General features: G+C 53.0%; 1 protein-coding gene across 1 annotated transcript; it reads right to left on the bottom strand.

Annotated features, from left to right (window-relative positions):
* Positions 1-19,117: 19,117 nt before the first annotated feature.
* On the bottom strand, positions 19,118-57,111 carry AJAP1 (adherens junctions associated protein 1). Its single transcript, XM_066203089.1, has 6 exons — positions 56,796-57,111; positions 39,948-40,618; positions 32,683-32,770; positions 29,711-29,953; positions 28,421-28,551; positions 19,118-23,786 (listed from the first exon to the last, which is right to left on the bottom strand). The coding sequence occupies exons 1-5, from the start codon at positions 56,822-56,824 to the stop codon at positions 28,479-28,481; spliced, it is 1,104 nt and encodes a 367-aa protein (XP_066059186.1). The 5' UTR covers positions 56,825-57,111; the 3' UTR covers positions 19,118-23,786; positions 28,421-28,478.
* Between the last annotated feature and the right edge of the window lie 13,563 nt (positions 57,112-70,674).

Here is a 70,674-nt window from a genome sequence, read left to right as displayed (position 1 = left end):
TTCATTTCACACGTCATTTTTTCTATCTAAGTATAGGTTTACACGAGAGGTAATTACCATCCTTTCACAGCTCTTAGTGCAGAGCAAAATGAGACGGAGTATTACATTCGTAATCTAATCGTAAATAAAAAGGGCCGTAATAACCCCCAATTAGCACATTAAAGTGTGTCGAGGACTTGTTTTACCACTCCGGTGTAAACAAGACCCCTGGGAACACCTCACATTGCTGAGGCAGAACTGGTGGGTCCCTCTTCTCCCTCACCGAGCCAAGTTATGCAACACCCTGAACGCCAGCTCTTAGTTGGAGTCAGACATGGATTTTTCATGAGGATAAATTAATTATGGGCAATTCTGTTCCCTCTGCTGGCACATCTGGTGCCAGGCAGGGAGGAGAGGTCTCGTCTTCCAAGCTGTTGGGACAGCATTGCTGGTTCCTGTTGGAAGGTTGTGGGGAAGCAAATAGAGGTGAAGCAAAAGGGTGGTGTGAAGATGAAGGTAAAAAATGACCAGGAGCCCCTTGCAGCTCTCAGAGTTAGGCACTGAACACAGCATTGGATGAAAAACATCTTCTCCCAACACTGCAGGGTGGGCAAGAACTGAGGTGGGGGCTGATGGGGTCAGCCCCACGCCTGGATCAAACCTGATGGAAGTGCATCAGACATCCAGAAGGAAATAGTATTTTTTTGTCACCTTCTGTAAATACAGGGAAGGCAAACGGGCTCAGGCCTTTCCCAAAGCCGTGATTGCAATCCCCCAGGGAGACTCATTTTCAAATGATCTTGTTAGACATTGTTAGGAATTGATACATTTGCATAGCATGAATGTTAAAACTCAGAAAGAACTCAAATGCCAATTAGAACCAAGGCGCTTTTTTTTCTCCCTCTCATTAATCAGTCATAAAAGAGCAGCTCCAGGTGTTTTTCCCCGACTAAACGCCGGCAGAACTCTACTGTTATTAATCTTGGTGACCCAAGTGCTATCACCATACACAGATTCCAGCAAAGTGATGGAAGGCTGGGAAGGAAGCAGGACACAAGGTGTAAGCGCAGCCATGGAGCACTCCCAGGGCCCTGGGACCACCACTGGGATAACAGTGCTGGGATAACCCCCTGGGATCACACAGGCTTGGAGCGCAGCTGTCAGGGAAGCTGCTGGGATAGCAGCGCTGGGATAACCGTGCGCTCTGCATAAAAATCAGCAACAAACCCTGGAATCTCCTTTCAGAAAACAGTGAGGAAGTGATGAGTCAGGCAAGACCGGGCTGAGAAAAGTGCCACTGTTCCAAGGCAAGGAATACTGCACTCAGGTGAGGGAAATGCCATCGGGAAAGTAAAAGGCATCACAGATCAAACACGCAGATGGGTTGTGTTATGGCATCTGGCACAGCGGGAGGATATCGGTGGTGAGTCACCCACTTGGCATCTGGGCATCCAGCATTTGCTTGCTGGAGCCGAGTTCCCTCTTTTGTCATCACTTGTTTTCCTTGCTGGGCCTCGAATGGCACAGCCCAGCACGGAGTTGCTGGGGTTCCACGGCAGCTCAGCCTTGGTGGGCAGTGGTTGTGGAAAGAAGGACCTTGGAAGTGAGTGGGGCATGAGGGCAGCCCCCGAGCCAGCAGGAACCGAGGCACATCCCAGCCTTGTGGCCATCCCAGCCTAAGGCAGTCAGAAGGACTGTTCTGAACCCTCCCAGGAGGAATTAAGTCAGCTTCGGGGTGATTAATTACCCAGCCAAAGCCTCAGGTGCGGCGTTCCCCTGGGACAGGATGGGACAGAGGCGCAGCCTTTGCCTGGACTCCCACCTGGGAATAAAACCTGCATGGGATCAGCTGTAATTAGCAGCACCCAATTATATATCCCACTGCAAATGATGATGAAAAAGCAAAAAGCCCAAACTAAAAATATCTCCCCTGGGAGAAGTGTGGCCAGTGTTTAAGCTGATAAGACAGAGAGCAAGGAAGAAGATGAAGCAGCAAACTGTCCTTCCACTTAAAAGGTAGGGCTTCAGATATGCAGATTTTCAATAAGCTTTTGAAATTCTCTAATAAAAATACTGTTAAATATTAATTATATTGCTATTTATAAATCTATACATAATTAATAGGAAAAATTAATGGAGCAAGGATTGGTTAAGAACTGTCTTCTAAATATTTGAATAGTGAAACATAATTACGTTTTGATGTGAAAATGCCAGGAATACACTGAAGTGTTTTTCTGTTATTGAAACGAGTGAAACTTGCGGGGAACTGCAGCCCTGGGAAGGGGCTGTTTCACCTTGTTCCATTTCACCCGTAGAGCTTTTGTACACTTTGCAGCCTTGGGATGGTGAAAACAGCTGAGATTGAGAATTGTTAACACAACAAATTGTGGTTCATCCCTATTTCAGGCTACAAACACCATCACGACCCAGCTGGAGACCCCCTGGGCGCTGGTGGGGAGCATCACCCTCCCGACAGAGTGGGGACAAAAGCACAGCAGTGGCCAAGGACAGACCACACACACTGTGGGAACCTTGCAGAGATATCCATAATAGTTGGCTGCTCTGCCTGCTTTTGGAGAGATTTCGTGGGAAAGAGATGCCAGGCTGTTTCCTCTGGAATTTATGACCTCTGCTGCATTTCAAGTGAAATTGGGGTGGAACAACCAAGGAGGGGCAGGAGAGACGGAGGGAAGTGCTCAATGTGATCCTGATCTTGGGCAGCTGTTGAGACCTGGAGCAGAGTTTCCTGGGCTCGCCTGGAGCAATTTTGGGACATTTTGGGCAGATGCTGCACTCACCACCCTGTGCCACATCCGTGCAGCCTCCCTCCACCCTGGCATCTCCAGAGTCCACCCACAGTCCTGCTCTGTAGGTTTGGGAATGTTCTGCACTAAAAGCAACGCAAATCACACGTTTTTCTTTACAGAAGAACACAGGACAAGCTTTTGCACTTAGTCAAAAGGCTTTTTTACCTTAAAAGTGTTATTTGCTGCAAGGGAACAATGAATTCCAAATAAGTTTTGTTTCCAAATAGTCTTATATGCCAGCTTGCTTTGTCCTGAAAAACTCCTGCTTGGTTCTGTTCTCTGTTTTTGTGTTTGCTGATGAATAGGGTCATTGAGAGATGGCTGTGATGGAGGGCAAGCCTTTAGCCAGGCTCTCTGGCCTGGCCCTGGCTTTGCAGCAGGGGAACTCTGGCCAAAGGAGATGGATGCTTGGGACTTCCTGCTAGGGAAATGGCATCTGTGAAAATCAGATCCAGCTGAGGTCTGAGCATTCAGAACAAGTAACGCTGCCTCCATCACAGCATTGGATCTGTCGTGGTGCTGGAGTCTTCATCCTGTGTCTGCTCCCAGCCCCTGCCCCTCTGGCAAAGGTGATTTGGCTCCTTGGGGACTCCTACACCAGCCCAGCAGTGAGAGCCTCCCTTGTCATGGCATGAGGGCAGAGCCACAGGGGTCATGCATCACCCCTGTGGCACCAGGAGCTCAGCTATAAATGTTCCAGAGGTGTTACACAAGCCCACGAACCCAGCACTGTGAAGAATGTGGCACAAAACACAAGGAATTTAGTAGAGCATGTGAAAGATGTTACAAACCCATAAATTTTCCCCTAATGCAATCCTCATGCAGATCTGGGCACAGGGCTGGGCCCTCTCTGCTATCACTCAGCCTGACAAATGAAACTTTCCCAAACTTTTGCACAGGAAGGAAAGGTTTGCAGTTTGGTTTCCCGGTTTGCTTGTTTTTAAATGCATAGCATGAGCGATTATGTCTCAAACCAAATGCTTCAAAGGCCTTCTAACTTTCTGGAAGATTCATGGCACGGCTTCCCCATGTTTTTTGAAGAGGAAAGTACATTTATTTATTGCACTTTAAGGGAGAGATGGTATCTCTCAGCCAATTCCCTAAAACAGCTCTGCTGTCCTAAGGCACTTACCGAGTATTGCTCTGCTCAGCTAATATATTACTATATAAAAAGGGAACAAATGACCTTAAAATTCGGACATCTGTCTCTGATGGGTTTCTCTGTGGTTCTCAGAAAGAAGTAACAGAGACAGACCTCCCTCAGGCCTGTGCAGAAAGCAGGAGCTATTCTGGCTGTCCTGCGACTCCTGCCAAGAATCTTTGGCTGGAGCAATGCCTGAGCATCTCTGTGTCAGCACAGGGAGAGGTGCCCTCTGCGAGGACCTGACCCAAAGGCATGTTTTCCTTCATGACTTTGTGGACTCAGGACTTGCCCCATCTCTGGGCTCTGCCCCACATGAGGCTCTGGGACTCGGTCACAGCATCTCGTGGGAGGCCAGCGATGACTCTGTGCTCACACCCTGTTCACCTGGGTTTGAGCATGGTGAACATCCCCAGGTCCCTGCAGGCACTTCCCTTTTGGTGGGGGATGCTGAGGGTCCTGAGCCTGAGCAATGCACCAAGTTCCTGGTGCTTGGAGGTAGAGATCAATCCTGAGGCAGCACACTGGCTGTGTGTAGCTGTGCCTGGCCACCACGCTGTGTCACAGCTGGCCCCTCCAGTTGCAGGCTAAGCATCTGCCCAGTGTCGTCCCTGTGCAGGGCCCCGAGGCCAGTGGGCACATGCTGAGCCACAGCCTGTGGCCCGAGCTGCTGGAGGCAGCAGTAACCCCTCTGTCCTTCTGATCTCCCCCCACTCTTCCTCCCAGTGTTGCAGGTGATCAAAAACAGGCAACAAACGAGCAGTCAGCATTTGTGCTTGAGATGTATTTAAAAAGGTTAAAGCAAAACAGATCAAAACGTCCTTTATTCTACAGCCTTTTCCCCAAAGTAACACATTAGCCCTAAGGTAAAAATCAATGTTCAAAGCCTGTACCAATTTTCAGAGAGATAAATGCTGTGTTTAACAGTTTGCGTCCTCAGCGTGCGTGAGGTGCTGCCAGTGGTTCCCAGTTAATGTCTTTGTACTGGTGAGGTGGTTCTGCAGATTGAGGAGAGAAAGAGCTAAACCAGGCACTTGTGAGAACTCCTTTCACAGCATTTCACACTGAATGACTTTAGAGGATGCCGACACTCTGAGTTTGCCAGCCACATCTCCCTGGGACAAATGCAGGAATTGGGCTTCCATGCCAAATCAAGACAGCACGTCCCCGAGGATGTGCCAAGCATGCACTGCCCAGCCCCCACATCCCACTGGAAGAGCCTCACTGGGACCAGCATGGTGCTGGGGCATCACTGAAACACAGCACGTACCAGTTTTGATGACCTTCCCAAGTCTTTAAACTCAGCAAAACAGGCAGCACCTCGCTCAGGCTTGTAAGGAAAAGATTGGGCTTGTCCACAGGAGCCTTTCAATGCTTGTGAAAGGTCAGTGGGGGATGTGAAACTTGCATTGGAACCACAGAGGTTTGTTCAATTTACAAGCACCATTCGTTTCGGTGCAACCAGAAAGTTATTCAGGTCCCTGCCTGCAGCCCTGCCCGCTCTCACCAGAGGCTGGGGCTGGATCAGAGCATCAATGTCAGCCCCGAGCCAGTGGGTTGTGATGCCCCAGCAGAAGATGAGAGATGCCAACTAGGCTTCTCATTAGCTCACAGCAGTTTAATTACTCATCGCATGGATGTCTCCTCAGAGAGAGGACAAGGGGCATGGATTCTCGCTGCTTCTTTGTAAGCAAATGCCAGGGGTCTAATTCCTACATTTTCAGACGTTTTTCTGATTAGAGGCTGCCTCAAGTGCCAGGGAAAAGCCAGGAGCAGAGCAGAGGTTCAGGTGCCTTGCTGACCCTTGCTCTCCACAGTAATCCCTGCTTCCCATCCCTGCAGAGCTGCTGCTGCTCCTGCAGGCACCGGCTCCTTCCACACAGAAACAAGTGACTGATCAAACATGAAGCAATAAAAATTTCCCTCAAACACCTTCCCCAGTCAGCTGGTCATTTTCTGAGCTAAAAGGGCTTTTTTCTTCCTTGATGGATCCCTAGAACGATAATTGAACGATTTGCTGTAATAAAAAGTTAAATTGCATAAAATTAATATTGATCCAAATTAAACCATTTGTCTCCCTTCCCTTTTCAGCTCCACAAACACGATTATTGCCTTGGCTGTTACAAACCAAATACAATCACAAGTTGCAATCACAGCTTGTTTTCTGGCCTTTGCTCCCCCTCCCCAGCTCCCTCTCTTGCAGGGGAGGAGGCAGCACCTGGGCTAGCATCTTTTGGATCTTCCTGAGCACCAGGATGCCTCTCTGGCCCTGACCAGGCTGTGGCACATGCTCCAGCCTTGAATGTTTGCAGGAGGGACCATTGTGGACAAGGAAGGAGGAAATATCCCACTGGCAGGCTTCAGAGCCAGTTCCCTCCTGCTTTCTCTTCCCCTCCACCATTTTCTCATGGCGATAATTGGAAAGGAAGGAAGGAGCTATAAATACCTCTGGAAATTAAAAGGAGCATGTATAGTCTTGGCAGAGAGGGAGAATGTCTGGAGGGTCTCAGCTCCTCTCCCCGTCACCTACTGGCAAGTGTTTACTTTGAAATTTTTCATTTGTCTCCTCTGGGATTACAGGCAAAACAATATTTGACAGTCCAGGAAAACTGTGGTTTCTATGGAGCCAGGGATGAAAATCTGGCTTGGAGTAAAGCAGGCGCAGGAAAGCAGGGTCTTAAAAATGAGTGAGCCTCTGCAGTGGGATGTGGGAAAAGATGCCCCCACTGCCTGCAGCAAACCTCAGAGCAGGGATATGACAACTGAACCATTCCTGGAGATGGTGAATGGAGCTAGATTCCCAATGTCCACCTGCAGGTGGACGCAGCACTGGAATTCCCAGTATCCGCAGCACCACAGGGAGTCCCCATAGCACTGCCCAGACAAACCCTGGGTTTCCTGGAAAACCTCCTGGCTGCCACCCCCATGAACAGCTCGAGGCAGCAGCCTCCCCATCAAAACCTTCTCTCCACAGGCCAGGGAGCTGCTGCTCAGTGGCTCTGGGACACCACTGCTGGAAGCAGAATTTGCTGGGGCAGAGTGAAGCAGAAGGAAATCCAGGCTTGCCTGAGCAGGAAACATATTTTTGCTGCATCTGGGTTTGTTCCAGAGCAAGTCCCTGAGTGCAGGGCTGCTTGCCAGGTCCAGACCCCAGCCTGGGAGGCAGAGAAAGTTCATGGGACTAAAGAGGTTTCAAACCAAACATTCCTGGCTCAGGGAAGCAGGGCTGTTCCTGCAGAGCGATTCCACACCAGCTCTGGTGCCAAACAGGTTTATTCTATAAACTTTGCAGATGCAGAGGCAGGGCAGAGTTACTGAAATAACTCTCAATGGGCAGGTTTGGGGCTAAGCTGCCATGTAAAACTCCAAGGAAATATTCGAGGTGAGCAGCTGGGACTAAACTCTGCCGGAAACAGCCCTGAGTATTGCATGGGACCAGGGACAGCTCCCGACTGCAGTTCCTGGTGTGCTGGATTTACCAGGACCAGGGAGGAAGGAAAAGAAAGGGAAAGGCAACTGTACATTCAGCTGAACCCCGATTGTGCTTTCACCACGTTCAGCTGAGCTTTATAGTGCTTAATTTAAAGTGCTGTTCCATGTGGGAAACTCGTAAAATAACACGATCCATATTTATTATCTCTTGACGATTCCAACCGAAATCTTCCCATTTTGTGAGATTAAGGGGAGGGAGAAAAGGCTCATGCTGCTGTGCCAGCTCTGCCAGAAGGCTGCACATGGGTCTGCAGACTGACCGTGCTTGCTGCTCTGCTTGGCCATCTGCACAAGGAAGAGTCTGCAGAAGACACTGCCCTTGACAACATCAGCCTCCTGCCCCTTATCTCCCACTCCTTCCCCTCCAGGAAAACATGAACCAGCCCCTCACAAAGCCTTGAAATAGGCTTTTGAGCTGCTAGGTAGAGCCCAGCAGCTTAATCTGTCCCTTTCCCTGGGAATCCACTGTGAGCAGCTGCCCGAGTCCTCCCTGTGCCTTGCAGCCTCTCTCCAGCCAAGCTCTGCTCCTGCCTATTCTCCGATGCCTTGTTGTCCTCCAAAGTGAACATGAATTGCTGCCAGCTCAAATTAGCGTCTTCCCACACTTGGCCAACTGAGCTGCTGAAGGAGGAGAAGGAGTCGGGATCTTCCAGCCTTTAGAGTTTGTTCATCTCCTGTTACACACTGACTGCTGGATGGTTGAGAGAGCCTTTGGAAATTGGGTCTTTTCCGTCTCCTCTCAGATGGGAACACAGCTCTTCCCAGAGAAGGCATGGAGCAAACCTCTTGCTCAGGGATCTCAGATAAGGCTCTGAGGAGATTAAACTTTGTACACAGGACAGAGAAGCAGCAGCAGCTGAGCCAAAGGTACCAAGGGCAGGGTTTCAGCAGGAGATGACAAGGATTGTTATAAAACAGCAAACCAACCAACCATCCAACCAACCAACCAAACCAATCTACAACACCAAAGTGGCCCCAGAAGCAGCTCAGTGATCAGTAACTGGCCACAGCAGTAGAACATCCTAGAAATGTCCTGTGCAGGGGCTGGGGAAGAGGAGAATCCCTGATGCATTTCTTCAGAAACATTAATAACTCCAAGGACTGAGCTGGATGAAGAAAACCCTTCACCAGGGCCATTGGTTATTTGATTGTGTGTGGTTGATTGCACAGCTTTGGTGTCTAACTGCCACACATGACATCCCTCTGGAATGGCATTTGGCTGCCAAAAAAATGAACAGAAGGTAGAAAAATCCCCAGCTCAAGCCAGATACTTTTGCCTGGGTATTTTTGATTGTCCTCCCAGCCTGGTTGCAGACCCTGTGGAGGAGGATAGGCTTTTTATTGACCAGATAGCTGTGGCTGTAATCTCTCTGAAAATGCACATTAAAGGGATTTTAAAATCAAGATTATCTCCGTGAGTAGTCCTTAATGACTCCTTCGCAGCTGTTACAATGCTTATGTAAATATTGCCAGTGAATATTTAAGGCTCTATTAGAGAGAAATTTACTGTGCTGTCCATAATTGAATCTCTACATAAATCCCACTGCATCGGTCGGCTCTCTGGAACACAACCACTGCCTCCCTGTTCAGCTCAGTGTCAGGATCCTCCCCTCCACAATCCTTATGTGATTGTGGATATGATGCCTACCGCATCCTCAGAGAGACACAGGCCCCTGGAAGGGACCTGCACCCCAACTCCAGCAGCTTTAAAATCAAAATGTGGGAATAATGTTCAAGTAGGGGAAAAAAAGTTAAATTAGGAAGATGTAACAAAATGTGACTGAATTCAGTACAAATTAATGTTCCAGGTGGGAAAAATACACATGTGTGTATGCACAACTGCCATCAGCTCTTTTGTTCTGAAGCTGGAGAAGCATGAAAACAGAAACTCGTCTCCTATCTGAGCTCAAACCTGCCAGAAGTAGCTGAGACAGGAGAAGAGGCTTTGGCATTTCTCTGGGCTCACAAAGAGAAAGCCAAATGAATTCAGATTGACCTACACTTGAAAAGCCACTTTTCTGCAGGACTGGAGCAGCAGATGGATGGAGAAGAGGAGCACCACGATCTTCCAGAGCATCTCCCACCACCCAGCATTGCAGTGCCCGGGACAGAACCTCAACCAAAAGCTGAGCCACAGAAATCCCAGCTTTCTCTGAAAGATCATTACAATAAACTGAACAAGATGATGAAGTTCTCTGAACCAGATGGGCCTTTTCTTCTCCTTTCCCATTACCAGGTCTCAGTCTGCCCACACACACCTGCCCCTGTGGCAGTGGCATCCCCCAGTCTCAACCCACAGCCACACACCCCCAGGAGCTTAAAGGGAAGAGGAAACCAAAGATTGCAACTAGCTGAACCTTATTTTTCTTAATAATTATTATTATTGAACACTTACAAGCAAATATAGCATCAGGATCTTAGGAAGATTTAATGGAAAAAAATTAATTTTCCTAAACTAATGAAGTACTTGAGCTCCAGGGCAACAACTGCTAATGGTGCTTCTATCTCAGCTGAAGAGGCAAAAAAATTGTGTTTAATAGTAATTTTAAATATAGACTTGAGGTTCTCTCCCATAAATCATGAAGTCAGATAAGGACTGTGCATAATAACTTGTCAGATTACATAAACAAAACTGATTTCAAATACTTTAAAAAACACTTTTATTCCATTTGCAAGGCTGCACGCTCGCGAGGAGGCTTCAGATCTGCATGAACCACCCTGCACTTAACCCTTCACTCGTGGTAACTCTTCCTATTTAACAGCACCAAACGTAGTCATCACACATCCTTTAAAAAAAGAATTTAAATTTTATGGACATTAATTTGTTAATGGAGGGATCCTGGAGGAAAGCTGCTTCCCATGCAGGGGTGTTGGGCACCTGCAAGGAGCTGGAGGGGACCTGGTGTGACAACAGCCCAGCCAGGCACCAGCAGATATCCCAGGAGATCCTGGGGTCTAAAGCAGGCAAAACCTCTGCTGGTGGCTCAGGGCTGCTTCCCCCCCAGGTTTCCAGCCCCAGCAGCCTCCCAAAGCCTGCTCACAGGAGCACTGTCCCTCCACCACGGGCCCTACATGTCAGGGAAATGCAGCATCCATCAGTTTTATTCCCCATGTGCCACTCTGAGATACCTCTCAGCTGCTGCTGTGCTGAGCTATTACTCTGTACGTAGATAACGGCCCACGCTGTTCCACTCCTTTAGAACAGGAACTTTTTTAATACTTGCCTCCTTGAATCCCTCTTCCCCTGAGGACCCCAGCACTGCAGGCTGCCACGTTCCTGCAGTGGAACCCTGTCAGCAGAGCAGCACCAGCCGGCTCAGCATCTCCAGGGCTTTCACTGAGGGAGCAAACACTCCTCTCTGATACACTGAAAACGTCAAGATGATCATGAGCATCCTCCCTGAACTTCTGCTCCTTTCAGTAAAGGGATGTTGGGGGAAAAAACCTCATTGACAGAACTTGAATTAGCACTTGAGGGTCTGTAGACAAATACTGCTTGGTTTGTACCATGAGCCTTCCAAATTCACCATCTTCTGGTCTTGAACCATCCCTAAATCCCCACCTTCAGGACAACCATCCATCCCCATCTTGAGGGCCTGTTGAATTACCTCCAGTTTGTGTTGAACTGAACATTCCTATGAGGGAATGCCTGGGTGGAACCAGTGGCTCTCACTGAACCCCCTGTCCCTGGCTGAAGAGCCGGTGCATGGATGGACTGGGGCCATAGCTGCCAGCAGAACCACCTTCAGGGGCCAGTGGGAACTGGGACTCCTTGGAAAGCCCAAAAACACTTCCCCTCCTCCAGAAAAAGCAGAGGGACCAAATATCTCCATCCCAAATGCCCTACCCTTTTCAGTGCTTTATAAACTTTTTATCCAGCTGTAAAATTTCTAATTATCTGAGGTAACTAACCAACGTTGCATGAACTCAAACCGAGACTATTCCAGTCAAATACATAATTAAAAATTTCTGCTGTGCTGGTTCCTTCCCCCAGTTACATAAATTACTGTGCAGGGTGCAGCACCACAGCTGGGACCCCAGCTTGGTGATCCTAATTGTGGTAAATGCCAGGACCAGGAGGGATGAGCTGCACCCTGCCCTTGCCCCCACTGCAGGGGCACCAGCTCTCCTGGCCAGCATTCTCAACTCTCCCAGCCGTCATTCCCTGCTCTCTCCTGTGAGAGATTCCCACATTCTCACATTCCCTGTGGCTTCGGAGAGCCACAAGCGCTGGGAGCCCCAGGCTCCAGCCCAGGAGGAGGCTCAGCTGGCAGAGAGGGTGCCAGAATTAGAGCAAAGCACATCCTCAGCTCTCCCCTCCTCAGAATCCACTCTGGGAAACATTGTTCTCCAAGGAGCCAGCAGCAGCTGGAGACTGACAGTTTGGAAAGTCACAAAGAGGAGAGACTGTGGCTGGGAGATGCTGATGCTCCCAGCTTCTCCAGGCATGTCCCAGCTGCTGGGACCTCAGTGTTTGCATCTTACCGAGCATTGGGAAACTTCTGCGTCTCCTCAAGCTGTGCCAGAAAACCTGACATTCCTCCTAATGATTCACCTGCCTCCACACTGCATCAAAGACATCAAATGGGTCTCATAGCAACTGCCAGATTAGCACTTCTCCCTAAGCCAGGCTTATCACCATGAGCGGGAGGGCTGGATGGGAATGTGTGTGATGCCAGCTGGGAAACAGGAGCAATTCCCCCTGATTGCCACATACCTGCTAGGGATGAGCTGCCACTGGGCCCCTAGAAAGGACCAGCAGGGAGTAAGCCCCAGGCAGCACTGGCTCCTTGCCTGGCTCTTAAATAACCTCTCCCCTGGCCTAATCAAGCCTGGGAGTCTCCTGCCCCACAGGCAGTTTCCTTCCTACACTCCAGCCTGTGAGAGGAGCTGACTTTCAGAGCTCTGCCTTGGCTCAGCTGTCTCCAGCTGTAGTCTCTGGCACATCCACGTGTGCCATGTTCAGGATTCCCTCGGCTTCCCACAGTCCATGTGAACAGGGAAAGGGTCTGCAGCAGTTTCCTGTGCTTGTGTCCATGCTCCATGTGGACTTGTGTTTGATAGGGGAATGTTGACAGTGGACATCAGCCCAGTTCAGCTGCAGCAAGGATTTAGAATCACAGAATTACAGAATTACGGACTGGTTTGGGTTGGGAGGGACCTTGAAGTTTATCTCGTTCCAACTCCTTGCCATGGGCAGGGACACCTTCCACTAAACTATGTTGTTCCATGGCTCCTTTTACTCCAAGGGTCCTACTAGAACAGCCCCAGCCCAGGCTGGCTGGCTGGAAGTGCTGGTGGGAGAGGGAGGCCAGCCATGCTAAGCGCTCCTGGCAGTGAACACGGGGGTGGACAAGCGCATCCAACTCCACTCCAAATCCATTTTAGATCAAAGGCATTTGACTCTGCCTAATTCCAAAGAGCCATCCCGCCTCCGCAGTCCAGCTGCAGGACTTCCCAGGCACAGCCCTAATCCTGCTGCTGCCCCAGCAATGAGTGTGGGGCCTGCCTGGGGCTGCCACGGGTCCCATCTCTTTGGCAGTACCGTGGCAAGAGGGGACAAGTCGAGAGCAGTCCAGACAGTTTCTGTGGCTTTTTCAGAAAGAGATGTGGAAATCCTGTCCTTTGGGTCTCACTGCTGCTGCTTTGCCTGAGCATTTTCAGCCTCTCCTTCATCTCTGGGATTTACCCTGCTATCTATAGCACTGATCAGGGAGCGTGGCAGGACCTTGCGACCCCAAGCCCATCGTGCCACAGCTCTGTGGATTTTGCTTGTCAGGGCAGCTGGATACAGAGACATCTCCAATGGGAGTGTTTAACAGCTTCTCACTACAGATTACTGGAGGGTGCTTTAAACCCCAGGGCCATTATCTGAGTCTAATTTTTCGTTCCAGCCCCTAACATTTCAATTTCCCCCTTCACTGATCTCTGGCTTTAATGGCTCTCCCAAACTTTCCTCAAGTTGAGAAGTGCCCATTTGGTACCTCTCCTGATGCATCTTACCAAAGCCTCATCTTCTTTCTTTCTTTCTTTCTTTCTCCTACCCCTTTCCCTTGTCTCAACCTTTTCACCTTGAAAATACAGCCTCAATGTCCTCACTTCCCCGGGAATTGCAGCCCTGCCCCTCTGGGGGATGCTGCATTCCCCCTCTTGGCTTCCTCAAACGGGGCTGCAGCTGGACCCTGGGAAGGAATTTCAGGGAGCTTGGGAACCTTCACTTCCCCTTTTCTTTTGTCTCTTTGCAAGCCAGACTGGAGCTGACACTCCATGTCTCTCCGGCGGGACTGAGGGCGGTGCTTGGCCACCAAACCACTCCAAATCCATTCAGTGGGGCCCAGCAACCCTCGGTGGTCTCCCGTGGCTCAAGGAGCTCTCATCCCCCTGCTTTGTCTGCCCTGTCCATGTGCCCAGGGCTTTTGGCTGGCTGCCACCAGTGAGGCTGCACTGTCCGGTCTCTTCCCAGCCCCCTGGGGATAGGATGCTACCGGGCTTTGGCAGCTGCTGCTCGGCGACTCTCAGCTGTCACTGCCTTTGTCCCTGCCAGCAGGCTGTCTCCTGGGAGAGGGGCTTGCTCACCCACTCCCAGTCTCCTCTGCACTAAGCAGATCTGTGGGCACTTGAGAGAGTTTTCTTGGGCTCTTGGCTGCTTCTTTTCCCATCCTGCAGAGTTGTTCCTCAGGCAGAGCCAGCTCTGGGATGTGTGCACAGCCCAGCACTGCTCTGCCCTCCCCTCTCTCAAGGAGAGGTGACCTCAGTGCCTTTGGGAGTCAATTATTCAAAGCCAGACAATTCTAAAACCTGCCAGCACTCAGGGGAAAGGGCTTTATTGGCATTTAAACTATTAGTCCTGGCACCTGGTTTTCAGCCACGCTCTCTGTGGGACTTGGAAAAATGCTGGTGGGACAAGGGACACTGAGCCAGCTTCTGCCCAGGAGATGTGGGACAGCAAAGCTCCAGCAAGTCAGAGTCTGCCCAGGAGGGACAGGTTTTGAGGGTTCCTGTCTCCTTAACCCCTGGAAGAATGCCAGGGCAAACATATCAGCCCAAACATTAACAGCATCCGTGGATTCAGAATGGTTTTGGCCAAGAGGCCCTTGGGGCTGATTGAAAGCAAATCGGTGAATGTGGGGCACTTTCTCTCCCAGGGGCAGAGCACGCCTAACTGCTCCGATGGACAGCTTTATGGACTGTTACATGGATATGGCTCTTCCCATGGCTTCACAGACCCATTTCACAAATGGTGCTGGCTGCAATCCACTGCTCTGTGCCGAGCTGCTGGTTGGGACATCGTCGCGGAGGCTGAAGCGATGAGAAGGAAAACACGGATGAGAAATAGATAGGGAAAAACAAATGTCAAGCTGTGCTTTTTATAGTGCGAGGGCAGAGTACTGGCTGGGCTTTTAAGAAGAGAAGGATGTGCTGGTAATTGGAAAGGCGCTGGGGGGAGGGTGGCAGCCTGGCTCCTGTACCTGCAAGCACTCAGGGCCCCTGGCCAGCCAGCCCTGGGCTGGGATGCTGCACTCTGACTGCCCACATTGAGCCTGCCTGAGACCAAAGGCACTGTGTCCCTCACAGTGCACCCCAGGCATGGGCCAGTCCTCATCACCACAGTCATGGAGCCTGCAAGGTTAGAGACAGGAGACCCAGAGAAAAGGACCGAACTGGATCCCAATTTTCAGGCAGGGTCAGTCCCGTTGTCACCACAAGCAGAGAAGTCCTCTGGGTTAGCAGAGAGCTTGGAAACACCCACTGGCAGCCAGAGGCTGAATTGGTGTTGCTTTACTATGGCTTTTTCTGGGAAACTAAACCGCCAAGGCCACTTGTGGCCATACCTTTAGTGCTGTTCATCAGACACATCAGACGATGTGCTCCTGCCACTGAATCCTGTGACCTGTTCCTAAACACCGTGTTATCGAAGGCCAGAATGAGTATCAGGCAAAGAAATCAACTGTTCCCTGATCTAAGCCGACTGGAATCAATTGCTGCAGGGGGAAAGTGCGGTCAGCCACCTCAGAGCCCTCTGACAGGTCAATAAATACACCTGAGAGGACACGCTCGTCTGCGGAGGTGGATGTGTTTCCCCTGGCAATGCTGCTTGAGTGACGCCTTGCTGTGCTCTGGTGCTGCTGAGCTGGGTGTCACATGGGCTTCACACAGGGTTTCACACCGGGATGTCACCTTGCCCCCAAGTGCCACCAGGGTTTTTGCTCCCACCCTCCTGTGCTGGTCCTGCTGTGGCAGAGGCAAGGAGCTGGCTCCCAGGACACCCACCACCAGCTCCCGCCTCCATCCTCTGCGCCAGTCACAGCACTTATTCACGCTTGAAAATTTGCAAGGGAAAGATAATAAACCCCCCAAGAAGTCTGTCCCTGTTTTGGCCTGACAAGGGACTAAGATAAATGTCAGTTTTCAGTTAAAATCATGCTCGGAAGATGAGCAGGAACAACGGGGATTTCATTCTGCTACGTTTATTAAACACATAGAGACATGTCACTGCTGGCAGAGCCAAGTAGGTCCCACAGCCCTGGGGCTCAGTCCCTACCAGCATCAGAAATACCCGAGATTAGATCCAATACAAGCCTGACATTTGAAACCTGGGAACTGCATCCACATGTGCTTCCTGAGTCCTTAGGAGAAGTCCCACTGGAAAGCCAGACCACAGCACAAGCCATGGGCAGCCACCTCCCTGCCCATCCCAGGTGGGCAGGTGGAGATTGTGGGCTGAGCCCACTCTGGACTGAGCCCACCATGGACAAGCCCCACCACGGGCTGAGCCGACATGAACCATGCAGGTCTCCTCCACTGCGGCATCCTCAGGGCTCTACCTCCTCAAGCCCTCCTGCCATAACTCATCTCTGCTGAGAGGCGTCGCTGCCTCGAACTGCTTATTAGCCCAAATTGCCTGGCAGTAACAAACTGCTCTCTCAGCGCTCGTCATTCATGGGACGCGCGCCGCCCCGGCCAAGTGCGGCGACGGAGCCGGGCATGTTGGCAGCTCACTCTGCCACAGGGCACCGGGAGACTCGGCACGACCCAGGGGCTGCTTCAGCCATCACAGCAGTGATAGACCCTCCGTTCTGCAGCAGAACTGCCTGATGGGTCGGTTAATTCCTGTTTTAGTAAGAGGTTTTGTTCAGATGTGCTTGGGCCACGGCATCCGCCAGGAGCTGGACACATGCCAGGGGCTGGTACCTGTCTGGGGAGGGGGAGGCAGGGAGTAGGGGTGAGCTGCTGGACAACCTTATCCATCAGTGTTCCCTCTGCTCTGCCGCAGAGCCACTCTGCCTGCCACCACACCTACATGTGGCCCCACATTCCTGTCCTCCATCTCCTTGGGGACCTAAGGGCACTCAGAGGGGTGCAGAGCACGGAGATCTTGGCTGTGAGACTCATCAGCTGGGATGATGTACTTACACTTTTAATAAGAAATAGCACTTGATATAGAAGCGTTCCAGCATTTATTGAACCGAAGTGCCTTCTGCTGCTTCAGTGCAGAGCCCTGAAGCCTGTCCTGGATGATTTAAGAATGATCCATCTGGAAAATGATGCAGACAATTTGTTACATCCAGCCAGAGAGCCATAGAAACCACCATAACAAGCTTAAATGATTTCAGCATCACTACATCATCCAGCCTCAGCCAATCTTCCTCAGAGCCACTGCCGAGCTGGGGTTGCCCATCCTGCATGGCTCCTCTTCCTGAAGCTGATTCTGCTCCTGCAGCCCATCCTGTTGCTTGATCCAGGCTTCTAGTCAATGTTTTGTGGGACACAGGGGACCCCTTTCCACTTTCCCACTACTTGTCTCACCGCCAACCTTCCTAAAACCCTGTTTTAAGACAAGAAGCTCCAAGCAGCTCACAAACCCTCCTGGTGGGCTCCTCTAGCTGCCAGCAGCACGGGTGCCTGTTGGTGTTACCACCTCACCCTGGGTAAATCAGGGCTTCGGTTTTCAAAATAGCGTGTTGATTGAAGCTTAAAATATCCCCAGCAATTACTTCGCCCCGGTATAATTATAATAATTAAACTTGGATAATGCTTAGTCCTACTTTTTATCAGGACTGTGTGCTGCGGCACCAGTGTGTGTTGTTTTGTTTCCAGCCTCATTTTCCAGCCTCGCCCCGCCGAGCAGCGCTGGAAGGGACATGAGCTGGCAGTCTCCAGTGCTGACAAGGGGACGGTGACCCTGCCACGGTCCCTCCAGCCCCAGGGAGGGCACTTGTGGCACCGTTTAACCCAGGGCATGGTGTGTGTGGTGGCCGTGCCCTGGCCCTCGCTGCACGGCGGGACGAGCAGCAGGAGGGGATGCTCCCGGCTCCCTGCTGGTGCAATAGGTGCTGGAGGGAAGAGGGATGCTGGTTCTTCCCTTTGGCTGCCTGCCTCGTCCCACCCCAATCCCTCTCCCACAGCTCAGCACAATATTTCTCCTCCACGCTCCCAGCAGCGACACTTGGAACAGCTCAGGCTGGTGAGTACGTTTCCGGCTGTGATAAATAGCAGGGAAAGGAATGAGAGCCTAACACTGTATTTCATGCCCTGAAATCCCACTTGCATCTGGAAATGAACAGAGTTCTCCGGCTGATATATGCAGCACTGAGGCCATTCGCATCCTGTTCGCTTGTACACATTGTCTCGGTGATTTAAGCTGGCAATTTGGCCCTAAAATGAAGAGCAGCTCACTTTGTCCCTCCCCATTTTTCTATATATTTTCCTGCAAAATGAAGCTTTTGGAGATTTGGCTGGGCTGGGCCTGGGCATCATCTCTGGTCTCAGTTTTGTGCTGGTCTGGCAATGGAGAGTTGTGGAGGGTCCTGGCACTGCCTGAAGGCTGCTGCCACAGCCTGGAAACGCAAGTGGCAGGTGGCTGTGCTGGTCTCTGTCTTCCCAGCCCATCCCATTTCAAAGCCAACATGGAGACCAAAGAAGACTTTTCCCCCTTTCCAGGTCAGATGGCATTGTGAGGAAGACAGCCATACTGTCCCACAGTACCCTGGGGAAGAGGGATGCCGTGGGGGCAAGGGGGGCTATGGGAGCTGTCCCTGCTGCCTGGCAAAATCCCTCCTTGTGCTGCCCAGTCCCCACATCCGTCCGTCCATCTGTCCATCCATTTGTCAAGCAGCACAGCAGCAGGGCCAGCCTGAGTGTGACCCATTGTCACCCACTCCACACCCAGTGTGCAAACCAGAGCCATCACTTACCTGGGTCCTGCTCACGGCCAGGACTCCTCCTTGGGTAAAAGACATAGCTGGGTAAGTGACTTCATAGCAGAGCTATTTGTTTAAGGCATCATTAGTGATGCTTAATTAACTCCACAACAGTCTTATTCAATGGCTTCCTTCTTCCAAGCAGCTGTCCCAAGTCGTGTGCCCAATGTCCCCAAGCTGCCGTCCCAAAGCCCTGGGGGACATTGGGTGAACCTGGGGACCTGCCACTCTCCTGCCTGTGCCACAGGGTGTGGAAGTGGTGCTGCTGTGGTGGGGACTCCAAGGGGATGCACAAGACCCTCTTCCCAGGATGAAGGCAGGGCCACTTCCCCGCTGCTCACCCAAGGTGTGCACAGCTGGGAACAGGGGGATTTCCTTCCCCAGGGAAGCCTCTGGACTCCTTGCTGAGACATGGATACCCCAGGACACCAAACCAACCCCGTCCCCTCCCCAGCGCCCGTGGCTGCACGCGGAGGAACCCAGTCACCAGCGGCTGCGCGGTTCTCATATCAGTTTTAATAGCAACATCAGAGTACTAAATATACAGAGGGCAAGGGGACAGGGTGGCATTTACAGTGCTTCCAAATACACGGCTTCCACGGACAGAGACAAATTAAAAACCGCTCGGGAAGAAAAGGTCCTTTTGGCACTGCCCCAGCCCGCGCTGTGGGCGGGTGGGGCAACCACAATGCCAAAAGGTGCTTCCACCGGATGCCTCCTGGTGCAGGATTTTCCCAGGAAAAGAAAGAAGTACTCAGTGATGTAAAACCGGTTACAAAGTAAAACTGTCTCATGTTAGAAAACGGGTTTTGGCAAAATAAAGTGTAAACTTCACTGTACATGTCCTATCAAACAAAAAAATAAACCCCTTGGAACCTAAAATAGAAGAATCTGGGTCAGAAATCTGTGCCCTTAGTGTACATTTTTGTGCAACATATACTTTTTTCAAAGTAAATATTATCTCCACTCGTGACACTATTAAAAATGTACCTACAAATGCTGAGAGTAATTCTTAAAAATGTGTGAGAAGCGTTAGATGAGCTCGGGAGACCAAACCCACAGACTTGGAAATGGCAAGGGATTTCTTGCTGGTTTTGAAAAAATCGCGTACAGATTTAATATCTGGTTGAACGAAAATTCCAACCACATTCATCCTGAAATGGGCGGGCTGAGATAGGATAGATATATTTTTGTTCTATTTTATTTTTTAAATTTTTTTTTTACAAAATATATATTATGTGTAGAATATCTACTATTTAACTACCGTTTCAGCTGAACTACCTTCCTTTGCAACAAGCTGCCAGTGGAGAAGAGGTAACCTGAAATCCGTCCCCGCGCCGGCTCTGCCATCGCTACGGTGACCTCCTGGCAGGCTCGGTGCCCGTGGCCCCACGGAGCACTGGTGCCCCATGGAGCACTGGTGTTCTCTGGAGCACGGCTCCTGCCACCACCACCGGCCGCCCTTTCTCCAGCTGGGAAGACAGAGTGAAGGTAAACGATCGGATCTGGAGAGACGGGCGGCTGCCCAGGACCGGCTCTGCCCAGGGTGCTGTGGGATGAAGCCGCCCTCGGGGGACCCTGGCTTCCCAAAGGTCAGGGATTGAGGACCAAACTCTGCCCGCCCTACCTGTTGGTGCCATGATATGGGAGCTCGGACCTGGAGCCCCAAACTAGCTCAGTTTGGTGCACGATAAAGCAAACCTTTATCCAGTGCCAGTGCTGGATGCCGGTGCCAGTGGCAGCAGTGGTACCGACTTCCCGGCCCGGTGGGAGCGGCACATCCTGTGGCTCCTGCTCAGGGTTTGCAAGGGATGTGGAGGGAGGAGAGTCCCAGACAGCCCTGGGCTTGCTGCAGGGCCCAAGTAGAGCCAACCCCTCCTTGCCATGGGTGGTTTGTCCCACACCATTTTCTCTAAGACACAGCCACAAGTGACACACAGACACTCCATGACATGTCTGGGGAATGTGGCAGCCTCTTGGCTGCCATGGTGTGTTTGTCAGGGACTATTCAGGGGCTAAAGAATCTGGAAAATGAACCAAAAAGAAACAAGCAGCAGTGGGCTGAGGGCTTCCAGCAAAGCAAGGAGCAAAACTTTTCTTTTTTCAAGCTTCCAGGGCCTCGGGGTGAGATGATGTGCCCAAAACATGACAAAGCTCCCACAGGAGCGTGTCTGAGAACACCATGCTTCCCTACTTTTCCACGGTGGGAAGATCTACTCAATAGACTATGCCATGGAAATGTGACTTTCTATTTTCATTTCTTTCTTGTTTTTTGGGTTTCATCAATAGGAGGGAATGAAATCATCACAGTTCATTTCCATTCACTGTGCAAGACGTTGGGACGCCTGGATCTTGCCTTGTACATCACTGCATCGGCAGCTCCATCCCAGCCCTTCCTTCTCCTCCTCTCCCTCCACCAGAGTGGCCCAGCAGGGAGGGGGGAGGCTTCCTCCGATAAAGTGCAAGTGCTGTTGGTCCTTATAAATAAGGGAAGATTGTGCATCTACTTTTGTTCCCTGGTTCACCGCTCAGCTCCGGGGAGACCAGGACATGTCCTGCTGCAGACTGGGGGGGAAGCTCATGCAAGTCCTGCCCTCTGAAACCTGTGCCCATCCTTGGGGTCACCTTCCTTCTCTCTCTCTCTCACACACACATACACACACGCATACACACATGCTTTCCCCTCCTCTTCCCCAGCTCCACAGGGAATTTCCTGTGAGCCAGGTGCCTCTCCATCACCACTGGCATCATCACCACCGCTTGCACCAGTACTGCCTGTGCTGCCCTGGCATCTCCCAGCTCTGCCTGACAACTTCCCTGCGGGCAGCAGGTTCCATCCATGCAGAAACACAGAATGCTGCTTCAGATGCCCTGCAATGAGGGAGCTGAGATATATTTCTTGTCATACTGCTACCGCGATTACACTGGAATACCTGTGGGAATGAAATAAATAGGAAGATTAAGGGGAGAAGCACAAGAAACGTGGGTCAAAACAGGTGCAGATGGATTCCCACAAAGTCACAAAGGGAGGAGAGCCTGTTGGCAGGGGCTGCACCAGTGACACCAGCGTCAGAGGAAAGCCCCGTGACACTGAGATGACCCTGGAACAGTCGCTCAGACTCCATGCTTCCCAAGGACAGACACTCCCCATGTTTCCCAGAAACAGCTAAAGCTTTGGAGGCCATTGCTGTAGCAAGACACTCTCTCCTCTCCTCCCTGGAGGCATCCAATACTCTTGAGAGCTGCACATGAGCCACCCAGGAGATACTGCTCTGCCTAGGGGATGGTTGGCTCAAGTCCGCAGGTAATTGTCAGGGCTGGCAAGGAAGACTTCTGTCTGAGGCAGCGTCCAAAAATTCAGGACAAATAATCCAGACTGTGCAATTCTATGGGAAAAGGACAGAAAAGGACACGGGAACAAGAGACCGCACGCGTGGCTATGCGCAACACCACAGGGTTCTACTTTTTTTTTGTTGTTTTTAAACTGCACGTTCGTTATCATAAAGAAAAGGAGCTGAGTAATCAGTGAGGGAGTAGAAACGTGGATCTGGACAATTCTAAAAAACCACTAGTATTTACCAAGGGCAGTTTACAAAAAGAACTGGAGGACTTTGGTCTGATCTCTGCTGTCGTTTCCACCCATTTGACATTGAAGGGACCCGAGTGAGACCCATCCCAGTGTCTGATGTGCAGCACGGCACGGCAGCACCCGACTCCATGGAAAGACTTGGACAGAGGGTTTAGGGTCAGCACCCACAAACACCACCCACCCCAGCAGGAGCTGGACGGGCATGGACTTGTTTCTAGAGCAACACACCAAACTGGAGCCTGCAGAATCATGCTTCCCTGGCAAAAATTCCCTTTAAACACTATTAAGAGATCTCCAGGATTGTGAACAGCTGGCTGTGTCTCCTCCTGCTCCAGCAAAGCCAGCCAAGACCAGGAGAACAAAGGAAGAGGCTCTCTCAATCCCACAGCCCCAGGCTGGGGCAGGAGGCAACAAGCCCCTTCCTCTTGTTTCTTACACAGGGCTGAATAAGCTTTGGTTCCGTGGCCAATTTAGAAGCCGTTTTCCAAAAACCTTCCCACACCCCACTCCTAAAATTTTTCTTCTGTGCCAAGAGAGGTCCATCTTCTGAGAGTCCACCCCTAAGATCTGCCCCGTCCAGCTCCGAGGTGTCATGCCTAGCACGGTGGAGATCACAGCCCTGTGGATACGGGGCAGGCCCAGGTTTTCCGGCTTCTTCCCATCGACCTTGATGATGTATCGGGGTACAGAAGCCTGGAAATACCTTCAGCACTGGCTTGAGCTGTGCTCTGGATGGTTTTGGGAAGCTTTTCCTCTGCTTCCTGCCAGCAGCACAGCCCCAGCCGTCTCCCACCACGGTCACGTCGCAACGCTGGAAAAGCATTTCCAAAAAGAACCAAAATTATATATATATATGTATACATACATATATATGTCTATACATACACACACACACGTATATATATGTATATATGTCTACCTATATATACACATATAGGTTGACAGGCAAGCTGCCAAAGTAGAAAACATCAGATCACCCAGTTTGCATGATGCATGTTAAAGAAATGAGACTTTTAGCCCATGACATCTTCTTTAAAAATGAGTATTTAGGATCTTCAAAAATTGCTACAGTACAAAAAGTGTTTGTGTGTGTATATATATATATTTTTTTCCCCCCTCTACATATACCGCATGTATGTACGCATATGGACCGAAATGGATGATCCCACCAGAAGAGATGCCCCACTCGTCCTCCACAAACATTTCCAGGCGTTATTGACTCGGCTCTTTGCAAAGTCTTTGCATCGGTTCATGGCACATAATGGTATTATTGGCACAGGTTCAGAGTCACCGTCCATGGCCGGGCTCCAGGCGCTCATCCTTCCCTTTTCCATCTCTTGCTGATTCCTCCTCCTCCTCCTCCTCCACGGGATTTTCTTTGCTCGCACACTTTCCTTTCTCTCCTCCCAAAAACGTGCTCCTTGACAACGCAGTTACCTATAGGCGTGTTCATTTTTATAAAAATATATTTGGCCCATAGAACGCTGCTCTTTGAGTCTCCTACTGGTAAACAGAAATGGTAGGTACAGGTAACCCATTATTTTTTTTATATTTTTTACAGGTTCACCAATGGAATCCTGTTGAGGACAAGAAGAAAAAGAAAGATTAAGTCATGACAGGGAATTTGCACCATGTTGTGTGTCACTGCTTGGATGAGCCCCCACAGCCTGGAGGTTTTCTCCTCCTTTCCCCTGGCTGTGGAGGTGCAGGATTCCTGGGGGAGCAGAGCATGGAGGGAGCAGGGTGTCAGTGACTTCCTCCTCCTTCTCCACAGCTGCTGGTCTGTGCTGAGGATTGGGGACACCACTTCTCTCTCCTCAGGGCCTTTTCCAGAGTGGGATCATCCCTGTGTTCTGCAGCTTCTCACACTCGGGCCTTGAGCAGTGAGTGCTCTGGCAGACGAGCAGACGATGACAAGCACTAATGAGATTTTCTGAAGTTAAATCTAAAGAATCAATAGGGAATTGGTTAAGCACCAAACCAGAGATCCTATCAGAGTCCTTAAGCTATTTATGTACCATCTAATGGAAGATGTCTCCCTATGCAGTCTTGGACCCTCAATGTGAAGACAATCACTCCCCATCACTGGCATGTGGCCACTTGCTCTACATGTCTGTGACACTTCATGACCTGTAGCACAGCAGGGTGTGCCAAGGACAGCTTCCAGCAGGTCCCTACACCCTGTACAGCAGCGCTCAGGATACACATTCCTAATCCACACATCCCTAATCTGTGCCCTGTCTGGCTGGGATCAGCACCTAGAACGTGGTGTGCTTTTTGTTGCAGGGTTCTTTTTCTAAAAAAAAAAAAAAAATAAAAAAAAAATCACTATTTTTCAGCAATATGCCCAATACACCATCTCCAAGAACAACCCTGAAGTCTTAATTAGCGAGACAGATTTTCCAGAGTCCTTAATCTCCTGTGCTGGGGCTGTGCTGGGACTGCTGCTACTCCTCCGAAGACAAGCCGGGATCTTTTATGATGACTCATTATCTGTTAATGTTAACACAAGCCATTTGCTGTTGTTAGGCAGAACGCGGCCAGCACAGCAGCTGCTGCCGTGTTGGAGCGAGGCATCACCACACAATGCTGTCAGATCTCACCCGCCCTGTGCCAGGGCAGGGTCAGGCCAGTGTCACCAAACCAGCACAGCTGCTGGGTCCCAAAGCGTCCCCTCCCTGCCAGCGGTGCCCGGCGTCCCGTGGCTCCGGGTGAGCACTGGTTAATGCACGACGGCAGGATGTACAATTGGTATTGTATCCCAAATAGCCTCTTTGTGCAAAGTAGGTCAGCACTTGATCAACCTTACAGATTTTTGTATAATCTCATTCCATGGGGTTTTTCAGTCAAAGAGAGTGGGATTAAGGACAAGAATAATGCGGAATCTCAAACTTCATTTCAGAAAGCCCCAAAGCCAGGATGAAATCAAGCCAAACCAAGCCACCCTGTGCTGTGGTGCCTGGACAAAGCCACTCAAGTCTTTGGCACACGTCCTGCGCTGGTCTGCAGAGTGGCGGTGCTCCTGCCTCTGTCTGGGGGCTCCTCCAGCACCAGCGGCATCAGGCAAGAGAAGTTTTCCTTTTCATCCCTCCCTTCACGTAACTCCTGGAGCTTCCACTGACTGCTCTAGTCCTCACCTACCCAGCCCAGGGCCACACTGAGGCTGCACTGCCATGCCAGGCTGCTGCAAGACAGACTGACTTCTCTGCCTGCAGGAGTAGCTGCTGGCAGCCACTGCTGAGGTGTGACATCCACTGAGGTGTGACACCTACCAAGGAGCTGGTGCTCCAGTGGGGCCTGGCCACAGGCACAGGCAATCTGCTGGAAAGCTCCACCAGCTGCTTGCCACAGGCAGCATCACCAGCTGTGGGGAGGGACAGTGTCCTGGTGGGGACCACGCCTGCAGCACAGGAACCCTCCCCACGGCTCCTGCTGGTGCAGGAGGAATCTGACCCCAGGAAATAGCTTCAACATCTGCTCCCTGTGTACCTAAATGAATTTCACCAGGTTTCCTGACACAATCACAGCGCTGCCTGCAGCTCTGCAGGCTGGAGATGCTCTGCAGTGCTGTCCCTTATATCTGCTTCCTCAATTGCTCAGCCCAGCCTGATGATGCTGTCAGCATCACCCAAGGCCGGTGTGCCAGCTGGGCAGCACTGTGGTCAGTCCCCACACCAGGCTGATGGATTGTCAGATGTCAAGTTCACTTCAAATTCCAACTTGGCTCCCAGTGGTCATCTCAACAAAACATCTGCACCACCTCTGTCCTGCCATCCCTGTCCTGGGACATGCCACCTGCCTTGTTCGTCCAGCTCTGGCCCCACACCATCAGGAGCACTAATGTGCCAATGAGACAGCTCAGAGCTGTGAAGAGCTGTCAATTAAATTTTGTAAAACACTAGGAGAAAGGGGCTGTGAGGAAAAAGCTGCATGTGGCCCCTCCAGCCAAAAAGCTGTACATGCTCCAGAACATCCTTCTCTGCTGTGGTGCAGTGGGTCAACAGCAACTGTCCCTTTCAGGTGACCTTACTGTGGCTGTGGATGCCAGCCAGGAAGCACTCATTCCCCCGGAAGCAGTGCAGCCCAAGCAGCTGCATCTCCTTTTCCACCAGCCTCTCCCCTAGAAACAAGAGCTGGAGAGGCATCTTCCATGCCTCCACTGCTCTGCTTCCCTCCATCCCACTGCTCCTCTGGCACTTGGCAGCTGGTGACAGCACAAGGCAACCACGGTGGCAGGGATAGCCTAGCAGGGAGCTCATCTCAATGCCATCTGCACCTTACACAGTGACACATGAAACTTGGAATGCTCATTACACCTGAGGGAATTCCCACCGGCACCTGGTTTCGATTGGGACACACCACTTAGGCAAGTGTGTCCCAGAAACACCCTGGTGCAAACACACCTATGCAGACTAAACATGCAGAGAACAGGTAGAACAGGTTTGGGATCAATCTCATTTCGTTATCGTTAATGAAACCAAACAGCAGCTTCCAGAATTGCATCTGTAATTGAAGTGCCATTACAGAGCTAATGCTCCAGGTACAAGCCGGATAGATTTTTCCAGAGCGCATCAATGTGCATTTTATGGATTCCATGAAAACGGGTCAATGAGAATTTCAAGGATTTAATAAGGCGTAATGGAATGGCTTCAGGCTATTTAAAGAAATCTATAGAGGTGACCAGGGCACAGTCTGTGGCCCAGGGTTTCACAGGACCTGGGGCAGGAGCAGTGGGATCCACACAGGATTCCTACAGTACTTCAAGCCGCTCCTTCCTTCCCTCTACCTGAGGCATGGAGAGCTGTAGATGGCATCAAGTGTAGCAGACTTGCTTTATGTGTTATCTCTTTTTAATTTACTTTAAGCCAATGGAAAGACATCTCAAACTACAAAACTGAGGGTGGAAAAGGCCCAGTGGGTTTTTGCTGAGGCTGGTGTTCCATACAGATCCTCCATTTCATGCTCATTCCCCTGCTGCCCACACTCCTGGTACCAGCTTCTGCCTGGGTTCCTTTGCCCTCTGTGCCCTGAGACAGTGGCCACAACAATGGAGGCAGAGAAAAAACATGAGCATATCAGTTGATGAGGAGTGAGTCTTTCACCTTCACCAGTGAAGCTGTGGCAGCCAGAAGAGGCTCTGGGGGGGCAGTGGGACCATGCCAGATGAATCTCTGCTCTCTGCCCCACTGTGCTGGCACACACCTCACCTGCCCTGTCTAGACGCCGCCAGCCCCAGCATGGCCGAGACCATTAACTTTTTATTCCCTTCCATTCTAATCTAATTATATTTCTGTGTTCAATAGCTGTGCATAATGTTAAACAGGCTATTCCAAGCGAGCTGCAGCCAGGGAAGGCTGGAAAATTCATTTACACTGAATATATGATTCATTACAGCAGGGACTTGGGACAGAGCAATTAATTCACCTGAGCACGTGGCTTGAGCGGGCACCACTGCCCAGAGCGAGCTGGCACACACAGACTTTTCCTGACACTGCTATTGGCTGTGCCACCTTCAAAAGTGACACAAGGAGATGGAAATGGCTCAGGCCAACTCAACAAAAGAGAAGAAAACCCCCAAAGATTGTACTCTTGCAACCAGAACAACACCACTGCACTCCTTCAGTCACAGCAACAACCCAGGTGTGACCAGCTGCTGGGGACTGTGCTTAAAGGGTTGGCTTTGCAGAGCAGCAGGAGGAGAAGGAGGAGGAAGAGGAGGAGGAGGAAGAGGACCCAAGCACCTTTGCAGTGAGCATGGAAGTGTTCATGACAGCAAACATCACCAAATGAGCTTTCAGATACTGGTGGAGTGTGCATGCTGGTCGTGTGGCGCTTGGACGAGGCGGGCTGTCCATCATGCCACCAGAGGTTAATTACAGATCAGGCCATTTCCCAGCACGGAAATTACTGTGGCTTGTTGAGGTTTCAGAGGTGGGCTGGAACCATGGGATCAGGCTGAAGTTCAAGGCTGCCCCAGGGACCCTTTGCTTTTGAGTCCCTGCCCATTCCAGTGTCTGCCTGTTAGCATGGGCCTGTCTGCAATTAACCTCCTGGAAAAGCTGCTTGGCTCCCAACGCCCCATCCATGGCATGAAATATGTCCAGTCACACCGAAAGAAGTGCAGACAGGAGGATGGCACCAGGCAGGGTACGAGGGGCACAGTGGGGGCACAGGATGGATGCGGGATGGACGCAGGGAGCGCGGTACGTACCAGGAAACAGCCCGCTGGCGTCTGCCCTGCCCCCAGAAGTCAAACAGGCTTCGGCCAGTCAGCAGGAGATTTCAAACCATTTCTCAGACACAAAGGCCACGGGAATAAGATGCCGGTCAGAAGAAGAGGGTCTGCAGTGAGCAGAAAGAGGGGCTTGTACACGCTGGTACGTAACACACACAGTGCAAGCCGGGGTGGCCTGCTGCACAGTCAGCTTTTTTACATCTCTCTAGAGTGATGCTTTGAGTGGGCCTGGGTTCACCAGGCTGCCTGGAAGTGCTCTGGGATAGAGGGTCCCAGAAGGTATCCCTGGATGGTGGGAAAGCCATGATCACTGCTAGCCAGAACACAAGCACCCTCTGTCACCTGGCTGGAGTTCATATCAAACCAAGACTTGTGGACACCCAACAAAATGGTGTGGCAATCCCTGCCAATTCTCCACCTTCTGAGATGTGAAGGAGCCCTGGAAAATGCAAACGAGCAGAACCCCACACACACACAAGAGATGCTGATTGAAAAGGCATCAATGAAGTTGGCTCCAGGCCTGTCCTTGGGGCAGACAGATTTGGGCTGTGGCTGCCACACATCTTGTGGTTTCCTCAAGGCTGCCTGGAGCATCAGCTTTCTCATTTCTCTCAAAACTCTCTGTCTGGCTTCCCCTCTACCTTAGATGGGGACACACCTTTACCCATATGGTGAAACCACACCAGCACCCAGTGAAAGCGCTCTGGAGACAGCCTGTGGTGTGGGAAACATCGCTCCCAACCCCACCACTCCTGATCCCCTCCCTCTGGGCAGGCAAGGGGCTGGCAGAGCACGGCCACATCCCTTGGCTGCCAGTGATGCTCCTTGTTAACGCTTCGCCGTTATTTCACAGCAGCCAAACGGTTCATTTGGCTCTCGCTGCCTGCTCCTCCATTAATCACCCGCTTGTTTGCAGCCCGGCAGCTTTGCCGATGCCACTGAGGAGACAGCACGGGCGCTGGAAAAATGGATCCAGTGGCATTTTACGTGCTGGCAGGAGCAGCAGCAGCAGCTGGGAACTGAACACCATGTGGTGCTGAGCTCCCCCAGTCCTGCAGGGCTAGGGAGTGCTGAGGCACCCACCGAGCCTCACCGCCAGGACTGGGGGTCAGGGAGACAGTCTTACACTGAAGTATGAGTGGGTGAGCACCCGAGAGGAAGGCGGCTCTGCCAAATGCTGCCAGAACATCGCCCCTGAGCGCCAGGGCTCCATCACCACAGCGGGACAGCGCTCCGTACCCGCGGAGAAACCACAGCCCACCTCACCTGTTTCCATTAAAGGTCGTTTTGTAATCCCCAGGCGAGTGCAACGTGTCCTCTGCATAGACGGGCACGGGGGTCCGGACGCACTCGTGGGAGCACTGCAGCGTCTCGTTGTAGGCGGTGAAGATGTCGAGGGCGCTGGGCACGCGGGCGGGGGCGAAGTCAGTCAGGTTCTGGCAACTCTCCTCCTGCTGGTCCAGCTTGCGTTGGTGGCTGTTGCGCCGCGGGCGCCCGCTCTGTGCGCAGCTGGGATGGGGGGGAGAGAGAATCAGACAATCATGGGGTGGTCTGGGTTGGAAGGGACCTTAAAAACCCTCCAGTTCCATCCCCCTGTCATAGGCAGAGACACCTTTCACTAGGTCAGGGTGGTTCCAAGCCCTGTCCAACCTGACCTTGGACACTTCCAGGGATGGGGCAGCCACAGCTTCTCTGGGCAGCCTGTGCTAGAGCTTCACCACCCTCATAGGGAAGAAATTTCCCCTAAGATCTAATCTAAGTCTTCCCTTTAGCTGAAAACCATTCCTCTTGTCCCATCCCACTGTCTGTCTGTGTAAAAAATTGCCCTCCATCATTTTTATAAGTCTGTTATGGCCTGAAAGGCCAAAGCAGAAGGGACAGGAGGCACAGTGTGTCCCTGAAACCTGGCAGGGGAAGTCACCTGATTGACCAGACATTACAGATTGCTCAATACTAGATTAGAATTCAGAAATTCCAATTCCAATACAGAGTTGGAAAGACCAGCCACAAGCAGTCATTTGGCACAGTGCTTTTTTTAAGAATCAAATTTACCTTTTAGACACAAGCTTTTTACCATCAGAGGAATGACTTAATGAGTCACACATTTGTACCTGCAGGAAGCAAAAGCCTTTTCTTAAGTGAAAATATGTAGGTGAGAACAATGAAGTGAAACCCTTTCCATTTGGGAGACACCAACAGGTTGGAAGTTCTCAGGATAAATGAGCTCAGGACCTGGGGTGACACAGCAGAGGGATGGCTGGCAGGGCAGCCCTGCTCTCCGGGGGCTCCTCCAGCTCCGGAGGCTTCATCAGGATCTCGTGGTTGCACAACACTTCTGGCTCAGTACGTCAGAGACAAGGAGAACCCCAGCTCGCAGGAGCCGCCCTCAATCGCCTGGTCCTATTTCAGGGTCTAGACACTGATTTAATTAAGATGCCACTTTTTCCAGATGGGATTGATAGCGCCTCACACAATGCTGGAGTTTTGGGAGGTGGCAGCTCCGAGGGCGGTGGGAGCTGGGGATGCCAGCACTGGCTGTGGAGGGGCACCCCTGGGGACAGGAGCGTGGGGCTCTGCCAGGAGCAGCGCTGGCCGGGGTGGCAACATCTGCCAGCAGCGGGGCACTGCCTGCTCTGCTCCAGTTGATGCAACTGAAAGAGACAGCCCTAAACCAACTGCTGTCTCCCCACAACACGTGTGCAGGAGGAGCAGTGACAAGAAGGACGCTGGCTTGGCACGCAGCCATTGCTCACCCGTCCTGCTCGAGGGGGACAAACGCCAGCCAAAGGATGGGGATGGCAACTGTGTCCCCGATGGGGATGGGGCCAGAGCGTGTGATGTGGGTCAGCCCTGCCATGGAGCACCCTCATGATTCACCCAATGAACTGAGGCAGTTTGGTTAGAGTTGAGCAAACTCCCAGCTACTGTTTCTTCACCTAGGACACACCTGGGTGCTGCTCACGCTCCCCTGCTGAGGATTTTCCCCGGTGATTTCTCAATTTCACTTACTGTAAAGCATTTCTATTCTACACCGATCACTGGATTTATTCTTTCCCCTTTTTGGCTTCAGCAGCAGTTACTGAGCTGTTCTGCCAAGCTGTGGTCAGCTGGATCAATGACTCGTACCGCTCACTGCTGCGACTGGAGACAAATCCCACAAGTGTTTTATAAACTATTTTCCCTGCTCCTTCACCGAAACACTGCGGCAACCACGGAAGTTTAGTGAATTAAATCTCACTTGAGCTACAGGAGGGAGTGTCACTGCCTGCTCCCCAAAGCAAGTTCAGCTGTGGGGCCAGAATCTCAGCACTTTTGGTCGGCTGCTGCGCCACATAATGGCTTTGCCAAGATGAGGATGCCTCCACAGCCCTGCAAAGGGCTTCTCCTCTCACCCCAGTTAGCTAGCAGGCTCCTCATCAACTTGGTGTTGTAATTGCCTCCTGGCTGCAGGAATCGATTTGCTGCAGCACCCACGCAGAGCTCGGCCAGGCCAGAGGCGAGAGCCACCAGCTCTCCCCCCAGCCCCATGCTGCAGCCATGTCGCTATGCCAGCAATGCTGACCTCAAAGTAGGCCAGTTTCCCTGGGAAAATAGGTAAAGTGAGGAGTGCCTGGAGCGAAAGCTAACCTATTTTGCCATACGCCCAGCCATGCTGAGAGAATAAACGGGAGCAAATGAAGCTAGAGGAGCACAGCAGCGCCCTGGGGGTTGAGGCATGCTACAAACCATGGCACCTGAGGGGCTTCGAAGGTGCCCTTCTGTCCCTGGGGTCTCAGGGAAGGGCAGGAGATGCAGCTGCCAGGCTGGGGATTTTAGGAGCAGCATCAAAGCTCCTTAGGGAAGGTGGCGGAGAAGTGGGCAGATCCTGGGAACACCTGCTGTGGCCCAACACATGGCTCTGACTTCTCCAGGTGGCATCGTGCTGAGGCACTCAGCCCTGGAGTGGCAATGTGCACGTGTCCCATGAGACTTGTCCACACCCAACCTCGGCCACATGCTGGTCCCCAAAGCCACTGGCTAGGTGTTGTGAGGGGGGGAAGCTGTGGGGGCGCAGCTGAACCCGGATGCGTCAACTTCCTTTGGAGGTTTTCCCCCCATTTTCTCCTGCAATGCCTTTCCAAAACTATCCTGGCAGGTGCCATGGGCTTTGGCACCTGCAGCAGGATGGGCACCTCCACCCCCACCCTGTCCCCATCCCACGCCACCCCCCAAGCCAAACAGAGCAGGAGGGACCTTACCAATTTTTTAAGACAAGAGTTGTTATCAGCGCAGCTATGACCATGATGAGGGACACGGTAATAGTGATTATCTGATGAACTGCCAGACCTGCAGACAGAAGAAAAGACAGTGGGGATGGGAACTGAGGGGACCCCAGCAAAGTCCCCCTCCCCACACAACCCCCCACCACCCCCCTCCCAGCCCTTTCCCAGCGTGGGGCCACACACAGCCCCCGGCAGCGGTGCCGCAATCCTCTCTGCTGCCTTACACAAAATAATCTGTAAGCCAGGCTCCTCATTTCCTATCCTCTCAAGTATGTTCCTTGTCAGCCCGAATTAGGCACGAAGAACGGAAGAGAAGTGAAGACGTCTCCCCTCTGGGACAGAAAGGGAGACGAGCGCAGCCTTGCACCGGGTGCGGGATTCACCAGGGATAATAATTACGGCACTGACGGCTGCTCGCTTTGCAGGTTGGGTGGGCTCATTTCCCCCTCTTCACCTTCCACGGGGTATCATTTTGGCTCGTGGATCATTCCTAATGAGCAGTTTGGAAACAAAAGCAGCTCGCTGTACACTATGTTTGTGATTTTGTGCTGCCTTACAGTTGCAATTTCATAATGAAATGATTTTTCCTGGCTGCAGCCCAAGGATGTGCTATTTTTCACAAACAGATGTTGCAGCTCCTGATGGATGGTAGTTTTAATAAATAAATAAGTCTCAGAATGACAGGAAAATAAGCAGTTTTATATATATATCCGTATGCGTCTGTGGCAAGGACGGCGTCAGTGCCAGGGCTACAGCTCAGCTGGAGTTGGGGGTGCCTGGGGGCCACTGGGCAGCACTGGGGCATCCACTGCTTGTGGGGAAGGATTCACTTGTGGCCCCCGTGCTGGCAGAGTGGGCAGCAGCCAATTCCAGCCAGAACCAGAGCTCACTCCTTGGCTGCTCCACCTCTGGGATTCATCTCCCAGGGGAATACACAGGGAAAACGCCACAGTGGAAGACTCCCCACCTCCCACTGGCACCCCACCTCCTGAAGGTGAGGCCCAGAGAAAGAGTTCTGGCCTCACACTCTGAGTTCCCAGAGGGTGGTGACGATGGGACCGTGTCCTGACGGGCCCGGGGAGCGTGGTGGCAGCTCGTGCCCACGCCTGCCAGGTCAGCAATGACGCCCACCCTGGCAGCAGCCAGCCCGGCCGCATCCTGCACGGCAGTCTTGGAGCAGCTCCCAGTGGGACGCTGCTGAAAAAGATAAAAGGAAAGACTCTAAAAATAAAATCAAACCAGCCCAGTGCCCGATTCCTTTGAAAACAGAAGCGGAGTCAGGGAGGAGACCTTCTGCAACACTGGGAGCTGAAGCAGTGGTGGCAGGGCCACGGGAGAACCTAATGATGCAATTAGTCCTCGCATTTACGTAATGGGAAAGGCACAGGCAGAACAGATTGCAGGTGGCTGAGCACTGGGAAGGATGGCAGCTCCTCAGAGCAGGACACATGGATTTAAGAAAGGCTGGATAATTTTAGACTCCATCACACACATAAGTTGCCATATGTACTGGCACAGCAAAGTTCCTTTGCATCATGTATTAATTCTGCACCAGAAGCCAGGGGGGTTTCAGGGGGACAGGAGATCTTGTCTCAATGGTGGTGACGTACAGAGGGAAGGGACACAACAGGTGGCCCACGATGGTTCCCTGGGAAGCCCTACAGCAATACCTGCTGCAATGAACACCAGCAGGTCTTTATTCCTAATTTACAAATATATCAAATCCTTTCCTCTAGGCCCTCAAAGAATGTAGGGCCATACGGAGCAAGATCAAGCAAATATCCAATCTATGAGGGGTGCGGTTAATGGGTGCGGCACCCTTTGAGAGGGGAACGCCCTGGTAGGGACATAAAGCGCCCTGGGGGTGAGGTGAGATGGAGAGAGATGCTGCTAAGGGCAAGGCAGTATTTTAGATACAGCCCTCGAAGCCCAATTGGATGAAGGAAGGGGACTTGGAAGCTAAAATCAATAGCTCATAGAGCAAAATCCTCCTCCTCCTCCAGTGTAGGAAGCTGCCCAGCACAGGTGTAACTCCCCATGAGAGCCTGTGCGCCCAGAGAGAGACCCTGGCGGCAGGGATTACAGTGCCTGGGTTTTGTTTGCTCATCTCCATGGCAAAAGCTCCGATCCCAGCGGGTCACAGAACCCGGCGGCCACGTAATTACACGTTATTAACCGCGGAAACAGCGAGCTGCAGGGAGGGCAGCGGCGGGCGCGGGGAGGGACACCCGGCACCGGCCCCCGCACCTGGAACGCCTCAGCCCCGCCAGGGCCCGGCGAGGGCTCCCCCTGCCAAGGCTTTTACCAGGCAATTTGACGCAGTGACCATTTAACTGGAGGGTAATTACAGGAGAAGTATTTAATGGAGCCGAAAGTGTGTCCAAGCCTCTGCGCTTCTGCTAGTGCAGCAGAATTCCGCGTGCCGCCTGCCAGGAGGGAAAGCTCTTCAAAGGCGCTCTCTGAACCCTCGGAAATGCTGAAATATCTCTGGGTTTTTCCACTCTCGTGCCGTCCTACTCTGCTCTCTCTGGGGCCTCTAATCTCCCCTGTGGGGGGAGAGGGGCCACAGAATCCCAGCAGGCAGTACAACCCAGCTCCCGATTCCCCACATCCCGGGCAAAACCCCAATCTTCTCAGAGCAAGCCAATGCCAGGGCTTTTTTTTATCTGTTATTTTAAAGACCATATATTTGCTGCTGAGATGAAAGTGCTGAGGTTTGGCCTTTCTGGCCACCTTTTTGAAACGGCTCCCGGACAGCTCTGCATCAATGGAATTAATTCCATGAGAAAATCCATTTGAGACTAATGTCTTGCTACTGCAGGAGCGCGCAATGGCAGCGAACAGGAGATATAAGCTCTTAATTAAAAACAAAGAGAACCTCTATCCCCCAAGGCCTTTATTTCAACAGCTCTGGTTAGGGAGCCTGTATTTTTCATTTTCCCAATAAAAACAGCTACGAGCTGCAACTCTTTGAAGACCCTCGTCAAGGCCTTGAAGCTGCATAAAATTAGAAAAAGGAGAAAACAGCTCTATTTCATTTGAAAGGGAGAAAACTGGAGTTACTTTTATGGGCCAGATATGGCTACCTCCAGTCTCTTCCCACACATATGCTGTGTGGATCTCCCTCTCCTCAGCATCCCATCCTCATCCCTGCCACGAATCTCCTTCATCTGTTCTCACATGCCCTGAGCACTGGGATGCCCGTGCCTCCTCCTGAGCATTGTGGAGAAGCTGGGGCAAAGCGGCTGGACTCAAGAAGCTTTACGGCTTCCCCAGCCATCAGAAATCACATCTGAGCCCCAAAAGCCTCATCCCCTGATAATGCTGCTTGCGGACAGAACAATTCAATCAGGAGCGTGGTGTGGCCTCTCTGCTGCCACCGCTGGCCTTTCCCAGGGGGGATCAGCCAGATTTGGCCGTAACGTGAACCTACTGCTGGTTAATAGCTTGTAAGGAAAATAATTTACAAAAGCCACAAGGGTCTGATACAGGGGAGGAGACACAGCAGGAGCTGTCTTGAAAAGCCTTGTTACAGTGCACAGCCAGTTCCTCTGCTGCCCAATCCACCGCACCACAAACTGCCTCGGGTCTGCTCTTCCCAACACCTCCTTGCTGGCAAAGTTGGGGTCAGCAAAGCTGCTTGGTTTTCCACCCGGTAAATCAGTGATCTCTCTGAAACCCAGCCCAGGGAGTGTTAGTCATCCTGAGGTGAAAACGCAGCTTTACAGCAGAAAACCCACCAAGGTTCCTGGTAACTTCCTGGTATTTTGAGCTGGACTGATGAAAGAAGCTGCTGCAGCTGCGAAATGTTCTTGCCAAGAAGGAAGATCCTGGAGGCTTATGCTAAAGACACTAGGACTTATCTTCTCAGGTGTTACAGCAAATATCACTGAGCAATAAATACTTGGAGAGCAGCAGAGGAGAGTTTCTGGCTCACTGAGATGCATGTGGGAGGATGTGCACAGGCATGTTCGCCATCCGTGCATTCTGGGGAGTGTCCCATCTCCCTTGCAGGGAGAGCTCAGCTGATGGCCACACTCCTTCCTTACTTCCACTGTCATCCTCCACCCTTCAGGAGAACTGCAGCTGATGCATGGCCTTACAAGGGATCCTTTGGGCAGCTCCCAGGAAGGGTAACTGGTGATGCCACCCCAGGAGATGCCATCCAGCTCCTTTACCTCCTCTCTGTCCCCCAGCTGTGGCAGCTCCCCACGCCTCAGCATGGTGGATCAAAAAGATGGCTCCATTCTCACTGCCCAGGGTTTTCTTTTAAACACATTTTATCTTTAATTAATTCCTTTGAAGCCTTTTGCATCTACTATCTCCTCGCCTCCAGCACCCCCCTACTGCACCCTCTTTCTGGAGGCAGGGTCATCACCAGCGGGAAGCAACACCTCTATTACTATTTATTCCTGACATGTTGCTGGCTGGCGGAGGGGAGGGGGTGGTGAGTGGCCTGGGGCCACCACCAGCTCAGATCCAGCTGCCAACACCCACATGGCCCCCATCTTACCCGAGGAGAACCCCAGCCCTGGTGAAGGGGTGTCCCTGAGCATCAGCTCTGCCACAAGCTCACAGAGCATGGTGCCAAATGCGCCGCGACTGGCCATCAAATACCACTAAGAGCAGCAGACAGCACATGGAGTTTTCTGCCTTATAAAGCACTTAAAGGTTTAATTAAAGACGGCTTTATCCTAAAGCTCCTGAAAGAAGCCTCGGACAAACCAGCAAGTGCAATTCCTGCCTCGCTCTGACAGCTCTGATTCATTCCACTCCTCTCTGCTTTGGCTGAGGCTGCGGGACCCGGGGTGCTCTGCCTTGGTGGAGGAGCCCAGCCCACATGGAGAGTGCCCGATGAAAGCTCCTCACAGCCCGTCCCACTTCCAGCATGCTGGAATTTTAATTATTCCTCTCTTTCCCTGCTCCAGAGTAAAATGATTATGACAGCCCTGAAGAAGGAAGCACATTTTTGTAAAGCACAAGCATAAACTACGCCTGAGTGAACATCTCGCATGCCCAGCTGATGCCAGCAGTGCTGTGCCACGCAGCAGGGGTGGCACCAGGACAGGAACACCTGAGCCGCAGGTCACCTGAACCCCCACGGCAGCACCCACTGGGCCAGGGCACATGCCAGCCTCTGCTCTCATCCCAAGCATTACCTGCCATCACTCCTCTGCTGCCTCTCCTGCCTATGAGCCGAGTAATTCCTATTCCAGGGGAATTTTTTTAAGCTTGTTTTTGCTGTCAGCGGCTCACGGAGGCATTGTTTCTGGCTTTTTTTCTCTTGCTTCTCAGCGAGGAGGAAGGGGGGCGAGAGGAAGATCTGACAGAGCAGAGCTGCTCCCATTGCTCATCTCAGTGAACACTGCTGCCTCTGCTGAAGTGAAGTGGTTGTTTTTAACACCCTCTGGGCACCCCAAGGAGCCTATGGTCCCACAAGAATCACCAGGGACCCAGAGGCAAAGCATGGAGGGATACAAGGACACAGCACAGGAAGGACATGGGGGCAGCAGCACAACAGCAGCCACCTGCTCCGATGGAATCAAGCATGGGGGATCTGTGTGGCTCCAGGAGCCCTGAGACAGCTCTGCCAGCTCCTGGAGTGACCCCAGCTCCTGTGGGTGCCACACAAAGGTGGTTCCACCCTGACCCTCCAGGCATGCACTGGGGACAGCTGAGGCACCACAGGCAGTGAGAGCAGCACCACATCCGCCGCCAGCTCCCGTCAAGGCGCCTCACCGGACAGGGACTGGCAATGCTCGCTGAGGCAAATAAACCGTACAGGCGAGTTACCTCATCCTCATTTGTAGCCATATGTTTTTCCCAGCAGAGAACAAACACTTCCAGCCGCTACAGCTTATATAACAGAGTGGAGCAGGGCTGGGAAGCTGCATGGCTTCGCACAGGCGCCACACCAGCAAAACTGGCACGGGCACGGACCCTGCTTTGAGACAGCGTTGGCTGCTCGCTCTCAAAACGCTGTCCCGAGGCACAGCAGGGGCATGGAACTCCCACTGGGAGCATTCTGAGAGCTCTCTTGGGTGCTCAGCCCCAGCGCTGGAAGGAAAAGCGGATCTGGAGCTCAGGAGCTTTTCAACTGAGGGTGGACGAGCTGGGATCAAACAGGGCCTTTAGACCCGGGAAGGAGTTTATCGCATTCACTGCTTGAAGAGAAGTTAATTAGCAAAAACTCCCGATCCTGAAGAAAGCCTCTAATGAGAGCTAAAGCCTGCAGATTAAAGCAGTTGGCCCCCTGGGAGCTGCCAGGGCTGCATCTCCCATTGTTCTGCGGCCACGCAGGACAGCAGTGGTGGCACTGGCAGATGGGTGGCATCACTGTCAACTCAACTTCGCCTAAACAAGGCAGCCCACTCCATTAAGTCCCAGAGCCCCAGCACATGCCAGGAGCCATCCTCCCACAGCTGGTGCAGGCAGAGGGGCTCCTGCAGCTGGCTGATGGCAACAAGTCCACTGCACCCCACCCTCCTGGACAGGATGATGCCACTGAGGCCAGAGGCACTGACCACGGCAGGTCTGGGGAGACCAGGCTGATGCTCTCATCATGCAGAGAGCAGCAAAAGCCGCAGCCCTTATCGATACTCCCTTGCTGATCTATTCAGCCAATTCCAGGGTTTTGTAAAAGGTGTGTAGGCTGGGAGTTATTTTTCGGCTATAAATAACTCCTTTAAGTCAGGAACAACATCCTGGTTGCGTTGTCTCATTCTGCCAAGCAGGGCAGGCTGGATAAATTAATTGGGATTAAGATTAGGCCATAAAATTCCTTTTCATTTCGACTACAAAATCGCAGTGGGCTCAAAGCAGTTGATGCACAGTGAGTAAATTCTGTAAACCATCCACCGGTATCCCACGGTTTAATATCAGCAATAACAAATATAATTTGCAATAAATGGGAAGCAGCTTTGCCATCCATGTCCACGCAGCAGCCAGCGCTGGGGGAAGGCATTGCTGCGCCGAGCGTGGCGCTCAGCGCGATTACGGGAGATGGGCTGTGGATGGAGACTGTAATGGGAAAGCACAGCAAGTGCCTGGAAAACGCCTCGGATAAAAGCGATAATCAGCGCTGCCTTTCTCCTCCGAGCGCTCCTTTAATGTCACACTAACTCCTGTCCCAGGCAGCGCTGCCACCGGGACACTCCTACCGCGGGGTGAACGCTCTGCTCCAGGACCCGCCAGCCCCCCTGATGTCCCCGCCACCTCCCCGGCCCCCCGGCAGACCCTACCTGTGCTGTCTCCCAGCCCACGGGGCGGGCGAGCGTCCTTGCCTCCGCTGCTGTGTCCGGCGGCCGGCTCGGCGGTGCTGGTGCGGCCGGGGCTGCTGCGGGGCACGTCCCCGCCGGGCGCGGGAGCCGCGGTGCTGGGAGGCACCCGGGGCGGCGTGGCGACCGTGACAGAGGTGGCAGCGGCGGCAGTGGTGGTGGCGGTGGTGGTGGCGGCGGCGGTGGTGGTGGTGGCGAAGGCGCTGGGCAGCGTGCTGCTCTCCAGGGAGTCCTCCTCGCCCGTGGGGCCCCAGACGATGACCTCGGGCAGCGCCGTGGGCCGCCCGTCCCGTGGGGCGAAGCCGCGGCCGCGCAGGTGCCGCCGGCCCCTCCGGGAGCGCGGCCGGCGCAGGGGGCGGCCGGGGGGCAGTGGGGCAGCGGAGGGCGGCCGGCGGGAGCGGGGTCTCTGCAGAGGGGGCGCGGGGGCGCAGGTCCAGGGGGGGCCGGGGCGTTGCAGCTCTTCCCCGCTCCCCGTGCCCCACAGCGAGCCACGGGACAGTCTGTGCCGGAGCGCCGGCCGTGGCGAGAGCCTCCCCGCAGCGCCGGTGGCTGGGGGCTGGCAGCTGGCAAGGTCCATGGCTAGGTGGAACATGGCTATTAAAATCCAAGCATGGCTTCCGAGCGGGCAACCTGACCTGTGGACAGACAGGAACTGTGTTAGAAGGTCAGTGGGGCAACCCCGCTCTCCCTCTCAGTATGGCACACCCTAGATCTCTGAGCCCAGCCACCCAAAACATCCCCCAGCTCTGTGGGTACATCATTGTCCTCCCCGGTTCTCCAGCCAGAGTCCCCCAAAATGGCATCATAGGGCATGCTGCACCCCCTCCCCCTGAAAACTGCCACCACCAACACGGCAGGCTGAGGATCCCCATTCACAACTGTAACTTTTCAGTTGGTCTGGGAATGCTGGGAATGACTGGAGGATGCATTTTACCAGGAAACACCCTGGAGGAGCGGCCAGTGCCTGCTTTGCTCAAACTCAGCCCTTCTGAGTGAACTATCCAAAGCAGACAGCCCAGTGGAGCTCCAGCAGCACAAGCTTTCAGTCTAGGGACACTGAGATGCAGGTGTATCAGAGAGCCCATCCCTTGCTTCCCAAGCCCACAGGCAGCACGATGAATCCCTCAAAGGGCTGGAGCAGACAAGTCCGTGGGCTCTTGTGTTCACACGTGTAGCCCATCTCCCACTACAGCAGTCACCCACGCCACAGCAGGAACATCCTTCCATGGAGCACGGCACATCCCCTCCCATGGCATGGGATGCCCAAGCTGAACATGACCCTGCAGCACGGGGAGGGCAGGAGGAGCAGCCCCTTTTGCTGCCCTTTTTGCCACAGAGCAGCTGGAACACCCCTGAGCTGCTGGCAGCTTCAGCAGTTACAATTTTGCTTTCATGTCACTGTCACATCACATCACAGCCCTCTCCCCTCCCCAGTGGCACCGCACCGAGGCTCTGCTCCCCTCATGTCTCCTCTACTATGCTGCTCCATGTAAGGCAGCAAGAAAATCTTTGATAGGCAAATTTTTGGGTTTTCCCGCCCCCCATTCTGGGAAAAAAAAAAAAATCAATAGACCAAAGGCCAAAAATCTTTACTCCATTTTAACTCAGCTTTTACACGAGAAAGAGTTTTGTCGAACTCAGCAGGAGTTAATGAGAGCTTTACATGGCTAAACGGGCTAATCCTCTGCAGCGGCGCCGCACAGTCCTTGGGAGCACGACAGAATGTGCATCTGGTTGACAGAAGCATTTGTACACTCCCTCTGTGCGTGAGCAAGTGAAGCTAAAGGAGCTGACCTGGATACTCCCAGGCACAGGCTTTTTCTGCTCAGAGGATCTCTGCTTTTTTCCTAATTGGGTATTTTTTCAAAGCGTAACAACATTTATTTTGGGGAGGGAGAAGGCAACGCAAGGAAAGAGCGCAGAAGGAGAAAGGGAAGAGCCAGAAACAGACAACAGACACCAAAATAGTTCAGGCTGGGGGAGGAAGGATTTCAAGGCTTCAAAAAACCACAAACCACCCAAACTGTCGTGGTGGTGGTGGGTTTTTTTAGAGGCCGACAGAGTGGTGGCAGCACGAAGAGTGTCCCCCACGTGCTGTAGGCAGTGCCATGCTTCCACTGGTGAGGAGCCACAAGCTCACGCTCCAGCCAGATCATCAAGCACAGACTCACCTTTGCAATGCTCAGGATCACTCCTGTGGCATGTCAGACTTGATTTCAGCCTCTCCCAACTCCCCAGCATCACCTGAAACATCTTGCAAGGAAGGAAAGGTGCTGGGCACCTCCTGACATGTCACTCATCCCAGGTGCCACCTCTCACATCATCTGTGCCCACCCCCAGACCTCATCCCCCTTCCCAGCTCTCTGTGTTGCTCACACTCAGAGCTTTTATGAACAGCTGCTGAACAGACCAAGGGAAGATGTGCCCAGCCCAAACTTGGTGCTCGCTGCATCCAAGCCACTGCCTGGAAACTTCTGAAAGACAAAGTGCTGGTCCTTGGGATTGGCAGCTCACAGGATAAAGAGCTATTCCCCCCCTGCTTCCATCTTCTCCTGTCTCCTTGTGACATTTCAGGGTGCAGTGATGGCAGCATGAACTTGCAGGGGCTTGCTCCTGCAGAACCTGCCCAGCATGGCTGCATCGTTCTGCAGCATCAGGAGATGTGCGGGCAGAGACAACATCCAACCCCTGTCTTCCCCTGGGTCGTGCTGGAAAGTTGTGTCCCAGCATGCCCAGGCAGCACCGGTGACACCCAGCACCAGAGCGTCCCTCACTCCTGCCACTGCTCCCCAGGCCAAAGGCTCTGGGATGGAGGTGGACACAGTAAGGGACACCCAGATGGGGCAGATGCCAGTCTGCCCCGAGGACAGCTTGGGTCACCCTCCCACCAAGGTCCCATCAAGCGATGCCACCGAAGGGGCTGTTACCCCAGAAGTGTCCTCCTAGCCACCACGCTGTGGCTGGCATGTCCCCAGGAGATGGCTTCAGGGACAGAAGCAGCCGAGTCCGGTTACCTCGGAGGAATTTTGCGTGGCATGCGATCTTCTGAGGGCTTTGCAACAACAGATAAGAGCAAGTGTCCTTCAGAATAAATAGCAGCGTGTAGGAGTTGCCGTTGTCCTGGCAACGCAGCGTGATGTGCCCGGCGCGGCGGCAGGGATGGATGCGGCAGCGCGTGGCGCGGCCAGAGGCAGGACCACCCGGCCCTCCCCTGCCACCCCCGCCCCCCGCCCCACACCAGCACCCTGCCAAGGCTGCCAGCGACAGTGACACGTCCCGAAGGACACCCAGGGAGCGGAGATACATCCCGCCCGGATCTCCTGCCACCTTGTCCTTGCCCCAGAAAAACCTGGGCTGTCCCAGGAGAGCCCGCTGCGGCTGGCACAGCACGGCCCGGCACAGCGCCCCGGGAGTCCCCACGCCTCCGCCTCCCTGTCACCCGAACAGGCAGGAGAGCACCGAGAGCCTCTCGGGAGCGCCAGCACAAAGTCACCGCTGCTGGGAGGCCGGGAGGGCGTTCCTGCTTTGCCGAGACATCAAACAGCTCAAACGCCTCTCCAATGGCACGAGCTGCTCCTCAGGGACAGCAGAGAGGAGGCAGAGGACCCTGTGCTGCTCCCAATGCATGGGATAACTCCCTAACTGCACCCAAAGCGGGGCTGTGGCATAGGGAAGGGAACACATCATCCAGACCCACATATTGCATCCATCTGCTCGGTTTGGGGGCATGGGGCCAGCCCTGGCTGGAGGTACACATGGGCCAGGGGGATGCATTGGGCAGGGCTGTGGTTATGCTCCTCACTCGAGAATCAGGGCTTTGGTTATTCCTTTACCCCTGTACAAGCACACACAACCTATTTTGCAAAGAAATTTGAGGAGCGTGGGCAATTTTCACATTACTTCTTTCCCATCTTGAAGGTGAATGGGAACGTCATCCCAAAATACTGTTCAAACTCCAGGAAAAACTCAATAAAACTCTGAAACTGGGTTAGATAAAGAAGCGCAGAGCGGATGTATTTGAGAAAATGAAATCCCGTCCTTGATCTCCTCATCCCAGGCCTTGGCTCCCACCAGCCACAAATCCGCTCCCTGGGCTCCATGGATGGTGAGACGGCCGCCCTTGCAGGCAGGAAGTGGAACTCCTACAAGTATTTACCTGCAAGAAGCACGAGAGCAGATTTCAAAGAGACTGCTGGGCTAATGACACGGATCAGGCACACCAGGCATTCCGGGACTATTTCCTGAGCCCATCCGAGCCCGTCCTGGTTCCAAAGGTGATGGAACAGCGGGTGTTGCACTGGAGCCACCACAGCCTCCGCACCCAACACATCCTTCAGAGTCCTCCCCTGAGTGAAATCCCTTCCTGAATCTTTCCAGGTGCAGCCGTGTGCTTTGAAGAGGAGGACAGTTGGCACTCGAGAGAGAGATTAATTTCAAGGATGCTGGAGGACGTGAGCTCACCGCGGTCGTCAGCAGTGGGGAAAAGGCTGCCTTGGAATTTGGCTGCTCCCACCACTGTGCACATGGTACCAACCTCCACGTGCAGGGAGGGAAAGCAGGAGCATCCAGCATGGAGCGGGACAGAACAACCCCTGCTCTAGGGTCTGGGAACCCTTCAGGGGTAGCAGCACCTCAGGCAACCCTGATACTGCAGACAGGACATGGATTAATCCAGTGCACCCGCTGTGCTCCCAGAACCCCCCGGCTCTGGTAATGTGTCTGAAAATTAACTGGGATCACAGCTCTGACAATCATCAAAACACCACCCGTCAGCACTAACCCACTTCCCTAAAGCCTCAAAGGCTCACTCGAGTGCAGTCCCTTTCATAAGGTCCTTTTTTGCTGTCCAGCATCAGCCCCTTTCTCCCGTGCCTGTGGAGACACTTCACAGGAGCATTAACTGTAGAATAGGCTGATTTTTAATGCAGAATTATACAAATGGAGCCATTCTTCCATTTCATGCCTCCTGTTAGGTAATCTATCGGTATTGCACAGGGAGTCAAGGTTATGTCCTTGTTGGGGTGATTTACAAACTCCAAGCATTTCACATCTCTGAGCACCAAGCGAGGCAGGGACAGAAATACTCCTGTGAATGCCTGGAGCAGGAGCCGTGGTCAGGGAGTTGGGGTGATGTTTCCTTGACCCAGGCAAGGAAAGCAAGCACCATGCTCTAGGAAAAGCATCCTTGGCAGCGTGGCTGCGTGTCCTACAAAGGCATTTGGAGCGGGGCAGGTTATGAGAGTACGTGCAGGAACTCACTGGCTCCACACAGAATAGAACGAGGCCGCTGCATCCCAGCGGGTGACTTTCACACCGGAGCAGGAAGAAGAGGGGAGAACTTCAGTGGCAGATACTTGGCCCGCGATTGTGTGTCCTCGCTGAGGTGGGGACTGCAGCCACCGCCGCAGCCGCTCTCCTCTCCATCCCGCTGTCCTGTGTGATGATCCCTGCAGTGCAGCGACTGTCCTTTGTTGTCACACTACCAACCATCACCATGGAAATGGAGCATCGCCATTCTGCACTCTGGCCTGGACCAGGACTGTCCCCAGGGCTGGGGGGAGGGGAGATGAACGATCCCATGTGAGGGTGGCATGGATGAGTGCCAAAAGGCACGTGGCAAGTTATGACATAGGATCAGCAGGTGACCTTGTGGACCACTCCCACACGGCATCCACCATGTCCCACCGCACATCCCTGGCATCAGCAGCACCATGGAGACCTCTCTCTTGAGCCACGTTCTGCTACGGGATGAGCTTTTCTGATCCCAGACCCAATGGGAACCAGAAACATACAAGCCACTGCACCATCTGTAGTCCCAACATCTTCCCAGATAATTATAAATTTGTGAAAATATGGCTGCCAAGCTCTTTAAAGCCAGGACTGGGACTTAAGGCACAAAGGTTGACACACAGTAGCACCTAAGTAAATTAAATGTGCCACATCACTACCTATCTATATTACAGTCCTGAGCTTCAGGATTACCTGCTAATAAAAGTGATATTTAAAACAAGTCCTAAGTTCCTCCGCTGCCCCCTTCTCCCCACAAGTAATTAAACTGACGCTGCTTCCCGCAGCGGAGGGGATGGGATTTATCATGGAGGGGAATCAGCAGAGGGTGAAATAGGTTGAATCCTCCCCACCATGCTGCTGTGGCCAGGCAGACAGCAAACACCCACTTCCCTGGGAAAAATGGGGCAGAAAGGGGTTGGGTGGGGCTGGGAAGCCACGGGTCCCCCCAGGCTGGAAATGCCAAGATAAAGGCAGCTGAATCCATCCCTGGCTGTGCTTGGGGAGCTGTGAGAGGGGGGCAGGAGGGTGGCCATGGCAGGGGGGAGCCACTTGCTCTTCTGCCTCTGCCTTGAGCTCACCCAGCTGCAAATAAACAATTTTACCATTTGAATAGCCGCGAGTGCGGAAGGCATAATTAATACCCAGTGGTACCATCAGCCAATGTGCTGATGCGGGAGGTGCAGCCCCTGCCAACGCCAGCAGCTCACAGCTCTGGCTCTGCAGTGCACGGCCCTGACTGCTCTCGCCTCCAGGCCTGTCCTTTGCCACAGGCAGAGGAAGGGCAAAGCCCCAGTGCAGGCACCTAGGGCTGGTGCTGGAGCCCACCAGCGCAGGACCACTCTGATGCATCCCACACCCACACCAAGATCAGACTCAGACTCATTGCTCATGGCAGAGCAATGTGGGGAAGAGTAAAAAGGAGCACGCAGAGAGCGGGCACACGTGGCATCACTGTGAAGGCAAGAGCTGTGCCTAGTTGCTGCCAAAGTTGAGCCAATCTTTAACCCTGAGTTTCAAGTTCATTTCCCATTTTCAAACGTTTTAAAGACACTGACAGGATAAAAGGCCCAGTGCCTCCAGCCAGCCTGAGGATGAGTGTGAGAGCTAACACAGCAAGCTGGCCAACCGTGCCCATTATGGTCAACCCCGCTTAGCTTAGCTCTAGAGAGGGCAGAGACTGCTTGAGAGAGTTTTCCCTGGTCTTCGGGGATTATTTCAGACAGGATTTGAAAAGTGCCAGGGTGGAAAGCCCAGAAGCTTGCATGCATCTTCAGACAATAACATGTCTCTTGCAAATTTCTGTGCAAGTCCAGTGCTCGGTAATTTACCTGTCACCACTCTGGCAGCAGGAGCTCTGAGCCCAGTCTGGCTCCCCTGGGAAGACTCAGAGTGCTGCAGGTTCATCTGTCAGCGTGGCAAGACAGGTCCTAGCCAAGCCAGGGGATGAACTGCCTCGAGTGCTCCCCAAGGAGGTCAGCACAGTGGCGAGCTCAGCACCTTCATCCCTCCTGGCAAGGCAGAGTGTGGGTGGTCCTGGAGCATCCCTCCCACTGGGCATGGGGCAAGTACCACTGGAATATCATCCCCTACCAGCACAGCCTGGGTACCACCAGACCATTCCCTCAGTGGGCACAGATTGGATACCACTGGAGCATCCCTCCCAGCAAAGACAATGTGAGTACTACCAGAGCACCCCTCCCAGCAAAAAAAGTGTGGGTACCACTGGAGCATCCCTTTCAGCACACACAGTGTGAGTACCACCAGAGTACACCTCCCAGCAAACATGGGGTGGTTACCACTGGAGCATGCCCCTCAGCAAACACAGTGTGGGTACCACTGGAGCATCCCTCCCAGCAAACACAGTGATGGTACTGCAGGAGCATCCCCCTCAGCGGGCACAGCACGGCCGTCGCTTCCCCCACCGCTGCCCGGCCGCCCCAGCCAGCAAACACTGCGTGCATTTAGCGTGGCAGGGCCGGACAGTGGGGTGTTTCATCAACCCAGCAGCGATAACACTCGGCTTTTGTCCCTCCCGGATAAAGGGGGTTTGTGAGCACTGGCTTTCCAGCCCAAACTGGCACCTGTCGCCAACTTACCCAACTCGTCCCCCCCTCGAGTTCCGCACCAGCGCTGGGGACCAGGCAGCAGCAAGAGCTCCAGCTCAGACACAACTTGCTGGGAAGTTTCAGATTTCCAGATCCACCAAAATCTTGTCGAAGAGCCACAGTCTCAAGCTCTGCTCTTGCTGATATTAAAAACAATCCAAAAACCGAAGGAAATCAGGGCTTTCCCCCCTCATTTCAGCTTCTACCTAAACCTCCTTGTGTATTCCACCTCCTCATGCACACCACAGAATCGCTGCCCAGGATTTACATGCTGACGGCGACCAAGGAGGTCCTGGCATACGAGACGGTGCTGCCTTCTCCCATCCCCATCACAGCAGCGGAAAACACTCCCCCACGTACCAAAATCAGTCTGCTGAGGGAACAGGGCTGCAACATACATAGGAGCACATTAAAACCAGAGCTTAGAGATCATCCCTGGTGTTAGTTAATGCTGCCCACAATAAATAAGGCCAGCAGCTGAGCTGAGCGGCTCCCTGCTGTGGACACAGGCGCAGGCAGGGCAGCGCACTTCCCCACGGCCGCCATCCAAGGAATTTCTGCTTTCCCTGCTTTGCTCATGAATTTTCTTCTGCTGCCACACATCTGCCTCCTGTACGACCAACTGCAGGATGATCAGGTGTCCCCCTTGGATAAAAGGACTGCATTGGCATGTCCAAGCAGGATGCAATGCCCAGTGCTGTTGGATCGAATGGGATGGCATGGCAGAAGAGAGGCTCTCTCCACTGGGATGGTAATAGTCCTGCCAGATCCCAGACCAGAGCTGGAGCTTTATGAGGGGTTTTGTTCCTCTGAATACATATGCACAAAGTGATTCCAAGAGACAGCAACTAGGCCAACCCAGCCCTCAGCTCTGAAGGACCTACAGAGAGGAAAACCATGGCACAAAGCTACGGCTTATGCTGCCCTTTAACCCCACTGCTTTCCAGATAAATAACCCAGCACTGATCGTATTTTCTAAATGAATGTGCTCAAGTGTGTCATTACAATGAATGCAGGAAATGCTTTGATCTAAAAAAAAATAAATTGGCTCAGTACATCTAAAGTAGCAGCTTAACAAGCTTTAAAACAAAACAATTAAAAGAGGTCTGTGGTGTCTTTGTAACACAACGTGTCTTTGCAGGAGGTGCACATCAGAGCCCACTGTGGTACCAATGGGGAAACACCTCCAACCATGGAACACACCCAGGGAGAAAATACCTCATAATGGGATTTTAAATTATGACTTCCCAAAGTGCTCTGCTTTCCCAGGAGCAAAGGCAAGCACTGATCCGCTGGAAGCGTCTGAATGACCAGCATAGGGCCCAGCCAACCCGTCCCCATAGCGAAGGCTGGATGTCCACACAGGAAAATCCAACTAACTTAGGTCTTCACTCCAGCACCATGGTCTCTGGGTGGAGCTGCTCTCAATTCGCCCTGCAGTGACTGAGATCCAAACCTGTCTTTTTCCTGGGAAGTCCCCGGCACCCCAGAGATGCACATCCTGCCCGGAAACCTCAGCAGCCATCCTCAGGAACGAACACAGGGAACACGTCAATACTTTCAAAAGCTCCATAAACTCTAACAGAAATGGAGAAGATGAGAGGAATGAAGACTCTGAAAGCAGAAAGAGGAACAGATGGCTTTTATGGAGCAAGAAATACAATAGGAAAAAATGGAGCAGCAGAGCTCTCTTTGAAGGTGTGAAACGTCAGTAGGGAAGCCTGGAGAAAGCAAAGGCCCAGGAACTGGGAGCTCAGTGCAGGGCACTGCATTGCCCAGTCAAGGCTCTGGCTGGTGGTCCTGGAGAGCTTCCGCTCCCCCTGGCTCCCAAGACAGATCTGGCTCTGCAGAGCCCCACCACAGGGACATCCCGCTGCCAGAGAAGGGTCAGCGTGACACGCAGCATGGAGAAAGAACAGCCCAAAAAGATGATGAAAAAGCCAAGCTAAAATAGAAAGCAAAGGCAGCGGGAATGAACTCCAGGGCAAAGACTCTTGATCCTGTCACAGAGAGTTTTAAATCCCTTTTAGCACCAAGCAATTTCTTTTCCATGGAGAAGAGCCGTTCTCCCTGCCATGGCCATTTCACTGTGCATATAGCAACTAGGCAGCTCACAGGCTCTCCCACTGCAGCCATGGCAAAATCCTGATGGATCGAACTGACGATGAGGATTTGCCTCCAGGACCTCAAGAACACTGTGCCATTGGGGGCACCACCCCTCAGAGCCCAACTGCCAGTGTGTCAGGGATCACTGTGCTCTGCATCTCATTAAAAACAAACAAACAAACAAACAAACAATAATCTCCTTTGCAGGAGAGATTAAACTTTTGCAGCATTATCTCCAACGAGTTGGCAGCAGGGGATGACCTCTTGCATCCCTCAGTATCTCAACTTCCTTCAAAGGCACCTGTGCCAGCAGCCTTACTTCCATCCTCATCCATCAAAATTAGCAAAATTGATTTTGCCACAGAATATGTCACTTTGACAGGAATCCAGAGTAAGTCCTGAGCGTGTCATGTCAGATGATGCTAAAGCAGAGCCTCTTACAACGACAAGAAACAAGAAGATGAATAACTCATCCTTATCCTTGCCATGAAAAACTTTGCAAGAAAACCCATGAATGACAGATACTTGTAGGAAAAAAGGTTGATTCATTTTGGGAGTTCTTTCTAAAATAACACTTGCCGGCATCTGGAACGGTCACACTTTCCCTACATGAACGCCCTGCTGCTGCGGACTCAGCCAAGCTTTGGCTCTGGCCGGGAAGAGGCAGAGCCAACCACGCTCCCGGCGGGATGTGCGGCTTCATCTCCTGGCATTCATCACCCACGTTCCAATGGGTCCTTAAGTGGATGTCCTCGTCCATGTCAATTAAGTGATGCTTCATTACTCGAGTCCTGCAAAGGGAGCAGAGATGCTATGGCAGGCTCCGGGAGCAGGGCTGGGGTCACGCACGGGACTCAGGCAATTACGGAGCTCGTCCCTGAGGAAGCCGCATGTGCCTGTGCTTGCTAGGCAGCCAATTCCCAGGGGGGACAACGTGGGCTTGCCCCCGACCTTGTCACAATCTTCAACCTGAATGGCGTGCAGTCAAGTGGCAACATCAATTAGCAGCGTTTGCTCTCACCGGCGCCTCGAACGCTACTGCTGAGCAGCGAGTCCCCAGCCTTCCCATGCTGAGCACAGCAGCTCTACACAGCTCCTCAGCTGGCAGCACCACACAGCCACGTTCCCCATCTACAAGGCTGTAAAACATAGCTGGAGTTTCTCCTGACCATCCCAGGATGTTGCAGAAGAGGCATGGCAAATACCCTCATGCACAGGAGCCATCAATTCTCACCAAGCTGTAGCTGAAAGCCACAAATCCGCTCTCCTGTGTGGCACAGCGTGGTCCCTCACATGGTGTGTGCTGCGCTGCTGGTGTCCTGCAGCACACGGTAAGCCCTGAGCCAGCACATCCCCATCTCCACGCTTCTCTTGTGCTAGGGCACGTGCCCTCTGGTGAGCTCCAGTTTTTCCACCTCAAGTATCCAGACTTGCCTCTTGAAGGAAGCGCCTTGCCACTCCCAGGCTACGTGTTGTTTCTGAAGCAGCTTCTGCTCAGCCTTTATTTGGAAGTCAGTGGAGCTGGAAGTGCTGGCATGGCAGCCAGGCCAGCAAAGCTTCAGTGCTCCCACCTCGCCACAGCTAAACCTCATCCCATGGATGCTTCAGCCAGGGTCTGGAGCAGCTCTGCAGCCAAGACGCTGCTTCTCCTCCCTGCCAGCTTCTGCAGCAGGAGCTGAAGAGTCCTTTCCATACCCACAGAGACGCTGTGCCAGGGAACAGCTTCTGCTCCCAATGGCTCTGGCTTGTGGGGACACAGCAGCCATTGGCAGCGGGGACACAGTGCCTCTGGGATGCTCCAGCATTGCCAGGAAAGCAGAGCTGCCGAGAAAGACCTTCAGAGCAAACTTCAACAAAAATCGTTGCATGTCAAAGCGTATCTACTGCCTACGCATCATTTCCAAGTCACAAGGAGACATTTTGCAGATCAGAGTTTGAAATGTGCACTTTGTGAATGACTGGCTTTATTTATTTTTATAAGTCCTCAGGCAAGTCCCAGCGGGTGCCTCCTGCCCCAGGCATCCAGAGCCTGCTGACCCCACCCCTGTTCATCTCCATGGAGCTGCTCATCCACCTCCAGCCAAGCTGGGTTGTTCCTCCTTTTTTCAGTGATGCTTGGGACCATAAATGCCAAATCTCTCAGCGCTGATGGGAGGACACTCCTACACAGTGGCACTTGGGGCAGGTCTCCACCCTGCTACCAAGGCATCACACCCAGCATCCCTGGCTCCATGAGAGCACCCCATTACACAGCAGCCAACCCTGTCACAACACCACAGACAGTGTGGGTGCTTTGCCTCCAGCTTGGGCAGAGTTTAGGGAGCACTGGGGGGTTTTGGAGGCAAAATGCCCATCAGTCCCCACCATGTCCCCAGTGAAGGAGCTGAGCACTGCACTGAACAGAGGCTTTAGCACAGCTTCGCCTTGCAGAGCCGCCGAGGCCAGAGAAAGCAACTGATAAACCCAGAAAGCAGAAGAGATTCAGCAGCAGACAAAACCTCATTTCACAAGGAATCCTCATAAAACCAAATTAATGTTGAAGGATGAAGGCAGGTAAACCTCCCACGGTTAAGTTCAGGCCACTGAGACTCAGTTTAAATCTCTCAGCAGTTCTGATTTAATCAATGCATTTCCAAGTGAAATTAGATGAAGTACATCTCCATCACAGGAAATTATATAAGCTATCAAAGTCTGTAGGTGCAAGTCCCAGTAAGAGGAGCCACAGGAAATATTCATATCAACTCAAATTCCATTTTTAAGGAGTCACTCCAGGTCCAGAATTTAACGTTCTTTTAGTGAAAAAAATCACTGATGAAAACATTGAGCCAAGGCAAGAAGGGCTAAGCAGCAAGTTCAGGAACAACCTCACAAACCCCACGGTGATCGCTGGGATGATGGCCTTGGCCAGGAACCCCCTCCCAGCAGCACCACCCAACGTGGGAGGGAAGGAAGATGTGGTAGGGAGGAAGGATGGAAGGAAGAGCAGAAGTAAAACTGCTTTGTTTTAAAGGAGGGGGTGAAAGCACCAAAAATGCCACACCATCCACTGATCCCACCCAACACACTCAGCCTCCAGGAATTATCCTGCTAGGAGAATGTTGCTGTCAAACCCAAACTCTGTTGGGCTTGAACTGCTGTTGCCCACTTGGTCACCACCGGCCCTCAAGGAAAACAACAGGCACCACAGCCTAGAACAGAGCAGCTCCTGCTCAGCACACTGAGGTTCCGGTAATCTTGGTAATCTTTCCACCCAGTCCTTCTCCCATTAGCTATATTTAAAGGCTTAGGCATGCATACATTTTCATAATGAACCTCAGACTTGCTGGAAGTCCCCTGGCTTATTCACACCCTACGGAGCTGCCTGCAGCGCTCACCACTGCCCTGTATCCATCCATACCTACAGACACTGAGGTAAATAAGGCACGCTGGGAGAGCCTGAGGACCAGAGCGGCTGAGGGAAATGTGGGAACAAAGTTGGAGAGCTGTCCTCTGCCTGGCTGCCCTTCTCTGTTACAAGCTGGGCCCTGAAGGAACATTAGCAACTCCTTCTTTCCAGCAGATGACCATTACATATGGCAGAGCCAAGCCGTGGTGCTCCGGCCCCAGGAGCAGCTGGGCCAGCAGCTCACCCGTCCCGTGTCCCGCCTGCCGAAGACTGGCACAGCGGCTGTCACATGCGGCAGCCCCCAAACTCCCTGGCCAAGCGGCAGCACCGTGACTGCTCCCACCTGCCACTCCACTGGAGACACCACAATGACAAGGCGGTGGCTCCAGTGTTATTACAACAATTATTCATGCTCTGGGGAAGTGGCTGCCGAAGCCCTGCGCCACTCCCCTCATCTGGGAAATTGCTGCCAGCACGGAGGTACGAACCGCTGCATAAAAGTACAGTTTATACAAGCATTATTGTGGCTGTTAAGTATCATAGCCAGTGACACCACATGAATTTCTGTGGCAATCAATCCACTCGGGAGCAGCCAGCTCAGTCCCTGTGTGGATGCAGGATGAGTAAGGACTCCTCAGTGGAGGCCATTAACTCCCACTGCTTACTGCTCTCATTACTTCCCAGACTGCAAGGCTTGCATCTTTGACAAGCGACTGAATCTACATTTGACAGCGTGAACCTGATGAGTGAAATTCATGGAAAATGTTTGCTTTGGCAGTAACTACAAGGCCCATAAAGTTTCCACGGAGCCAATGTGCAGGGATGTATGCTTTTAATGAGTTGTTTTATACAATCGCCGAGAAATTGCAAACGGTGGTTTTACTCCTACTGCAAATCACTCCAGAGCTCAACGCTGTAAAAACTGTGGCATATTGTTTAAAACATTATATTCGTAGCTATGGAGGGGAAGTCCTCGGCAGCGCTGGAAGCCTGGCACGCTGCAGAAAGCTGCCGTGCCCTCGCAGGCGGGCGCAGGCACTGACGCAGGCGTGTGCATGCACACGTATGTCTGTGCACACTCAGAGAGTGACAGAGCCACTGCCACCTCCCCAAAGAACAGATTTTGCCCCGCAGCACCCACACCTGCCAAGAGCAGAGCGGGGCTGGAGCATCCCTGGGACCTCGCAGGGGCTTTCAGGGCAGCGCTGCCCGCTCAGCCCCGCTCCGAACCGGGGAGCGGCAACTCCCCTTCACAGGGATCAAATAATTCTGAGCAGTGCAGTTGCACAGGTCCTGCCCTCCCCTGGCGGAGGAGCACAGCGCTCACCGCGAGGTCAGGCACTGCCACCGCCCCGGGCGAAAGGGATCCGACTTGAAAGGAGCAGCACGGTACCATCTCCCCGCCGCAGGCAGCCGCTCCAGGCAGACGCTGCGCGGGGTGAAACGGGCGCTGCAAAGCTCCACTGCTTCTCCTGGAGCTATTTTTCTAGTAGTCTTCGAGAAAATGAGGAGAAATGACATGGGAAATGTCAGAAATAAAGCCAGAAGCAATTAGAGTAAGAGAGAAGGGAGAGCAGCAGGCAAGGTTAGCAGTAAAGTTATCTCTTATTAAAAATAAAACACGGAGGGACTGGCAGCTGATGAGGTGGCAGAAAGGATCGCCTGGTGCTGGGGATCAAGGATGCACAGCACAGATATTCGCAAGGCGAATGAATCGAGGAGGGAAGCAAGCAGAGGGCTCCTGTTTCCACTGCTAAACTCTCCTCAAAAATAACAAAGCAGAGGGCGTCCTCTGTTCCCAGGATAACAGCCTTCTGCCGCGCCAGCCTTGGGGAAACGGCCCTCCAGCTCCACTGGGCTTTTCACCTGACACGAAATAAATCCAAACGCGTGGCACCCTGAGAAAACCCTCGGGTGCTTTCGCCGGGAGGAATTCCTAAGGTCACTACATCACCACAGACTGTCCTTCCCACACGGAGCATCCTCGGCTGATGGATGGACAGACATCTCCGGCGGCAGCGTGAAGGTGCTCGTGTGCCCGGGCTGTCGGGGTGCACCAGCCAGAGGCACGGGACAAGGACGGGGGGCATTGGAAGCCGGCTCGCCACGTGCCTCTGGAATATACGGCGTGGCACGGGATTGTAACAGAGAGGCCAAGGGCCTCCCCCGGCTGCTCAGCACAGACAAAACCTTAGTTCAGGTTTCACCCTCCAGGACTCCATCCGTAGCCCGGGCAGAGGGACAAAGCCTCCAGCGATTCCCACGGGTGGCGGACAAAGGCTTCTGGCATCATGTCTGTGCATTCGGGGGGCCCTGCCTGCCTCCCTCCGTGCCCCCCAGCTGCAGCCATGTTCTGCCAGAGCGCAGGGGCGCGGGGGGCGGCGCGGGCTGATGGGATCCCCGAGGGGCTGCGTGGGGTAGGGCCGGCGGTGGGGGCTACACCCACCCATCCGCTCACCCCGCAGCTCCCCTGCCCACCCAGTCCTGCTCCCCGGGGAGCAGCCACAGGGCCCGCTGCGAGCTGCGGGAGTGGGGTGGCCGCTCGGGACTCCTCGCCTTGGGACCCCTCTCTCCAGCAGCAGGTGATGTGCCGGAACCACTGTGCCGCTCGGTGGAGGGACGTTTGGGGTTTGACCCCTGCCCAACACAACCGCTCAAACCCAGGACTTTCCAAATACAAAACCGGGTTGGGGAGAACGAAACACATCGCGGATTTCACTTTTCCTTAGGGTCTCACTTGTTTAACCCGCTGCTGCTTTCACTCGATTCCACTGAGATGGGCTCAAACCACCAAAGCCCAGGTACTACTGGGGCTCCGGGGCTGCACACAGGCAGGGGCCGGGGCCAGGGCTTTCCAGCCACAGCACCATGGAAATAACAAGATTTCGGCTCAGATGACTTCGCAGCGGTAATGAAAATGTGTTACGTAACACTTTGCCTCCGTCTCCTCTGCTTTGCAATTCTCGATTAATCTCCCAAACACATCCATCCATCTATCCGTCCATCCATTCACCCATCCATCCATCCGTCTATCCATCCATCTGCCCGCGCCCCGGACGCCCCCCCAAGCCCCTTCCCCCAAGCGGCCCCCGCCGGGGCGGCCAGGGGGGATCGAGCAGCCGGCGAGGGGACGCTGACCGCTGATCCATCTCCTGGGCAGGGCGGGCGAGCGGGGCGGGGGAAACCGGGTGGGGGGAGCCCGGCACCGCGCGGAGCGCGGACCGGCCGCCTCCTCGGGCGCCGGCAGCCGCCGGCTGCACCGCGCGCTCCCCGCTCCGCTCCCACACACCGCTCCCCATCCCGCACCCCGCTCCGCTCCCCACTCCCCACTCCAAGTTCGTGGTTTAACTCCGCCGCTCCCCGAGCGCGCCCGGCGGCGGGATGCCCCAAGCGCTGCCCCGCGGGGCCATCGCTCGCCGGTCCTACCTGCTTCCCGGGAGCCGTCGCATCCACATCGTCACGTCTCGGCCCGGCCCGGCCCGGCGGGGCTCAGCGCCTCAGCGCTCCATCCGGGCGCGCCGCCCCGCGCCCGCGGCGGCGCTCAGCGGCGGGGCAGGCGGCGGCCGGCGGGGCGGGCATGCCCGGCGGCGGCGGCGGCGGCGAGGACGGGGGGTCTGTGCTCCGGTGCTCCGGCCCCTCAGCGCCGGCGGGGCAGCTGCGCGCCCGCGGAGGCTGCGCGCCCCATGCGCGGTGCGGCTCGGCTCGGCTCGGTGCGGTTCACCGGGGCTCGGCTCGGCTCGGCTCGGCGCGGCGGGGCTGGGCGCGCGCGCGTCTCTGCGCGCACCCGCGGGGCGGGGGCGGGGGGCCGCGGCGCGGGGAAGTTGCGCGGGGCGGAGGCGGGGGCGGAGCGCGGCCCCTCCGCGCCGCGGCCGAGCGGGGGTGGACCCGGCTCGGCACCCGCACCCAGACCCGGTTGCGACTCCGGCTCCGTCCCCGTGGGGATCGCCGGGCAGTGCCGGGACCCCGCCGGGGACCGGTCCGTCCCTCCGCGGGACGCCGGCTCCGGCAGCCGTTTCCCCCGCTGGAGAGCTCCTTTCCGCGGACCCCGCGAGCAGCCGCTCGCCGGCGGCCCCGGGGAGCGAAGCCCTCTTTCCGCCGGTGGGCACTGGCCCAGCAGCTCCGCACCCCGGGACCGCGGTGTCGCCGCGGGGAGCCCCGGTGTCCCGTACAGCCCGTCCCCGCCCCGCGGGCAGCAGGGGAGTGCGGGTTCAGTCCGTGCTTTGCGGGCAGGGCGAGGGGTCCCCCGCAGTTCGGCAGCCCCGGGGAGCCCCGGCCCGCTGCCCGGTGGAGCGGGCCCGGCTGCTTCTGCAGCGGGCTCCACCAGCCGGCCGAGCGGGCATCCTGCTCCCGAGCCAACCCTGGGAGAGTTTCCATCCCGATCTGCACAGCTGGCCCGCAGGGACAATGTCGGGCCAGCGGGAGCGCGGATCCGCCACCGCCGCCTCGGGCCCCCGCACCGAGAGATACGCAGCCCCCACCGAATTCCCTTCGGCTGGAAGTGCCTTTCGTGCTCCGTGCTCGCCCAAAAACAGCCGAGCACAAAGGGGAGCGTGCGGGGAGAGGCGCTGGTTATTTTGGGATGTGTTTCATCAGAGCCTGATGCGTTTTCTCTCTTTCCGGGGGTGCTGCCAGTAAGGAGCGACATTATTCCTGGTGTACTGTAAGAAAAGTGTGTCTCTCAAAAGCCGAGCTGCTTTTCTGTTCAGCTGCTGCAATAAAATAAGTTTTTGTATGCGTTTGGGGATAGATTCTTCAAAGCTGCTCCTGGCTACAGGCAAGGAACAGAACCGTGGTACACAGAGCCAGCACTGCCCTGTGTCCCTTCACGGGGACAAACCACCTGCAAGGAAGGGGCACGGCTTGCTCGACTCTGAACAGCCACAGCAGAAAGCAAGGCTTGTGTAGAGATGAGTCTCTCTGGTGCCTTTCTGACTCACTGGGTTTCTTTTCTGCCTCCAGAGAAACTTACTTCTCAGAGAGAAGAAACCTCCTGTGAGGAGGGCAGCTGGATGGAAGGTCAGCACTGTCTCTTGGATGCCTTGCCAGCCCCTGCTCCTCACATGTACTTCTGCTGGATCGGCTCCAGCTGCTGCTAGAAGTGCTGTAGTTCAGCATCCAAATCCCCCCAGCTTCCTTGGAGCTGGATTCCTGGTCAGAAGGAACCTTAGGTGGGAAGGATGAAGTGTCGGGGGCTGAACTGTGGACCAGTTTATCTTGGGAGGTGGCAGCTGTCTGGGGAACAGACGTCTCCCATCTCAGCCCAGGCAAAACCAAGGCTACAAAAGTACCTAAATAATGGCCAGGCTGTGTTTGGTTTTCGCTAAGCACGATCCTTGCCTGTCAGGGTGGTTAAGGCTTGGTTCCCTCACAGCCACCAGTGAATCCCACCTTTGATGTTGTCTCAAAGCCCTCTTCACCTCCCGGAGCGAGGCCAGTTACAAACTGGCTGTGGCTCTGTCAAGTCTGCCTCCGGGAGGGAAGGAACCTCGAGACCCAGGGTGTATATTACAAAAAAATTCCCCTCATCACAGTGCTGACAGCTGCTGATTAAGGCAGCTTCTGCACAGAGAGGTAACAATACCCCTGGTTCACCTGGGCACACCGTCCTGAGGGCTGCATGTGCAGGGTCTCGAAAGAGAAAATTCAGCTTTACTGCAAGCCCGTGGAGTTTATCAGCCATTAAACCCAGCTCACTAACATGAAAGATTTTGAGAGAGGAGAAGGGAAGAGTGCGTGATTGTCTCTTAAGAGGCTGAGAGAGATACTGGAACGCAGTTAAATAAAAGACAATCAATTAAGGCTTAAACAAACCCAAACGAGCAAACATTAATGAGAGCTATCTTGTATCTCAAACAAATCCTCTTAACTCAGCCCCACTTAAAAAATATTATTTCCCTATTTGTGCCAAATATGTGGAGCTGGCGGGGGATTGCAGGGAGGACTATGCTGGGGATCTGGGACCTGGCAGTGCAGGTTGAGCTTCTGAATTTTTTGCTATAAATATCTGTTATAATCTGTACACCTTGTTCAGGCAAGTGACTGGAAGCAGGGAAAGGCCCCATGCCCTCATCATCGGCCTTCCTCTGGCCCTGAGCCTCTTCTCAAGCTTCTGGCCTCAATTCCACATTGCATCATCACCAGCCAGAATCTTCCAGAAACAAAAGAGATCAAAGGAGAGCTGAGGTTTTTGACAGTACCAAAGCAGGTGTGCAGGCAAAGCTTTTATATGCAGGCAATTATTTGGGTTCAGGGCTAGTTTGGCTTGCTTGGAGCTGAAACCTCACAGGGATGGAGATACCTGGCCAGAGGGTGTGCATCCTTGCTGCCCTCCAGAGAGCCCTGCCTGTCACCGGCCCAGGGACACGTGCAGCACTCGCTCTGTGCCTCCCCAAAGCAGCCAGCACAGCGTTTTTCGCGGTGTTTGAAAAGGCGGGCAGTGCCACTCTGCAATCTTGGCCCCCTTTGTCTCGCTCATCTCCTCAGCAGCTCTGCCGGGGCTGCCTGCCACGGGCAGGCAATGGAGCAGCCCGCTGCGGGAGCAGGAACCGTGAATTATCCCCCATTTAAGTAGGAGGGAAGGAAGTCATTAGCGAATTCATTTGTCTAACTTGTTCTTCTCAGAGTCATCGCTGCTCCGAGAGAGTAAAGTTCCTGATGCTGGTGCAAAGCTGCAGGCGCTGACTGGGGTTGGCTGCTGTGCTGTGGGGCACAGATGCTCATGTAGACCTCTGTTTGGGGGAGAAAAGAGGGGTTTTCCCTGTAATCAGGTCTGCACTTCCCAGGTTTTCCATAACAGCCCCTGTGTTCACCCACCCACCTACCGGGAGCTGGGCCAGGTGTGGGCACCCCAAGGGTGCTGTGAACCACAGCAGGGGAATGTTGCCAGCTGTGCTGCACTTCATCCACCGTGTTCTGAGCCAAATCTGTTAATTTGCCTCTGAGTGGAGAGAAAGACACTGCCCCAGCTACACTTGCCAAGGAGGAGTGAAAATTGTCTCTTCAGTAGAAGTAGGTTGTCATTACCCATTTTCCTTTCATACGGGAGAAGCAGAAGTGTTACTTGGAGCTTGTGAAGCACAGAGGAGTATAATGCAATTTCTTGCCTCCTTGTAGCATCGTCCTTTCGTTTTTCAGACCAGTGCTGACAGGGAATAGGTCACCCCAGGGATTTTATACACTAAGCAGTTCTCTTGAGACTTGCATTCCCTTCAGAAAGCATCCCCCACAGCCCCAAACTCCTCAAATGGTCTAAAACAGATTGTCTAGCAAGGCACAGCTCCAGCCTGGCATACTGGACCCCTGGAAAGAGAATCATGAGGCAAGAGAGCGGGAGGGGAGGGCTGAGATGGGGAAAAGCTGGATGGGATTTCATGGGCCCATTCTGCAAGCCCAGAAGGGTCATCCAAACCCCAGAGCCTCCCAGCTGTGGGGACTGCCTGCCTGGAGGTGTCAGCCAGCTTGGCAGGCACAGCTCACTTCCAGGGAGGTGTGCTGCCTCTGTCCCCAGAGTCCTTCCCCAAGGAGGGGAGGCAGAGCCCTCCTCGCATCTCCAGCTCCAGTGAGGGAGGGAGGGAGCTGAAAATGGGGTGACTGAGGTTCTTGTTAATAAGGCAAATTTGCCTGAGGGCAAATCAGAGTGAAATGACACTGAATGACTGGTGTTTTTGTATGTATATGTGTATGAGAGGCTTATTTTAAAACAGTTTGGTTGCAATGGAAAGGGAATATGAAGCCGTTTTGGTTATCATTAATATAAGTATAGCAATATAAAAGTATAAAGATATCACTTAAGAAAATATATAAGGAAAAGAAAGAGAGAGAAAGAAGGGATAAGAGTAGACAGTGGAAAGATCTCAGCACCTGGGGATCCAGTGACAAGACTTGATTGTTGCAATTTAGATGTCTGTTGTTTGAAGTGATGGTCTCAGTCTTGATCTGTTGGGGGTGGGGAAAGCCCACAAATCCCAGAGTTCAATGTGTTAAAATAGGCTCAGGTTCAGGTGGGAATGCCCAGGCACCTCTCCTGATGAACATTTTACACTGAGTCTTGCAACACTGTGGGCCTCCTCTGGTGGAAGGCCCCAGGAATGAGTCTGCGGGGACTTTGGGGGTCTCTTGATTTATTACCCTTTTAAAGACATTTTCAGCTGCTTCTCATGCACCTGTAGCTAAGCCCCTTCAGCAGGGAAGAAAACCCTCAGGGCTCTGTGTGAATGTCCTGATACCTTCCCTGGGGAGGCAGAGTTCTACACCTGAGCCCGGTTGTGCAAGGGAAGACACTGCCCTGATAAAAAAGCATTATCCCGCCTCGTAGGATCTGCTTCTTACCAGCCTTTTCCTTCATCTCCTCCAAACCCAGCTTGTTGCGAAACAAATGTTGGTTTGGCGTGGTCACCATCCAGTGGTGGGTGCTCACCCCCTCTGAACCTGGGCTGCTTTTACACAAATCAGAAGTTTAGCTACCGCACCAACTAAACCTTCCCCTTCTTCCCTTTGGCTGTGGGCTGCAAACCTGGCATCTGATACTTTGAAAATGGTGCATTATTTGAGTCAACAACCTTCAACATTTTCAGTCTCTCACAGAGTTGCTCCCCAAAGCTCTCATCTTGTGTAGTATTTGTCTGGCCAGGCTGCTCTCATGCAGTTTCTTCCCTTTTCGAGCTAAACATCGCTAATCAGCTTCTTCAAGCTCCAACATATGTCCTATAAATATCCCTTGTGGAAGCAAAATCTGTCTCGTGTGTGTATGCAAGACAAAAGAAAAAATTAGAAAGCGTGAAGCCCTGACTTAGCAGCCTGGCAGCAGAACTGCGCTAAAGCCTCGGATCTTAATGAAAGCAGGGAACATGCCTGCCCCCTCCATACCCCTCCTCCAGCCCCAGAGTGAGCCCAAAGCCCCAAAATCTCCATCCCTGACAGCCCCAGAGCTTGCCCAGGTTCTGGTCCTCACCCTTAACTGCCTGCAGGTCCCTTAAGAGCCACCCCCAGGCTATTGCAGACTGGATGGGGTGGAGCTGGGGAATGCTTTGTCCTTGGAGCTGAGCAGGGAGTTCAGTGCTTTCTCTTCTTCTTGGTATTCAGGAGCAGCCCTGAGGTTCACCTACACCTCTTGTTTCCAGCTCTGGCTTAAGAAATTTATGAGCCCCTGGCTGAGCTGAGGGTAGTGTGGGATGCCACGATGCTCAGCATGCCTGTGTGTGGGGTGGGATGGGGACACGCTCCTCATGTGAGATATCTCCAGGTACAAGAATCCTGAAGGCAGGTCCAGGGTGAAACTGCTCTGGCTCTGCCAGTCTTCCAGCATGGATGATAGGAGCGAGGGCTGATAGGAGTGAGCGCTGATAGGAATGAGCTCAAATCAATCATCTGTCACTCACTGGCTTCCCTGGCCAGGCTGCAAAGCCTTGACTGAAGCAGGACCCCAAGGACAGATGAGTGAGCATCTTAATCACCTTCAGCACAGGCAGCAGGAATCCAGCTGCCCACACTGCACATTGTCCTCAGGTACCTTTTATTTTGATTTAGGCACGGATTCATCTCTGCCAGATGAATGTCAGCTGGATTCATCTCTGGCATGTGGGCATCTCTGGCAGAGCCAGGGTTGTCAGATGGGGAGCTGAGAGCCCTGGGGGACCAAGCAGGGTCTGGAGAGCCCAGGAGGATGAGACAGGGGATGGAGAGCCCAGGAGCACTGGCTGGGGTCAAAAGCAGGTACCTAAGAAATAGTGCTTGCCAGAGCCTGGGAACAGTGCTTTCACCAGCAGGAGAGGTACCTGCCTTTGTTAACTCTGCTGAGAAATCCTTGGCATCTTTAGAGGGGTGACACTGGCCTCAGCATTGCCATGGTTTCCCCAGGTTTTCTATTGAGCTGCTGCGAGCTGAAGCGAGGCATCTCTCCTTCACGGTGGCTGTCAGATGGGAGACGTTAACAACCTGGAGAAGTGAAGCTGGAGCAAAGGTCTCCTTTGCCCTGTGAAGGACAGCAGCCATCACAGGCTCCTCACGGGAAAGGAAAGCTAATCCTATCCTGGTGTTCTACAGAGGGTGAAGTAATGAAACCTATTGTGCTTCCTAGGACCCTTATCTGTGCTGAATTTTGGGGTTTCACCTCGGTGGGGTGCACAGTACTCACAGGCTGAGCCCTGCAGTTCCCATGCGAAGAGGTTTTTGTAAGAGCAGAGGTCTGACACTAAGTTCGGCTTATCCCCAACTCCAGCACCAGTGTCCTCATCCTGCATCCCTGGCTGACGAACTTTCCCAGCTCCCCATTGCTGGGAGGTGGCTTGGAGGGGGATGAAATTCTAGCACTGGGTTTGATGAACATTGCGTGGCTCTTAAACCCTGCAAGCATCTCTAGCAGGGCTGTTATAGATTCCCTTTGCTTTGGCTGTATTTGTCTCATCAATCTCAGTGATGTTGACAATTGGGCACGGTTAAATTCTGCAAATCTGAGGAATGATCAGGCCAATTTAGTTCACATTTAAAGCATTTGTGTTCACATGCTGGAAAGCCTTTTTTCTTCCTTGCTCCTTGCCCAAGGCCCTTATTATCTGCTGGTGCTATTTATCAATGCACAGCAGGTATATTACAAGAAGGTCTCTTTCGTAAAGCGATACAAAATAATCATTCCTGTTCCTCGTCTGCTCAGCAAGAAAAGTGAGCCTGGCTCTCCCGCCTGTCAGCATTCCTGAGCCGCAGCATTTTTATATTACTGCAGGAGAAGTGATTTAACTCAATAAGCTTCCCTCATAAATAGCAATAGTTTGATAAAATAAAAGGAGCGTGTCAGTGAACATGGTGTTCCTCATCAGCTGAGTGGCTTTGCGTCCTGCCCTGTGTGTGGGACACTGCAGGACACCCCAGCAGCCACAGAACTCATCCCTTCTCCAGCGCTGAGCTTGCAGTGGGATGCACCTGAGACTGGGAAACCTTCTATCAAGCAGATGTCTTATTGGGGCAGAAAACTTCCATTTTTGCTCCTGAAATGCATGAGATGGAGGATCAGTCTTCAATAATGGTCATGGTTCGGAAAAAATCCCTCCTCCTCTACCCCCTCACATACTGTGGCTCCTCATCCCCTCCCCTGTATCAGTTTGTCTGGGTTTAGCTGGTTTTATCCCATTTCCCTGACACAATTGCACAGATTTGCACTGGATGCTGCCTCTTCACAGCGACTGGAGCTGTCTGAGCTGGGTGATTCTTCCTCTGGCATGTAATTAAGTCCCTGGTGAAGTGGCTGGGAATGCCTCCACACCTGGAAAGCACTTTGGAAAGCACAGTTAGGAAAGAAGATCAGCTGGTCCTGTGAGCTGGAGAGAAGCAAATTATGTGGAGAGTGAAAAATGCCAACCTGTACACCCTGGGACCAGGCTGGCTCCTCAGGATGGGGTCTGTGGGAACCCTGGAGGAGCCAGAGCCCAAGCTCTGCCCTTGGAACGACAGCCTCTGCAGAGCAAAGGGGTGATTTAACATGCTGCCATTCCTTGAGCACCGGGACCGTGTGTTTGTTTGGCTTTCTCCTCCCCCAGGGACTCAGGTGTAATATCACCTTCCCATTAATTTATATGAGAACATTTCCAAATAGTAAACTGCCAATAAATTAGTAATGCTGATCTATAAAAGGGAAAAAATGGCCTGTTGTGAGTTTATAGCCCTGTGGAAGAGACATTAAACAGAGGCTTCCTAAGCATGAGCACTGGGAGGAGCTGGGGGGGAGAACTCTGGGCCGAGACCCACCTGGTCGCGTTTTGTCTGGCTGGTTTTTAAACCTGCTCCCTGCAGCATCCCTTTGTGAGAGCCTGGCAGGGAAAAAAAGCACTAAAAGATTCCCAATGACCAATCCAAAGGTGATGAAAAATGAATGAGAGGATGATGCAGCTTGGAGAGAACAAACAAACTACCTGGAGCAAATAGTGTATTTTAAGATGCTAACAAATTTGCTCCAGAGGCCTGTGGAAAAAAGTCTGGTACCACACAGCCAACCTTTCCCTTATTTATAGAATAATTGTGATGATTGATTAGCTGGGATCAGAACTATATTTACGGCATGGAAGTTTTCAGCAATATTTCAAGTAATTTACCTCCTCACACAACTCCCTGGCGCTGTCATCCCAGTTTCACTTTTTCTCCCTGTGAAGCCTGCTTGCGCCAGGATTTATGGCTTTGTTTGTGGGAAGAGAAGGTGTCTTGCTCGAGAGAACAACAGCAAAACAAGAGCTCAAGGGTAAAACCCAGGTGCTGCAGCCCCCCAGGAGCTCCCTGTGCTGGTGAGGGTGGCCCTGTCTGGCTCCCACGGTGGGCTGTGTCCCTTGGCATGTCACCACTTCTGCTGGCACTGTCCTCTGGCAGGAGGACATGGCTTCTCCTCAGTCACCCACTGCTCTCCCCAAGGCACTGGGTGTTCCAGCAGCATCCTGACCATCCCACGAGGCTCCCCGGCTCCTTTGCCCCTACACCCATGGGACAGTGTGGATGGAGAGGTGACAGCCAACATCCCACCCTCTGCAGGGCTCCGGGCAGCCTGGCTCACTGTCTCCAAAACAGCCAGGGAAAAAACCTCTGCACGTCCTCCTGCCCCTCATCCCCCCAGATCCTACCTCTGGATACGCTTGCTGATTTAATGCAGGGAGGAAGGAGACACTCCCAGGAGAATAAAAAATGAAACGAGTTCAGGAGAAAAGACTAAATATTAGCACTATGCCACAAAAAAAAAAAAAACAAAACCAACTTAACAGTTTGTTTGTTTGTTTGTTTGTTTTTTGTGCAACAGCGGAAGCTTTTTCCAGGTGAGCAGCAATGAGGGAAAGAAAGCAATGGGGAGGACGGGGCAGGGCAGGGAGCTCAGGTTCACCGTGTTTGCCCCCAGAGGGATGCCTGCTTGCTCCTGGAGTCAGTGCCAGACCCTGTGAGGTGCTGGTCAGCATGGGCTGAGGCTGCAGACAGACAGACAGACAGACAGACAGACAGACAGGCAGGATGTGTTCACCAGCCTGGAGATGCCCATGGCATCTCCTGCCTGTTCCCTGCTGCTTTCCACTGCCTCCAGCCTGAGCCGCACAGTTTTATTTAAGCCCTTCTCCACTCCCGCCTTGTCTCCATTTCTTTATCTCACAATAAAAGTAAGCTGTTATTTCCCTTGTGTTCCAACTGCCCTCATTCATCCCCCGGTACCCGCAGGGCCAGCAGGCAGAGACTGTGCCAGCACTTGAATACTGAGGGGAAAAAAAGACATCCTACAGGCTGGAGGCCCTCAGAAGTGAGGGAAGCTTGATGCTGCTGGAAATAGAAGCCGCTGCAGCCAAGGTCCTTCTGCAAACCAACTGATCCCCATTAGGTCATGTTTGCTTCCCTGCACGGCTTATGGCACAAACATCCCCTCCTGCTGCCTGCCTTCTCTGGGCTTTTCTCCCAGTCGGGACCTGCCATGACCTGTCTAGGGAGGTTTAACGCTGCTTTTAAAAGGCGGTGGCATTTCACCACCTGAAACACTGGATTTACTACAAAGCTGGGATCTCAAACTTCATAAAAGGGGATTAACTCCCCCCCCCCGCCCCCCACCAGCAGCTCAGCCACCACCAGACAATGCCACCTCCCTCCTTCTGAGGGCATGGACCTGGGCAAGCAGACAAGAGGCAATTAGCCATCTTTAATTGGCTGCTGAGCCGCTCTCCTGCCCCTTAAAAACCTGCGGTGGGAAACTGCTTCTGAGGGGTTTTACTTTGCACCTTCTTAAAGGAACATGAATTTCATGTACTAAGGACTAGACACAGAGGCTGACACTACCAGCATTAGTGACCCAGGACCAGGAACAGCTCCATTATGGTTTGGGAATTAGATGTACCTGGGAGCAGCCAGAATATCACTTGGCTCATTTGTTAACACAACATCTATAAAGAGAAGCCTAAAGCAAGCCCGTTCTCAGAGTCCCAGAAGACAGAAAGAAGGATGGCCCTTGTCCCAGCAGCATTTGTTTTCATTAAGTGGGTGGAAGGGCCCTGATGGAAGCAGGGAGCTTGATTGTCAGGTGACCTTGTTGACTCTGGAAAAGTCGGAAGCTTTCCAACCGGAATTAGCAAAGCAGCTCAATTAAAAAGAAATAAAGCCCAACCTAAATCTACAGTTCCACATGCCTCAGCATCTGTCCAAACTCTGGCTTTCCTCCAAAGCCCACCCACAGAAAAAGTGTTAGTGTCGTGCGAAAAAGGCCTTGCCGAACCAGGGAAATTTTGGAAGTCCTTGAGCAGCTGGAGACCTGGACACTGAATTTCCTTCATAAAGGACAACCCATGGAGAGAAATGTTTAATTCCTTAGGTTTCTTTGTTTTGTGTTTGGTCCCAAGGCACCAAAATTAAAGGAATTTGCTCAAAATGATTTGGAAATTTATGACTTTTTATGTGACGCTTTCCCACAGCATTTCCTTGACATCTAACTTTCCATCTACTTTTCCCAGAAGCAGAACCTTCCCAGTCTCTTCCTGGAGTTACACGTCTTTCCCCAGCCCTAATCCACCCAGAAACATTTGCTGCACAGACGCCAGCCCTGCAAAGGGAGCTGTTGGATGCTCCTTGGCAGGCTGATGGGGAATTCTCAGGAGCTGTTTGGGATCTGAGTGTCTGTCCCTGGCGAGTGGCAGGAGCAGCCTGAGGAGTGGGGGCTGGGGGTGGCCTTGCTGCCAGCTCACTGCTGCTCCTCACTCACTCATCTCTGCTAGAGTTCCTCAGCACATCCTCCAAAACTTCTGGCAAGTTTTCAAGTTATTCAAGGCAGTTTAAATCGCCTTTCAGAAAAGGTAAAGCAGCCCCCAGCCCTTCTGACTCCTTGTTATCAGTCCTCCTCCCTGATACCTTCAAGGTCGTGGCTCCTGTCCCCCTGTCCCCATTAGACCTGTCTAAATATGACTCCGAGCTTATGTGCTCTTTGACTAGTCCGGCTTATCCACCCAGGCTTGCTCTGCCATGGCTCCTAATCGTTGCCTCAAGTGGCTCCTGGAGGAGCCTGGAATGCCCTGCTGTGGTTGCAGGCAGGATCCTCATCCAGGCAGGAGACAGGGAGCAGGGAGAAGCTTTTCTTAGAACCAGAGAAACTTTTAAGTTGGAAAAGACCTCTTAGGATCATTGAATCCATCAGGTTTTGCCCAGGCTGAGAGGATGTGCACGGTGCAGAGGGATGAGTGACCTCCAAAGGATCTACATGCAGGGCATGGGGTGATGGGAGCACAGAGCCTGCTGCTTGTCCTTTCCCTGCATCTCTGGGACACTTCCCTCCTTCTCTCTGTGGGAAAATCACTGGGAAACATTCCCTTTTCCCCATTTCTTTGGATCCAGGCTGCAGCACTGGCCCTGAGCATCCTCTTAGAGTGGCTGCTCCTCCTGCTCTGGCTCCTGAGGGATCCATCCCCTTTGTCACAGGCACCAGCAGTCCATGAAAGTGTCCCTGAGCTGCTCAGAGCCCTGTCCTTCCTCACAGCAGCTCCAGGGCTGTGCACAGCAAGAGAAAAGGTGCCTCACCGGAGGCTCTGCCATCTCGTCCCTCTGATGCTGGAGATTGTTTTGATAAGCTCCTTGTTTCCCAGGCACAGAGCACAGAACTATTTTTCTTGCACTGAGCAGACAAGATGTTGAAATGTTTTTTCCTGTGATAACTGAAAGTGGAAGGAATCCTGCCTGCGATTCTTGTCAAGTCGAGGGATCTCTTTGTAGTTCAGTGAATCATTTCATCCCCAATGTTAATTTAAAAGCAAACAAACAGAGCTGAATGCATTTGATAGTAGAATTATTTCCAGTACATTTCAGGTTTTGTTGCTGTGTGTTGTAAAACACCGCGGCACGAGCACTGCATGGTGGAACCAGGGGACTGGAGGCTGGGCTGTGCCCCACTGCACCCCACTGAGCCCCACTGTGCCCCACTGCACCCCACTGAATCCCACTGCACTCTCATCATGCCTGTGCTGGGACAACAGAGCACCCACCTCTCCCCAGGAGCATCCCTGGTGCATCCTCTGGGAAAGGCTCTCATCCCTGGCACAGCGACAACAGCAAATCAGGAGTTAAAAACTCCCCTTGAAAACAGGAGCTGCAAAACATCAGCCTCGTTCCACCTCAAAAGAGCAAGAATGAATCGGAAAAGGGCAAAGTGCGTGAAAGGCTGAATTGTAATAAAAACGGTGTTTAAATGTGCCACCGAGAATTAATCGCTCCTTTCTTTGGAGCTTCCCCTTTGAGGGCTATTCCTAGGAATTTGTGGGAGGAAGCAGGAGCAAGGAATCACTTTTGTTTTGCATGTAGGCTATATCAGGTGTGGAGCTGCCCTGGTTTAGAGGCAGGTGATTGTGGAGGGGCAGCCGGGGTGCTCAGCCCTGCTCCCCCTGCTTGGGGGCTCTCAGAGGGGACAGATAGTCCTGGAGGGCAATTTTGGCTCTCCCGGGGGGCTGGTGGCCCCAGTGACTCCCTGGCAGTGATGGAGGCTTTCTCATGTTTCCATGGTGGCAGGATCCAGGTCAGAAGTGCCCCGGCACTGTGAGAGCAGGAGGTGGCTGCAGTGCCAGCCCGGCACCGCGGGGACCCGGCTGCCCTCCAGGCTCAATAACTGCCTGGAACTGGGAATGCTTATCCCTGTTGAGTCAAGGACTGGCAATAACGCTTCCCAGCCAGAGGCAAAGTGCTCCATCTGCTCCACACATCCCGAAGGAGTTGGTGGTGACCTTTTGGCTGTGTGGAGGAGCAGTGGGCACAGAGAGGCCCTGCAGTGCCACGCTGGGTCCCAGCCACCCCCGGCAGAGCTGCAGAGTGGGCAGCAAAGTGGGCAACAGCAGACAGCCCAGGGACCTGATGCTTTTCTTCCTCCCCATCACTTCACCTCCTCTTCCCACTCTGTTCCCTGAGTTTTCCACAGTGCTCACTGGCCACTTACTCTGTGTGGCAGTGACACACATGGGATCAGTGGGAGGATCAGCACCAGCAGATCTTTGTCACCAAAGCCCCGCTCCCTGCAAGCCCAGGGAGCGTCACCTTTTCAGACACACAAAATCAATGCTGTCCTACATCCCAAAACCTTTAAACATCAGACAGGCAATTTGTCTTTGCTGATGGTGGCTGAGCATTGAAAGGAGCCCGGCCAGATTAAATAAACCAGCAATAGCAATTTGAGGTCATTTTCATCATATTAATGGGTTTCCTGCCTATGGTAAAAGGGGAGTCAAGGAGATAGGCTTGGATCAGCTCCACAGTGGCATTGCTTTTCTGTTGAGAAGCTGGTTTTGGTGATCATTGCAACTGACTGGGAGTGACAGGAGAAGAGCCAGTGATG

The sequence above is a fragment of the Chamaea fasciata genome, unplaced genomic scaffold, assembly GCF_029207755.1.
Source record: "Chamaea fasciata isolate MVZ Bird 193981 ecotype frontalis unplaced genomic scaffold, bChaFas1.0.hap1 SCAF_23, whole genome shotgun sequence".
Taxonomy (NCBI): Eukaryota; Metazoa; Chordata; class Aves; order Passeriformes; family Sylviidae; genus Chamaea; species Chamaea fasciata.
Note: the sequence above shows the minus strand (reverse complement) of the source record. Positions and strands in the feature narration are given on the sequence as shown.

Excerpts from the sequence above, each read along its gene's own strand:
- AJAP1 (XM_066203089.1), bottom strand. The coding sequence starts at position 56,824 with ATGTGGATGCGACGGCTCCCGGGAAGCAG. Across the intron at positions 32,771-39,947 it reads TGGGCTGGGAGACAGCACAG|GTCTGGCAGTTCATCAGATA; the intron begins GTAGGGTCTGCC and ends TTCTGTCTGCAG. Across the intron at positions 29,954-32,682 it reads ACTCTTGTCTTAAAAAATTG|CTGCGCACAGAGCGGGCGCC; the intron begins GTAAGGTCCCTC and ends CCCCCATCCCAG.